This window comes from Coregonus clupeaformis, unplaced genomic scaffold (assembly GCF_020615455.1).
Source record: "Coregonus clupeaformis isolate EN_2021a unplaced genomic scaffold, ASM2061545v1 scaf1488, whole genome shotgun sequence".
Lineage (NCBI taxonomy): Eukaryota > Metazoa > Chordata > Actinopteri > Salmoniformes > Salmonidae > Coregonus > Coregonus clupeaformis.
The window spans coordinates 4,669-76,757 of NW_025534942.1; the positions used below are offsets into that span (position 1 = coordinate 4,669).

At 41.4% G+C, this 72,089-nt stretch overlaps 2 long non-coding RNA genes and 1 pseudogene across 4 annotated transcripts; 2 read left to right on the plus strand and 1 right to left on the minus strand.

The window, feature by feature from the left end:
- Positions 1-12,265: 12,265 nt before the first annotated feature.
- LOC123487137 lies at positions 12,266-20,099 on the plus strand. Its single transcript, XR_006659632.1, has 3 exons — positions 12,266-12,293; positions 19,511-19,588; positions 20,071-20,099. It is a non-coding gene; the product is annotated as an uncharacterized LOC123487137 (long non-coding RNA).
- A 10,662-nt stretch (positions 20,100-30,761) lies between these two features.
- Positions 30,762-33,175, minus strand: LOC123487139. 3 transcript variants are annotated; one of them, XR_006659636.1, is made up of 5 exons: positions 32,835-32,875; positions 32,610-32,690; positions 32,263-32,327; positions 31,290-31,346; positions 30,762-31,165 (listed from the first exon to the last, which is right to left on the minus strand). It is a non-coding gene; the product is annotated as an uncharacterized LOC123487139 (long non-coding RNA). The 3 variants fall into 3 exon arrangements; XR_006659635.1 differs by lacking the exon at positions 32,835-32,875 and adding an exon at positions 33,109-33,175 and having other exon boundaries at positions 30,762-31,346; XR_006659634.1 differs by having other exon boundaries at positions 30,762-31,346.
- An 8,513-nt stretch (positions 33,176-41,688) lies between these two features.
- On the plus strand, positions 41,689-64,256 carry LOC123487138 (annotated as a pseudogene).
- Positions 64,257-72,089: the final 7,833 nt, after the last annotated feature.

Here is a 72,089-nt window from a genome sequence, read left to right on the forward strand (position 1 = left end):
CAAGATCGTTGCTTAAGTGTGGACTCGTAAGAGTGTTGAGTTACAGATGAAATTTCACGGTTAGCCACGCATGGTTTCTTACGCATCCTAACAATTTACGCCGCATGGATTGGGACCATCCTAACAATATGTAGTTAAATCTTTTGACAGCTATCTGTGATATAAGATAATTCAGATACCAAGAGATGCTTTGAAGTCTCAAAGAAAGTATAGATGTGTTTACGAGGTGGGGTAGTGGTAATATCAAGATGTATTATTTTTGTTTGTTTGTATGTCCAAGGAGTAGAAGGAGCGTGCTGACCGAAAAATATATATCGGATGGAATGTGTGGATCTGGTGGGAAGAGGGCACCTATCAAGGTTGTTATCTCTGGAGTGGCTCTAGAAGTGAGTGTAAAGGAGATGTAACTGAAGAAGTAGATGTAGTGGTTGATGCACGCTGGACTGACCCGTATGGTGATGGAGTGAGGGAAGAACCATTCCATCCATTATTTTTGTTTTTTTTGAAGAAGAGCCTCTGCAAAATATTGGGTATGGAGATATCTGCAAGAGTCTTCATGCCCAAACCCGCAGTGTGGGAACAATCGCAAACTATTTGGACGCGTGGCGTATGTAGATCGGAGGTATATTGTATGCCAGTTAACAGCAACGCCGCAGCGCGTGGTGGCGCAGCATGAACCAGAATTCACTAAGTGCCCTGTTAGGGGGTGAAGGAGACCCAGGTGCAGGCAATATGGCGGCTGTCCAGCATGTCTCCATCATCCGGAGGAGGTGAGAAGAGAAGAAGGGAGTAAAGTTAAAGAAACCATGGTAAAAGGATTAGAGATATCAGTAAATGCAACTGTCAACAGGATCCTGACAGGTTGCATGTTAAAAAGGTGGACTATTGTTTAGTCTGCCATAAACCTTTTTAAAGAAGAAGAAGACAACAGCAAAAGCATTCTAACTGTACTGTTGTACCGACAACATTTTCATGTCATACAAAGAAACAGTAGTTCACGATGGATCCTAAGTTTGGTTTCTTTTAACAGTATAGGCTGCAGTGGTATAAAATGTCTAGGCCTAGTATATTTTTGATTTCCACATTCTGTGTTCTGTTTAAACGGCTGACAAAAAAACCATGTTTTTTTATTCAAAGTAGCCTACTACATTCATGTTAGGAATCGGAGAAATGACAAATCTCTCATTCCTTCACTGATTTCGAACACATTATCATTATTTGACCAGCTACTAAGTGGACCTCTAACAAAAATAATTGTTCAAAAATGGAAGGCTGTGGGAAGAGGCAAGATAGGTGGGACCATTATAGCAATGAGAGGGCAGAATGAGTGAGACCACTAGGTTGCACAGAAGTAAAGCATATCGAAGTGTTAAGATTGGGAGGTCAGTAACAATAGTGAGGCTAGAGTGGTGGTATCGAGGGTGAGGAGAACACATAGAAAAAATGTGTAAAACACAGAGCAGAGTAAACAGCAAAGAAATTATGGTGGTGATACGGACAGCACACAAGGAGCTGATTAATTCAAAGCATTTAAGATGTGATGCAGTATGCACATAGTTGAGTATAGCTGGGGCTTACACAAGTAGAATTTTTATATAATTTTTAGAATCAATGTATAGCAACATTTTTAGAAGACACTGCAGGAAACCCGCCATATGCATATCCACACATTACTCAGTGTGGGGTTAATAACCACATTGCATATAATTTTCAAGACATCAATGTAGCAGTAGAACAAATATCAAATATAACTTCAAATAAAATAAACAATGTAGGCTACATTAGAACACACATCAGAATATATAGGCCTCCTGCCTATGTGATAATATGGAAGCAAATATTCAGATTACCTTAAGAAGAAAAGTAAAGAAAAAAATAAATCACCTTAGTTTTAAAACCAAATGACTCCCCATGTCAAGTCCATTTAACTCCGAGAGTAGATTTCTTGCTCAAAGCCAGGAGCGGGCCCGGGGCTGCTGACGCCCTAGCCCCCTTCTAAGGCTGTTCTGAAGACTCTGGCTGTAGTGTTATTTTTTTCATTTTGAGTGTTAATATTAAACAGCTGTAAAGGTGTGACACAAATGTGGTTGGAGCATGTTAAAAACCTTTTTTTTGAGGTTGGTTGTGTTTTAATTGAGGCAGAGGATGAGTAATTCACCCACTATTTTGCTAGTTTAATTCCTCCAGTCGTTTCTAGACCCAAGCTCCCTACCTTTTTTGCAAGTGTTGGACAGCCCAACCTTTGAATTATAAATGACAAGCCAGGGAACTTGCGTTTTGACCTGCAAATTGCACCTGCTCTTCCCAGCTCCCCGCCTCTCTCCTGCTGAGTTGACCTCGCTACTGCCTACTAGCTAGTGGAGGCTGCCGGGGGAGATGCTGAACTGGCAGAATTAGCAGCGCTGCTAGCTAAGGATCGACCAGGAACAGTGCCCCTCACCCCCCTCAGGCACGGACAGTCTGGCTCTGGGCGATTCACAATCTTCTAGATTTTTTGGACATGAGAAATTTATAAAAAATTAAGCAGCTATATGTAATTTTTATTCATTTAGGTAAGATAAGTTAGAAGTTTGTAAGGATAGAGTTAAGATCACATTTAATAAGATGAATCAGAAATGGGGTGGGTATGACTTTGTTTGTGGCAACTAGTGACGACAGGCACTACTCCCATATAAGTGTTTTAATGTTGCCGGGATGTAGTGTCTATTTTACATATACATTCTAACAACCTAATTCGATCAAATAAGGCAGAAGCCAGATTTTGGGCCCAGTTATCCCTCTCGCCTCCGCCTCTTCCCCGCTGTTTGATAGGAAATGACATAAGAAATATGGTGGAAATTCAGCCCATGCCTCCACCAATCCAATGCTCTTAGATTGTGGGTTGGAGTGAATGATTGAACATCAGGTGAAATGAGATATTCGAGGGATGCACCCAAATCAATCCGAGGTTAACCAAATTAATAAAATATTTGGTTAGTGTTAATCTATGTAGAATAATTATTGCGCCAACAGGAAAATAGCCTGTCCCCCCCCACCCCCCCGGAGTCCCCAGGTTGATTCGCAACGGTAGCTTTATTGCGGTCTAGTCGACTGCAGGAAAACACGGGCAGAGTGGAACTGAGAGAGGAGAAGAGGAACATGGATATTTGATTTAATTAAGATGAAGCAGGGGTGGATAGACTAGAGTGTGTAACAATCATTGATTCATTATAACTGCTCAAAAAAAATAAAGGGAACACTATAATAACACATGAATCGAATGAATGAAATATCTTATGAAATACTTTTTTCTTTTACATAAGTTGAATGTGAGAAACAAAATACAAAAAAGTATCAATGGAAATCAAATGTATAACCCATGGAGGTCTGGATTTGGAGTACCCTCAAAATTAAAGTGGAAAACCACACTGATCCAACTTTGATGTAATGTTTTAAAACAAGTAAAATGAGGTAGTAGTGTGTGTGGCCTGCCACGCGCCTGTATGACCCCTCAACGCCTGGGCATGCTCTGATGAGGGGGCGGATAGTCTCCTGAGGGACTCCTCCCAGACCTGGGACTAAAGCATCCGCCAACTCCTGGACAGTTGTGGTGCAACGTGGGTTGGTGGATGGAGGAGACATGATGTCCCAGATTAAGGATTCAGGTCTGGGGAAAGGGGGGCCAGTCCATAGCATCAATGCCTTCCCTCTTGCAGGAATGCTGACACACTCCAGCCACATGAGGTCTAGCATTGTCCTGCATTAGGAGGAACCCAGGGCCAAGACAGCAATGGTCAAAGGGGTTGAGGATATCGGTATAAAGCAGATCGAAAAGCACATGGAGGCTGCTGTGCGGCCCCCCAAAGAAATGCCACCCCACACCATGACTGACCCACCGCCAAACCGGTCATGCTGGAAGATGTTGCAGAGCAGCAGAACGTTTCCACGGGCGTCTCCAGACGCTGTCACGCCTGTCACATGTGCTCAATGTGAACCTGCTTTCATCTGTGAAGAGCACAGGAGCCAGTGGCGAATTTGCCAATCTTGGTGTTCACTGGCAAATGCCAAAGTCCTGCACGGTGTTGGGCTGTTAAGCACAACCCCACCTGTGGACGCCCATACACCCTCATGGAGTTGTTGCTGACCGATTGAGCAGAACATGCACATTTGTGGCCTGCTGGAGGTATTTTGGTGCTCCTCCTGCTCCTCCTGGCACAAGGGGAGGTAGGGTCCTGCTGCTGGGTTGCTGCCCTCCTACGGCTCCAGCCTCCGGATGTATGGCCGGGCCCCTGGTAGCGCCTCCATGCTCTGGACACTACGCTGACAGACACAGCAAACCTCTTGCCACAGTCGCAGATGTGCATCCATGAGTGAACCTGAGCCACTGTGTGGGTTGTAGACAGTCTCATGTACACTAGAGTGAAAACAGCAGTATTCAAAAGTGACCAAAACATCAGCCAGGAAGCATAGGAACTGAGAAGTGGTCTGTGGTACCACCTGCAAAAAGATTATTGGGGGTGTCTTGCAATTGCTATAATTTCCACCTGTTGACTATTCATTTGCACAACAGCATGTGAAATGGATTGTAATCAGTGTTGCTTTAAGTGGACAGTGATTCAAAGAAGTGTGATGAAGTGGAGAATTGTGTTGTAATGTTTTTATTTTTTTGAGCAGTGTTGATGAAAAAGATCTGATCGCTCCACCCAATTTGAGAAGTGGAACTTGGTCATCAACTTTGGATTTTCATAATAAATGTATAAAGAGCTCGGGTACAACTCATTAAAAATGTTTTCATCTCAGGTTAAATAAAATAGAAATGATATAGTAAGTGCCTATGGCCAAATAAAGTAACAGGGTGACATTAACAGCAGACGACTGAAAACAACAAAACAGTAATATTGGAAAAAACTAAATCAGCCACAAATTTGCTTATAGAGAAATTTGTAAAGATGGCAATTGAATGCAACGACAAAAAAAAGTGAAAATACAATAATTTAAGATAAAAGGTATTTGTCTCAGTTTTCCACCACAAAACACCAGAAAATTGGCAAAAAGATTAGAACCAGCTCACCTGCTTTTACTCTATGATTTAACTATTTGATGTTCAATGTTACTTTTGCAAAAGAATGCAAGGAACAGTTTCACCATATTTAAACAAGGGGTTGACCTTGAAAATGCCCTCCTGTAGCTCAGTCTGGTAGAGCATGGTGCTTGCAATGCCAGGGTTGTGGGTTCGATTCCACGGGGGGCCAGTATGAAAAATGTATGCACTCACTAACTGTAAGTGCTCTGGATAAGAGCGTCTGAATGACTAAAATGTAATGTAAAATGAGGGCGACGTAAATGAATCACATGAAATAAATAATCTTCAGAAATGACTGTCGAAAGTAACCAAATAACTAGGGCTTTACATGCACACACATAATTTAATATTAAACTGATTATGGCAGTTGCCGAGTATGGCATTAGTCATGTAAACACCTCACTCTGGTTATCTTAATTGGTGCAAGCTCATAACCAAAGTAAGCATACGCCTTTAAAAACAACTGGTTTTCAGAGCAACGTTTACAATTATTAGGACATGTAAATGCTTCAATCAGAGTTACAGCGGTGTATTTAATCTGTAATGTGCAACACAAGAAGCCCATAACTTATTTTGCGCAGTGCAGTGAATTCGGACAAACTGAAAGTATGCAGCAGAAATGTTTTCACATTACAAACTTTATTTGTCCGAACTCAGAATTAAATATGCTTCTCAAAATAACATGGTAGCTGTGGTAGAACATTTATTTTGATTGCCAATATTCGCATTCATCAAAGTCCCATTAGGTAGCCTGATTTCAGATGTGTCCATGTAAACAGGATTATTAGAGAAATTGTTCCTCTTTCATAGTATGTCAACGTTTAAATCAAACTCTCTTATATTAATTGACTAATCATAATAATCATATTATTCTGCGCATGTAACCGTACCAATGATGGTAAAACTTGGAGAAATTATTGTATTAGGTGGGTTAAAATCTTTCTAAAAGTTACACAGGGTTGACGGAGGGACTTGTCAAAATGCAGAATTATTTTTTAATTTAGCAAGTCTTTATTCAGTATAAAAATCGGATCAATCGAATTCTCCATGTGTTCTGTTTTAATGGGCACTTTATTTAATATAACAGAGATTTTATAATAATAATAATAATAATAATTTAGCAGACTTTATCCAAAGCTGAATTACAGCTGTGTGCATACATTTTTACGTAGGTGGTCCCGGGATCGAACCCACTACCCAGCGTTACAAGCGCCATGCTCTACCAATTGAGCTACAGAGGACCACATTTAAAATGTTATATTGGTGCACAATTTCTACTGAACAAATATAAAGGGACGTAAAGACATTCATTTCATGGAACGACCCATCTGTTTATGGGCCCATGTTTGCAAACCTAACAATTCAATGTCTTTGTTTCACAGGGGACAGCCCTAATAGTTGCTCTCTCAGTGGGAGGAGCCCTATCATCTGGGGAGCCTCAACAACATCATGATGCTCACAAGACAGAGAAAAGTCTATCGGATCAGAACACCTCAAGAAACACCAGCAGAGAGGTATAGGAAAGAAACTTGATCATTGCTGCTCTCAGTGTGGGAATAGTTTCAATGCATCCTAAACACCTTAAAATCTCATCAGAGAATTCATAACGGGAGAGGCCCTTACCTTCTTTGATTGTGGGAAATGCTTCAATCAATCAGGAACCCTGACCTACACACCAGCACATACACACAGAAGAGAAGCCTTATAGCTGTGATCAGTGTGGGAAGAGCTTTAATAATTCAGGAGCCCTGATTAGACACCAACGCATACACACAGGAGAGAAGCCTTATAGCTGTGATCAGTGTGGGAAGAGCTTCAGTCAATCAGGATCCCTGATTATACACGAACGCATACACACAGGAGAGAAGCCTTATAGCTGTGATCAGTGTGGAAGAGTTGGGTTTTTTGCTCAAGATTTCACCCTGACTAACACCAGCTCACACACACTGGAGAGAAACCTTACTCCTGTCTATGTGGAAAGAGCTTTGCTCATTCTGGGTCACTGGAAAATCACCAGAAAGAATAAACATGTCATCCTTTATCTCCCTCCTCTCCGGCACCGGTTCCATATCCCTAAATAATGTTTCAATAGAAAACATTGTGAAGAGTCATCCATCTCCCATTCTCTAACAGTATACTAAGTCTGAATACGCATGATAACTCTGTGTAGCATAATGTCAAGCTCTGGATCCATATCGATCATTCGTCTCGGAGTAGGGAGTGCTTGTGTTTGTTGTGGGGTAGGGGGTGTTCAGAGCTGTATCTTATTTCATTAACTCCTGTTATCCATTAATTACTTGTATCATGTATAATAATGTTTCAACAGTACGAGTTGTGTATTCTCTTGTATTCAATAGATCAATAAATTAGATCCATTATCTGCTTAACAACGTCTGCTTATCACATTACAGTGGCTTGCGAAAGTATTCACCCCCCTTGGCATGCTTCCTATTTTGTTGCCTTACAACCTGGTATTAAAATTGATTTTGGGGGTGTTTGTATCATTTGATTTACACAACATGCCTACCACTTTGAAGATGCAAAATATGTTTTATTGTGTGAAACAAACAAGACAAACTGAAAACTTGAGTTTTCATAACTATTCACCCCCAATGTCAATACTTTGTATAGCCACCTTTTGCAGCAATTACAGCTGCAAGTATCTTTGGTATGTCTCTATAAGCTTGGCACATCTAGCCACTGGGATTTTTGCCCATTCTTCAAGGCAAAAACTGCTCCAGCCCTTCAAGTTGGATGGGTTCCGCTGGGTACAGAAATCTTTAAGTCATACCACAGATTCTCAATTGGATTGAGTCTCTAGGCCATTCCAAGACATTTAAACGTTTCCCCTTAAACCACTCAAGTGTTGCTTTAACAGTATGCTTAGGGTCATTGTCCTGCTGGAAGGTGAACCTCTGTTCAGTCTCAAATCTCTGGAAGACTGAAACATGCTTCTTGGGGTAATAAGAGCTGTTGGGTTTGGGCCAGACATAGTGTTTTCCTTCATAGCCAAATAGGTCAATTTTAGTCTCATCTGACCAGAGTACCTTCTTCCATATGTTTGGGGAGTCTCTCACATGCCTTTTGGCGAACATCAAACTTGTTTGCTTATTCTTTCTTTAAGCAATGGCTTTTTTTGGCCACTCTTCCGTAAAGCCCAGCTCTGTGGAGTGTACGGCTTAAAGTGGTCCTATGAACAGATACTCCAATCTCGCTGTGGAGCTTTGCAGCTCCTTCAGGGTTATCTTTGGTCTCTTTGTTGCCTCTAATTAATGCCCTCCTTGCCTGGTCCGTGAGTTTTGGTGGGCGGCCCCCTCTCTTGGCAGGTTTGTTGTGGTGCCATATTCTTTCCATTTCTTAATAATGTATTTAATGGTGCTCCGTGGGATGTTCAAAGTTTCAGATCTTTTTTTTATAACCCAACCCTGATCTGTACTTCTCCACAACTTTGTCCCTGACTTGTTTGGAGAGCTCCTTGGTCTTCATGTTGCTGCTTGCTTGGTGGGTGCCCCTGCTTATTGGTGTTGCAGACTCTGAGGCCTTTCAGAACAGGTGTATATATGCTGAGATCATGTGACAGATCATGTGACGCTTAGATTGCACACACGTGGTCCTCTGTAGCTCAATTGGTAGAACATGGCGCTTGTAACGCCAGGGTAGTGGGTTTGATCCCCGGGACCACCCAGACGTAAAATGTATTGCACACATGACTGTAAGTCGCTTTGGATAAAAGCGTCTGCTAAATGGCATATTATTATTATTATTATTATTATTATTATTATTTAACTAATTATGTGACTTCTGAAGGTAATTGGTTGCACCAGATCTTATTTAGGGCGTGAATACATATGCACGCACTCACTTTTTCAAGTTATTTATTTATTATAATTTTTGTAACATTGTTTTTTTTAAATTTCATTTCACCAATTTGGACTATTTTGTGTATGTCCATTAGCATGAAATCCAAATAAAAATCTATTTAAATTGCAGGTTGTAATGCAACAAAATAGGAAAACGCCAGGGGATGAATTATTTTGCAAGGCACTGTACTTTGTGTACAGTCGTAGTCAAAAAGTTTTGAGAATGACACAAATATTAATTTTCACAAAGTCTGCTGCCTCAGTTTTTATGATGGAAATGTGCATATACTCCAGAATGTTATGAAGAGTGATCAGATGAATTGTAAAGTCCTCTTTGCCATGAAAATGTACTTAATCCCCCAAAACATTTCCACTGCATTTCAGCCCTGCCACAAAAGGACCAGCTGACATGTCACTGATTCTCTCGTTAACACAGGTGAGAGTGTTGGACGAGGACAAGGCTGGAGATCACTCTGTCATGCTGATTGAGTTAGAATAACAGACTGGAAGCTTTAAAAAGGAGGGTGGTGCTTGAAATCATTGTTCTTCCTCTGTCAACCATGGTTACCTGCAAGGAAACACGTGCCGTCATCATTGCTTTGCAGAAAACGGGCTTCACAGGCAAGGATATTGCTGCTAGTAAGATTGCTCATAAATCAACCATTTATCGGCTCATCAAGAACTTCAAGGAGAGAGGTTCAATTGTTGTGAAGAAGGCTTCAGGGCGCCCAAGAAAGTCCAGCAAGCGCCAGGACCGTCTCCTAACGTTGATTCAGCTGCGGGATCGGGTTACCACCAGTGCAGAGCCTGCTCAGGAATGGCAGCAGGCAGGTGTGAGTGCATCTGCACGCACAGTGAGGCGAAGACTATTGGAGGATGGCCTGGTGTCAAGAAGGGCAGCGAGGAAGCAACTTTTCTCCAGGAAAAACATCAGGGACAGACTGATATTCTGCAAAAGGTACAGGGATTGGACTGCTGAGGACTGGGGTAAAGTCATTTTCTCTGAATCTCCTTTCCGATTGTTTGGGGCATCCGGAAAAAGGCTTGTCCGGAGAAGACAAGGTGAGCGCTACCATCAGTCCTGTGTCATGCCAACAGTAAAGCATCCTGAGACCATTCATGTGTGGGGTTGCTTCTCAGCCAAGGGAGTGGGCTCACCTAAGAACACAGCCATGAATAAAGAATGGACCAACACATCCTCCGAGAGCAACTTCTCCCAACCATCCAAGAACAGTTTGGTGACGAACAATGCCTTTTCCAGCATGATGGAGCACCTTGCCATAAGGGAAAAGTGATAACTAAGTGGCTCGGGAACAAAACATCGACATTTTGGATCCATGGTCAGGAAACTCCCCAGACCTTAATCCCATTGAGAAGTTGTGGTCAATCCTCAGAGGCAGTTGGACAAACAAAAACCCACAAATTCTGACAAACTCCAAGCATTGATTATGTAAGAATGGGCTGCCATCAGTCAGAATGTGGCCCAGAAGTTAATTGACAGCATGCCAGGCGGATTGCAGAGGTCTTGAAAAAGAAGGGTCAACACTGCAAATATTGCCTCTTTGCATAAACTTAGTATAATTGTCAATAAAGCCTTTGACACTTATGGAATGCTTGAAATTATACTTCAGTATACCATAGTAACATCTGACAAAAGATCCCAAAACACTGAAGCAGCAAACTTTGTGAAGACCAATACCTGTGTCATTCTCAAAACGTTTGACCACGACTGTACACTTTTCTGTCATCCTCAACACCAGATGCTTCCAAAGAAGCCCTCATCGTCAGTCAGTCCTTCTGGTGAAATAGTAGAGGGCAGTTTAGTTTTGTGTAAGTGCTGCATGATGTCATATCCATTTTTATAGTTCTGTAAAATGACTGATTTGACAGAAGTATTTTCTAACATGTATTAATGATCCTGCAGCAGTGTTTCCCTGGGTTCCTGTGGTGGGGGCTGTCCTGACTGCTGGAGCTCTTCTAATCACCATCTACTGCACACTGAAGAGGTAAGTCTTCCACTAGTGGTCACTAGAGAGCAGAACTCACTCTGTCCCTCTTTACAGGAGATCTACAGGAGGGGGAGTGATGCCACAGCAGACACAGGTGATTCTATGACCACCTCCACACTGCTGACATCACAATACTGCATCACGACAGTCTCTTTCCTACTAGTTGTAAAAAAGTTATTATTACTTTGTAATCTCTCTCTACAGAGTGTCCCCTGATCCTGAAATTGGAAACGACACAGCTCTGAACATGAGGACCAGATCCCCTGACTACCACACTCTGGCAGTCAGTCTCTTATAATGTATTCTTGTGTGCTAATTAATTTGTGTGTGTGTGTGTGTGTGTGTGTGTGTGTGTGCGCAAGTCATGGGTAACTGCATACGTGGAGTGTGCATGAAAGTGGCCGTTGCAAAGCAATTGGGTGGATCAACACCAGTGGGTGTGTCGAAACATAACAGCTAATTGATGGCAGATGTTACCACTCAAGACTGTTTTGCGTGGCTGCTTCCTGCTTCATTGTAGCTTTAGCAGCCAGTTAGGCAGGTTAGGATCATTAACGTGGAAGGCAATGAGAACCAACATGAGGTTAGGAGAATAAATGTAGCAGGTTAGGGGAGAATAAATGTAGCAGGTTAGGAGAATAAATGCTGGTAGCAGGTTAGGAGAATAAATGTAGCAGGTTAGGATAATCAATGTAGCAGGTTAGGAGAATAAATGTAGCAGGTTAGGAGAATTAACGTGGCAGGTTAGGATAACTAACTTAGCAGTTTAGTATAATGAGGTTGGAGGTTAGGAAAAGGGCTTAGCTAAAATGCTACAAGGAAGCAGCAAGCAGCCACGCAAACGGTCTTGGGTGGCAACCAATCTGCCAAATTAGCTGTTAGGTTTCAATGACACCACTTGGGTTGAGCCTCCCCACTTGTTCTCAACGCCCACTTCCAGACAACCCACGTATGCAGTTACCCATGACTCTGTGTGTCTCTTTCCAACAGAGAGTCCACCCGATCCTAACAGTGACACGCACACAGCTCTGAACATGAGGACCAGGTCACCATAGTATGACACTCTGCAGTAAGTCCATTGTGATGTAGTGAGTGAGTGAGTGAGTGAATGAATGAGTGAGGGACAGAGGAATCTGACACTGGCCTGTAGCACCAAAGACTCTAGGAAACTTGAACATTGTGAGAATTTTGTGCACCTACATCTGGTACAAGAATGGAAAACGTCTTACCGATTCCCAAAGACTCTACCTGATAACTACCTGTACGATAACCACCTGTACCTAGACCCAGTCAGCAGTGAGGATGCAGGCAGCTACTCCTGTGCTGTAGAAGGGACCTGAATATCTCCACTCTCCTAGACAGGTGAGTCTGACTGGAATCAGTTGACTGAGAACTGCAGTGGTCTGTGTAGAGATGGACTCAATGACTGTGGTATTACTTTATTTGACTCTCCCATTAGGGAGACTCGAGTCCTGGGTGATGATATCTGTGTAGAGATGGACCACGACTGTGGTATTACTTTATTTGACTCTCCCATTAGGGAGACTTGAGTCCTGTGTATGACAACATCTGTGTAGCCTGGTGAAAGTAAACCCAGCACAGGACACAAAACTAATTTGGGGTTGTTTATTCTGTCAAAGCTTACATTTAAAAAGGATGATGTAAGGTGGAAATCACCACAAGGTGAAGTCACCATGAAGTAAAGTTCAGTCTAAATCACCATCAAGTGAAATAAATCTGTTAGTAAAGTGCATAAAAAACAATCTGAGTACAGATTAAATAAGTACAAAGTGAAATGCATAAACGGTAGTGGCTAGTGCTTTCTACAACGAAAATACAAGAAAATACAAAGACCACAATGTTCACAGTTAGAATAGACTTTCCAATGTTTCAAATGTCTGAGTACAAGATGTCCATCAACAAAATGACGTTGTGCATGAAAAACTAAAATCCATTCTGTCATCAAATACAATATGAATATTTACAAACACACTGTCAACGTGATACCCTAAACCCACATGCAACAGTAGATCCTCATCTCACCCAGACCCCCATCTCTCCACAACGTGGTTCTGAGGAGCACTGGTATTCAGCTAGCAAGAAGCTAACATCCTCATGTCAATCTGAAATTATCAACAGGATAACATGACCATCTGGCATAAATATTACAAAACAAACTCTTATACATTGCAGATGATGCAAAATATGATATATTTCAGTACAACAGTAAGATTTTAAAAAAGTATTATTTACCTAAAGTAATACATCTAAAGTAACATTTGACCCATAATGGATTACAACAGCTCTTTAATGTAGTTGTTGCTCTCACTCTTACACAATGTGCAGGCCTCAATCCCATAACACCTTCTACACATTATTTACTGATCTCTTAAATGGATATCTAGTGGATAGAAATGAATACAGCAATGTGCATTTACCACCTGGCTACATCAGGCCAGGACCCCTACTGCAGCAAAGAGAGTGGACACAGGCGGACAGGATGATGTTCACTACACCGGCATCCACCACAGAAACCAGGAAGTGCCTGTCTTGCAAAATAGACTGTTTTTGAGTCACATTGATGGTTGTTGTGTTGTTGAGATGCCAGTAGAGAGCGCTGTAGTACAGTACACTGGAAACAACTAGGTTTTAGTGTAGCTGGTGGGACATACAGAACTACAGAGAAACCATACATCTATTGTTACAGTCCAATTATGTTGTTGCATTTATTTTAAAGGATTTTAATATGGATATTTTCCAACTTTCATTCTAGTATAGTACGTGTGCTCCAAAAAGATTGTTTATAAGCACTTCAGTGACGTGTTGTTTGTCAGGAAAAGGCATCATGGGTGCAGGAAGCCAGATCTGCATCACCTTCTTAGACCCTCAGTACATCTAGTTGGTGTCAACCACAGAACTCACAGTCTTCTGTTTCACACAGCCAGTATAATGTATCCCTACCAAACTCCTCTCTTCACTCTGGAAGTACCTTTTACATTACCATTCTACCTTCTCTTGGTGATTTGTTCTGCAGAATGAACACCTTTCCTAATATTGAGCTGCACCCCCCATTTGCCCTCAGAACAGCCTCAATTCATCGGGGCATGGACTCTATAAGGTGTCGAAAGCGTTGCCACAGGGATGCTGGTCCATGTTTACTCCAATGCTTACCACAGTTGTGTCAAGTTGGCTAGATGTCCTTTGGGTGGTGGACCATTATTGATACACAAGGGAAACTGTTGAGCGTGAAAAACCTAGTAGCGTTGCAGTTCTTGACACAAACCGGTGCGCCTGACACCTACTACCATACCCCTTTCAAAGGCGCTAATAGGTATTTTGTCTTTCCCATTCACCCCCTCTGAATGGCACACATACACAGTCCATGTCTCAATGCTTAAACATTCTTCTTTAACCTGTCTCCTCCCTTCATCTACATTGATTTGAAGTGGATTTAATCAAGTGACATCAATAAGGGATCGTAGCTTTCACCTGAGCAGGTGTTCCTAATGTTTTGTATACTCAGTGTGGACTAATGTCTTAAAGAGGAAGTATAGTTCTGTATCAGCTACTTGTGTCCTGACCAATGTTCCCTCTAATGTTTTGGGGCACTAAGCAAATTTTAGGTCTTGTGAGCAGAAACTTGAACATTGTAAGAATTTTGTGCAACTCCCGGTACTCGTTTACAGTGAACACTGAGGCTTTACCCTTACAGTTTTAGACAGTAGCCAGTAGTGGCTATTTGAGCATAATGTAGGCCTAACAACAAAACCAATGGAGCCAATCCCATAACATATTTTACATGGAAATAGCTTTTGATTTCTATGATATAGCCTACAGTATCCTATATGTGGTGTTCAATGCAGGCCTACATTGCATGAGAATTTAAAAAACGTTTTTACCTTAAAGGCTTGACATTAATTAATGATTTTTTTACTTGGTCTGTAACACCATGGGCTAAATAGGTGACTGTAAATTGCATTGTGTTGATGATGCAAGAAACCACTATACAAAATAAAATGAAGTATTATTACCATACAGAGAATTAGACAACGTAGGCTACCCCTCTGCCTATTGGCGTATTTGCATAGTCAAGCCTGTCTCAATACAACACTGCCCCCTTTAATTAAGACATAGAGCTTTTACCTAGCTGGCTTTTAAAGACCTCTTGAAATGTAGCCTACATGTTTTGTGTTCTTGTAGGAAGCAGTAACATTGCTGACCTACAGTGGGGAGAACAAGTATTTGATACACTGACGATTTTGCAGGTTTTCCTACTTACAAAGCATGTAGAGGTCTGTAATTTTTATCATCGGTACACTTCAACTGTGAGAGACGGAATCTAAAACAAAAATCCAGAAAATCACATTTGTATGATTTTTAAGTAATGAATTTGCATTTATTGCATGACATAAGTATTTGATCACCTACCAACCAGTAAGAATTCCGGCTCTCACAGACCTGTTAGTTTTTCTTTAAGAAGCCCTCTGTTCTCCACTCATTACCTGTATTAACTGCACCTGTTTGAACTCGTTACCTGTATAAAAGACACCTGTCCACACACTCAATCAAACAGACTCCAACCTCTCCACAATGGCCAAGACCAGAGAGCTGTGTAAGGACATCAGGGATGTAATTGTAGACCTACACAAGGCTGGGATGGGCTACAGGACAATAGGCAAGCAGCTTGGTGAGAAGGCAACAACTGTTGGCGCAATTATTAGAAAATGGAAGAAGTTCAAGATGACGGTCAATCACCCTCGGTCTGGGGCTCCATGCAAGATCTCACCTCGTGGGGCATCAATGATCATGAGGAAGGTGGGGGGATCAGCCCAGAACTACACGGCAGGACCTGGTCAATGACCTGAAGAGAACTGGGACCACAGTCTCAAGAGAAAACCATTAGTAACACACTACGCCGTCATGGATTAAAATCCTGCAGCGCATACGCAAGGTCCCCCTGCTCAAGCCAGCGCATGTCCAGGCCCGTCTGAAGTTTGCCAATGACCATCTGGATTATCCAGAAGGGGAATGGGAGAAGGGCATGTGGTCTGATGAGACAAAAATAGAGCTTTTTGGTCTAAACTCCACACGCCGTGTTTGGAGGAAGAAGGAGGATGAGTACAACCCCCAAGAACACCATCCCAACCGTGAAGCATGGAGGTGGAAACATCATTCTTTGGGGATGCTTTTCTGCAAAGGGGACAGGGACGACTGCAACGTATTGAGGGGAGGATGGATGGGGCCAGTATCGTGAGATCTTGGCCAACAACCTCCTTCCCTCAGTAAGAGCATTGAAGATGGGTCGTGGCTGGGTCTTCCAGCATGACAATGACCAAAACACACAGCCAGGGCAACTAAGGAGTGGCTCCGTAAGAAGCATCTCAAGGTCCTGGAGTGGCCTAGCCAGTCTCAGACCTGAACCCAATAGAAAATCTTTGGAGGGAGCTGAAAGTCCGTATTGCCCAGCGACAGCCCCAACCTGAAGGATATGGAGAAGGTCTGTATGGAGGGAGTGGGCCAAAATCCCTGCTGCAGTGTGTGCAAACCTGGTCAAGACCTACAGGAAACGTATGATCTCTGTAATTGAAAACAAAGGTTTCTGTACCAAATATTAAGTTCTGCTTTTCTGATGTATCAAATACTTATGTCATGCAATAAAATGCAAATTAATGACTTAAAAATGATACAATGTGATTTTCTGGATTTTTGTTTTAGATTCCGTCTCTCACAGTTGAAGGTGTACCTATGATAAAAATTACAGACCTCTACATGCTTGTAAGTAGGAAAACCTGCAAAATCGGCAGTGTATCAAATACTTGTTCTCCCCACTGTATACACGGCCTCCATCTTGTGACCGTAGAGTACATGTAGGTATATACGGCCTGCATCTTGTGACCGTGAGAGTACATGTAGGTATATACGGCCTCCATCTTGTGACCATAGAGTACCTGGAGGTATATACGGCCTCCATCTTGTGACCGGTAGAGTACCTGTAGGTATATACAGCCTGCATCTTGTGACAGTAGAGTACCTGTAGGTTATACGGCCTGCATCTTGTGACCGTAGAGTACCTGTAGGTATATACGGCCGCATCTTGTGACCATAGAGTACCTGGAGGTATATACGTCTCCATCTTGTGACCGTAGAGTACATGTAGGTATATACGGCCTGCATCTTGTGACCGTAGAGTACCTGTAGGTATATACGGCCTGCATCTGTGACCGTAGAGTCCCTGTAGGTATATACGGCCTCCATCTTGTGACCGTAGAGTACATGAGGTATATACGGCCTCCATCTTGCTGACCGTAGAGTACCTGTAGGTATATACGGCCTGCATCTGTGACCGTAGAGTCCCTGTAGGTATATACGGCCTCCATCTTGTGACCGGAGAGTACATGTAGGTATATACGGCCTCCATCTTGTGACCGTGAGAGTACCTGTAGGTATATACAGCCTGCATCTTGTGACCGTAGAGTACCTGTAGGTATATACGGCTGCATCTTGTGACCGTAGAGTACCTGTAGGTATATACGGCCTGCATCTTGTGACCGTAGAGTACCTGGAGGTATATACGTCTCCATCTTGTGACCGTAGAGTACATGTAGGTTTATATACGGCCGATCTTGTGACCTAGAGTACCTGTAGGTATATACGCCTGCATCTGTGACCGTAGAGTCCCTGTAGGTATATACGGCCTCCATCTTGTGACCGTAGAGTCATGAGGTATATACGGCCTCCATCTTGTGACCGTAGAGTACCTGTAGGTATATACAGCCTGCATCTTGTGACCGTAGAGTACCGGCAGGGTATATACGGCCTGCATCTTGTGACCGTAGAGTACCTGTAGGTATATACGGCCTGCATCTTGTGACCTGGAGAGTACCTGGAGGTATATAGGCCTCCATCTTGTGACCTTAGAGTACCTGTAGGTATATACGGCCCATCTTGTGACCGTAGAGTACATGTAGGTATATACGGCCTCCATCTTGTGACCGTAGAGTACCTGTAGGTATACACAGCCTCCATATTGAGATTCGTAGAGTACCTGTAGGTATATACGGCCTCCATCTTGTGACCGTAGAGTACATGTAGGTATATACGGCCTCCATCTTGTGACCGTAGAGTACATGTAGGTATATACGGCTCCATCTTGTGACCGTAGAGTACATGTAGGTATATGCAGCTCCAAATCAGAGGGATAGGTAGGAGCAAGTCCATGTAATGCTTTTGGAGGTTAGCAGTAAAAACACTGAAATCAGGTCCAGCCTTATAACAGGAAGCCGCTGTAGAGAGAGCTAGCACTGGAGTAATATGATCACATTTTGGGTTCTGGTCAAGATTCTAGTAGACGTATTTAGCACTAGCTGAAGTTTATTTAGAGCTTTATCCGAGTAGGCGGAGAGTAGAGCATTTCAGTAGTCTAATCTTGAAGTGACAAAAGCATGGATTAGCCTTTCTCCATTTTTGGACAAAGCGTTGTTATGAAGATGGAAAAAGCTGCTCTTGAAAAATTTTTGTCAAAAGAGAGGTCCTTCAGTTTTATTTGAGACGACTGTACGACTGTACAACTGTGGTCCTCTGTAGCTCAGCTGGTAGAGCACGGCGCTTGTAACGCAAGGTAGTGGGTTCGATCCCCGGGACCACCCATACACAAAAATGTATGCACGCATGACTGTAAGTCGCTTTGGATAAAAGCGTCTGCTAAATGGCATATTATATTATTACAACCATCGAGATTAATTGTCATATCCAACAGCAGATATCCATTGATTTCTCAGAGGACAAACCATCCACAAAAGACAAACTGATGAGATAAGATTTAAACCAGGCAATATCCAGGCAAATATCTCCAACATGTGGGCCCATATGATGCTTCACACTGAGTCATATGTGCCAGCAAACAGCCGGATCTGGACCTTATAACATTTTCCAGCACTGAGCCATATGTGTACCTAACAGCAGATCTGGCCCACAGTAATTTGCTTTGTTAACTGAAAGAGAGAATGGTTTTTTTATACAATTTCAAAACATTATAGGATATCAGTGGCAGTGAGGCTGAATTATTTGATACAATTTACACATTTCATATATGGAGAAAACACAAAGAAAAAAATGTAAACGTAAATAACATTGATTTTAAAAAAACTGGTGTTAAGATATGTAGGCCTCTGTGACAGTGACAATAGTTGTATTCTTGCGTCATGTAATCTTAATGAGGAAGAAAATTACAGCCCTGACCACTTATGTGTCAACCATAAACTCACTGTAGTAAGTTGTCTTACAAAACCACCCCCTTCACTCTGTAAGTACACTCAAAGATATCATATAATATTGTGTTTGATAGTATGTTTTTGTATGAACCATGTTCTTCTGGGTAATGATATTGATAGGGACCCTTGTATCAAAGCTATAGTCAGGGTTATAATATTAAAACAGATTTGAAGCAATACATGAATCATTATGTGTATACAGTGCTACAGACAGGTCTGTTCAACAAGTGACTGTGTTCACCCCAATTGAGCTGTGTAGGGTGTAGTAATTCACCAGCTATATAGTGAGTTGTTGTTTATGTTTCTAAGACTGCAGGGTGGGAGATGCAACAATGGCCTTGAGAACAGCAGGATGTGTGTTGGTGGTCTTTCTCTGGTATGTGGAAGGTATGGGCTCATTCATCTTACACTCTTTCTCTAGATTGTTTGATGAACATACAATTCTAAAATGCCAAAAACAATTCAGAAAACATCTTAAAGGGATAGTTCACTAAATTACATATTGGTTTTCTTACCCTTTAAGCAGTATATGGACAAGGGAATGACAGCAATCCATTCTTTCGTTTTGTTTACCTGGCCACTGTTTCCAGAAAAGTTTTAGCATTTGTGGGAAAAAAAATCCGATGCGTTATTCAATAGTACCAATATTATCATATGGCTTTCATGTCCAAATCATCCTAAAGTATTTAGAAATGATTATGTAGCTTATGGAAGTTATTTTGTAGATGAGGAAACCAATATGTCATTTGTAATTTAGTTGAAATATCCCTTTAAGTATGAATGCCATAGACTCGCTTCATTATAAATAGTTGTCTCTCACACTTCACTGAGTGATGCTCATCAAAGGTTTCCATTCACACGCAACTCAGCAACTACGGCAACAAAGTGTGAAGAAAAAGCCAAGTTATGGTGTCTCCCACCAACGAGAGAAGGGACAGGAGGTGACACTGACCTGCAGCACCACCAGTGACAACCCCAACCCCACCTACATCTGGTACAGGAACGGAAACGTCTAGATGAAGCCACCTCCAAACAACACTCTGTCAAGATTTACTATTCAGACAGCTACTCCTGTGCTGTCAAAGGCTGTGAGGCTCTCTGCTCTCCTGCAGTGTGTAAGTCTGAATACAACTACCGTTTTTCTAAACGTTTGCAAAGATTATGGCGATTATTACTAAAATTTTATTTTTTCAGTCCTGAATAGCTGATTTAACAATAATTGAATACATTTATTGAAAAAAATTAATGAATGGGCCTCCGCTTGTTTTAGGGGTGTTCTGGATCCAGAACTGTTTCAACGTGATTACACCCTTTTCAGAGTATGTGCTATGAAGGGCTCAACAGTGGAACTGCCCTGCACATATCAACATCCAAGTAATCATATAGTCTCAGAAGCTAACTGGTATATCCAAGAGAAACGTGATGAAGGGCTTAAATCCTGACCTCAGAGTGTGCAGATCCTGTGGTGTTTGGTGTGGACAAAGAGAAAGATTGTACCCGGAGATTCAAAGACATGAGAGCGAGTGATTCAGCTGAGTACAAGTTCAGATTTAAAACACAGTTTTCCAGAATGGGGGTACAGCTTCCTGGAACAACTCTGACTGTCACAGGTAATATATCATATCTACTACTTTCTATAACTACTAACACAGGTAATATTACACCAACAGTTTACGAGTATGGAGTCTTGGTCTATGGCACAGAGTACGACAAAGTGATGTTTCTACACCTAATTTCAGGTCTGCAGGTGAAGGTGACTCCTGCCACAGAGAAAGGGATTCTGACACTGACCTGTAGCACCACCTGTACTCGACTGACCGACCCCAACCCCACCCACATCTGGTACAAGAACGGACAACGTCTCACCAACTCAAAGACCCAAGATAACTACCTCTCCCTAGACCCAGTCAGCAGTGAGGATGCAGGCAGATACTCCTGTACTATAGAAGGCTACAAGAATCTCCACTCTCTGCATTGTCTGTGGGGGAACAATCGTCTTTGAAGGAAGCAGCTGTAGGAATCATAGTGGTTGTTCTGATTCTCATCCTCTGTCTCTCTGGCTTCATGGTTCAGGTGAGTGAGAGGAATTTACCCTTTTACATTTAGTTTTTTATCATTGGATCTAAATATTGAACATGATTTTAATGTATTCATAAGTTCATCCGTTCATTTGTTTATTAATTCCTTCATTCACAAAAAACAGGAAGAAGGCCTCCATATCCACCTCTGACAGTAAGAGACAGAAGAGACAGCAGAGCATGGACAGGTGAGTCTGTTGGAATCAGCTGACTGAGAATGGTATGTGTGCATCACCCTTAGCAGCGTTTCTATTTGTCAGGGATAGAGTATTTTGAACCTAACTTCCTTTCCCCTGAACAACAGAAGTGGGCACTTTTCTCTGCCAATGACTGGTATTCATTTATTTTTCAATCCTCATGTTGTCTGTCCTCTCTCTCCATCAGGAGAGACTCTTAGTTCAGTGTGCGACAAACGTCTCAGGCATAAGCCATGGCTCCCTAATGCTTAGCACACAGAGAGCGTGACAGAGGCGAGCATGATGACGTTCACTACGCCAGTGTCCACCACAAAAAACAGGAAGTGCCTCAGCGACTCCACCGTTCAACTGCCTCAGCCACAGAAACAGGACGAGGATGTCCAGTACGCGCTGTGGAAATTCAACCACCCCAGTGCTACCTCAATAGACTGTCTTTCAGTCAGATTGATGGTTGTTGTCTGTTGAGATGCCAGTAGAAAGCACTGTAGTACAGTACACAGAAAACACCAGGTTTTAGTGTAGCTGGTGAGACATACAGAATACACAGAGAAACCATAAGCCTATTGTTATGGGCACAAAAATGCATTTTTGTAAAGACCTTCACTGACGCGTTGTTAGGAAGAGGCATCCTTGAAAGACAAAGACGCCAGCTCTGCATCCCCATTTAGCCCCTATCAGTACATCTAGTTGGAGTCAACTACAGACATATTATTCTGTTTTCAAAAAGCTTCAGTAATGTCTCCCTACCAAACCTCTCTCTTCAACCCCTGTAACCGATAACAGCTTATACTGAACCCGAACATAATCAATTTGATTTTTTTGCAATATGAATGCTTGCATGTGAATAATATAGTAAAATGATGGGAGTGTGGTTTCATATATTTTGTTTTGTTTGCATTGCTGATTCCATATAAATGTTTTAATAAGGACTGTATTTCAAATATATATATAATTGACTATGTAGAGGAGACCAGGATGGTGTTGTTGGCCTGGGTCCCAACTTGACTCAATGTTATAGTCATGGTCCTTAGAATAAAACAGGTTTAAATCAATCGAACAGAAACATGTGTGTCTTATACAGTTAACACATCTGTTATAATAGAGTGCCTGCTTTAATTGAAGTATCAGTTGTAGTTTTTCACGAGTTATAAAGTGTGTTTAGTTGTCTCTTTATGTTTCCTAAGACTGCAGGGTGGGAGGATGCAACAAAGGCTTGAGAAAGAAGGAAGTGTGTTGGTGGTCTTTCTCTGGTCTGTGTCAGGTACTTCTGTAGGGTGATTTTGGAAGGAGTCAGGCGCAGGAGGGTAAATCACAGAATTTATGGTTTAACCAGGAACACATGGCACAGCAATGCGTAAAACACTCAGTGCGGTAAATAAGGCGCACTGGAGAAACAAGAGCACACGGGTGAATCGGCCATGTCCATCTCCACACCTGAGGTGGTGATGTGGTATCCGAGGAAGGAGAGGGACTGTTAGAAGAACAGACACTTTTCTGCCTTGGCATATAGGTAATTCTCCAACAGTCGGCCCAGCACTTTGCGATAACAGGGACACATGCTCGGCGCGCGTAGCGGAATACACCAGAATGTCATCAATGTAGACCACCACACCGTGACCCAGCATGTCCCGAAACACCTCGTTCACAAAGGACTGGAAGACTGAGGGAGCATTCATCCACCCGTACGGCATCACCAGGTATTCATAATGCCCCGAGGTTGTGCTGAATGCTGTCTTTCACTCGTCCCCTTCCCGAACACGCACCAGGTTGTACGCACTCCGGAGATCTAATTTCATGAAGAAGCATGCTCCATGCATTGATTCGATAACAGAGGAGATGAGGGGTAGAGGATAACTATAGCGAATGGTTGTTTGATTAAGTGCCCGGTAATCAATGCAAGGGTGCAGACCTCCGTCTTTCTTCTTCATGAAAAATAAACTTGATGAGGAGGGATGGATGAACCCCTGGTGCAGGGACTCGGAGACGTATGTCTCCATAGCCTCCGCTTCAGCCTGCAACAAGGGATATACATGACTCCTGGGAGGCACAGCGTCTACCCGGAGGTTTATCGCGCAATTTGGAGAACACGTGCGCCAAATCGAGGTATTCGGGGAGAATGCGCACGGTGGAGGTAGTGTCTGGTCTCCACCGTGCGCATTCGGAAACAGCTAGACACCTAACCTGACACTCTCATGACCACCCGGTGAGAACCCTCTGCGGCCATGAAAAGGTGGGGTCGCGTAGTGTGAGCCAGGAAGACCCAACACAACAGGGAACTCAATAATATAGAAGGTGACTTGCTCCCTATGGGTCTCCTGCATAATCATTGTGACTGGTGCTGTAACTTCGCTAACAAACCCCTGATCCTAATGGTCGACTGTCAAGTGCTTTGATGGGCAATGGAATGAGTAGGGGAACCAATGTAATATAGAGACTATTAGCTAAAGATCTGTCCATAAAGTTCCCAGCTGCGCCTGAATCGACCAGTGCCTTACACTGGGGAACTACCGGGTAATCAGGGAAGTTGACGTGTATGGTGTAGTGCACAGCAGAGGGCTCTGAAACGAGTGTGGGTTTGCACTACCTGGGGGAGAATGAGTGCCCTGCCTGCCACCTCCAGACCGGAAGAACCCTGACGACAGCATAGAGCAGAATGTCCTCTCTTGCCACAAGAGTGACACTGGCGCTGGTCGTCAGTTCTCCCGGATCGCTGCACCACCCAGCTCCATCGGAACGTAATCGGGGTTGAGGGGGTGAAACAGGCAGGCCTCTTCCAGGACATCCTCTTGAAGCTGCAGGTTGTCCAACCGGATGGCCATGTCCACCAGCAGTTCTAAACTCCAGGGGCAAAGTCCTGCGCGGTCCTCGTCCCCTGCCTCAGTTGGACCAGCCGCTCGCACGCCTCTCTTCCTTCGGGGGGGTGATCGAATACTGCCCGGAAGAGACGAGCAAACGCCCCGTAGTTGTCCAACGCGTCTCCTCCTTCACTCCAGACCGCGTTGGCCCACTCCAGGGCTTTCCCGAGAGGCAGGAGACGAGGGCGGACACCTTCTCCCGATCCGATGGAGCAGGGCTGATGGTCGAAAAAATAGAGGTCCAGCTGCAGGAGGAAACCCTGGCAACGGGCCGCTGTCCTGTCGTACTCCCTCGGTCGTGATAGGTGAATAGCTCTGGTCGCTGGGGTGTGGGTGGCTGGATCCGGTCGCTCAGCTGGTCCCGAAGGGTCGGGTCCTCTCCTCTCCAGGCGTTGGACGACCTGGAAAACCCGATCCATCGCTTCTCCCAAGCTGGCTAACATGTTGGAATGCTCCCGGACCCGCTCCACAACTCCAGGCATGTTCTCTGCTCCTGCTGACTCAACGATTCAGGTGTGTGATTCTGTAGCGGGTGATTTTGGATGGAGTCAGGGGCAGGAGGGTAAATCACAGAATATATGGTTTATTCAGGAACACAGCGTCGCAGCAATGCATAAAACACTCCAGTGCGGTAAATACGGAGCACTGGAGAAAACTAGGCACACGGGTTAATATCCCGGCGATACAAAATACAAAGTAGCTCCACCACAATAACTAGAGGGAATACTTATACAGGTACTAATGAGGGGATATGAACCATGTGTGTGTAATAAACAAGACAAAACAAATGGAATGATGAGCTGAGGAGCGGCAGTGTCTAGAAACAGGTGACGACGAACGCCGAATCCTGCTCGAACAAGGAGAGGAGGCAGCTTCGGCGGAGGTCGTGACCCGTATGGCCATATTCATAATCTTTCAGTAACCATTTTTCTCCTATTCTTTGCGATTCAATCTATATACTTTTTAAATTGTTACCAAAAAAATGACTGAATGTTTTTCTAGTGTGCATTGTTAATTTCTTTGTTCATATTTAGGAGCTGTTCTTCACACATGCACTTGTGATTTACATAACTCTCTGTGAAACAAACTGCGTCAGAGGGATCAGAGGGAGACTTGTCTGTGGTTGCTCTTCTCACTCAACTCCGCAACTACGCTAAACAAGTGTGGACAAACTCTACTGTCAGCGTGAGCCAACAGGTTTTGGCTTAATTTAATGTCATTGTGATGTGTGACTGTGTTGCAGTGGTACTGGGTGTGACTTACCCCACTCAGAGTATCTGTACCTTGAAGGGGTCAACAATGGACCTGTCCTGCTCTTACACATATCCCAGAGGTCATACAGTCATAAAAGCATCATGGTCCTATAGATGGTCCGGTGTGAAACCTGAGATGGTGGTCATTCAGAGTACAGTCGTGGTCAAAAGTTTTGAGAATGACACAAATACTAATTTTCACAAAGTCTGCTGCCTCAGTTTTGATGATGGCAATTTGCATATACTCCAGAATGTCATGAAGAGTGATCAGATGAATTGCAAAGTCCCCTCTTTGCCATGAAAATGAACTTAATCCCAAAAAAACATTTCAACTGCATTTCAGCCCTGCCACAAAAGGACCAGCTGCCATCATGTCAGTGATTATCTCGTTAACACAGGTGAGAGTGTTGATGAGGACAAGGCTGGAGATCACTCTGTCATGCTGATTGAGTTAGAATAACAGACTGGAAGCTTTAAAAGGAGGGTGGTGCTTGAAATCCTTGTTCTTCCTCTGTTAACCATGGTTACCTGCAAGGAAACACGTGCCGTCATCATTGCTTTGCACAAAAAGGGCTTCACAGGCAAGGATATTGCTGCTAGTAAGATTGCACCTAAATCAACCATTTATCGGATCATCAAGAACTTCAAGGAGAGAGGTTCAATTGTTGTGAAGAAGGCGTCAGGGCGCCCAAGAAGTCCAGAGCGCCAGGACCGTCTCCTAAAGTTGATTCAGCTGCGGGATCGGGGGCACCACCAGTGGAGAGCTTGCTCAGGAATGGCAGCAGGCAGGTGTGAGTGCATCTGCACGCACAGTGAGGCGAAGACTTTTGGAGGATGGCCTGGTGTCAAGAAGGGCAGCAAAGAAGCCACTTCTCTCCAGGACAAACATCAGGGACAGACTGATATTCTGCAAAAGGTACAGGGATTGGACTGCTGAGGACTGGGGTAAAGTCATTTTCTCTGATGAATCCACTTTCCGATTGTTTGGGGCATCCGGAAAACACTTTGTCCGGAGAAGACAAGGTGAGCGCTACCATCAGTCCTGTGTCATGCCAACAGTAAAGCATCCTGAGACCATTCATGTGTGGGGTTGCTTCTCAGCCAAGGGAGTGGGCTCACTCACAATTTTGCCTAAGAACACAGCCATGAATAAAGAATGGTACCAACACATCCTCCGAGAGCAACTTCTCCCAACCATCCAAGAACAGTTTGGTGACGACCAATGCCTTTTCCAGCATGATGGAGAACCTTGCCATAAGGCAAAAGTGATAACTAAGTGGCTCGGGGAACAAAACATCGACATTTTGAGTCCATGGCCAGGAAACTCCCCAGACCTTAATCCCATTGAGAACATGTGGTCGATCCTCAAGAGGCGGATGGACAAACAAAAACCCACAAATTCTGACAAACTCCAAGCATTGATTATGCAAGAATGGGCTGCCATCAGTCAGGATGTGGCCCAGAAGTTAATTGACAGCATGCCAGAGGCGGATTGCAGAGGTCTTGAAAAAGAAGGGTCAACACTGCAAATATTGACTCTTTGCATAACTTAATGTAATTGTCAATAAAAGCCTTTGACACTTATGGAATGCTTGTAATTATACTTCAGTATACCATAGTAACATCTGACAAAAATATCTTATAACACTGAAGCAGCAAACTTTGTGAAGACCAATATTTGTGTCATTCTCAAACATTTGACCACGGCTGTACTATGGGGACAGAGTGAGTCACTCCACCCTGATAATCACAGACCTGAGAGAAATGTGAGATTCAAATACAAGGATTTTTAATTTCAAGCTACACTATATGATAACATGTGTCCTCAAACCATCCACCCTTTTGTTTAACCTTTAGGGAAACACACCGCCCGGGCAACGAAGGAGTGGCTTCGTAAGAAGCATTTCAAGGTCCTGTAGTGGCCTAGCCAGTCTCAGATCTCAACCCCATAGAAAATCTTTGGAGGGAGTTGAAAGTCCGTGTTGCCCAGCGACAGCCCCCAAAACATCACTGCTCTAGAGGAGATCTGCATGGAGGAATGGGCCAAAATACCAGCAACAGTGTGCGAAAACCTTGTGAAGACTTACAGAAAACGTTTGACCTGTGTCATTGCCAACAAAGGGTATATAACAAAGTATTGAGAAACTTTTGTTATTGACCAAATACTTATTTTCCACCATAATTTGCAAATAAAATTCATTAAAAATCCTACAATGTGATTTTCTGGATTTTTTTTCTCATTTTGTCAGTCATAGTTGACGTGTACCTATGATGAAAATTACAGGCCTCTCTCATCTTTTTAAATGGGAGAACTTGCACAATTGGTGGCTGACTAAATACTTTTTCCCCCACTGTATAGTGTGTAAAGTATTCATTCCGTGTGTCTTCTTTCAGAGTGTGAGGGACTCCCGCAGCGACACAGCCACTCAGAGACGCTCAGCCCTCCCATTATGAGAACTGGAGAAAACCACCACAGAACCTGGACTAAAGAAAACCACCACTGAACCTGGACTGAAGAGAACCCCCACAGAACATGGACTGAAGAGAACCACCACAGAACATGGACTGAAGAGCTATGGCACCAAAACCTAAGCTAGGCCTTACACCTCTGTTCTCTTAACAATCATATTGCTACCACATCTAGAAGTTTTTCAGACCATGAACTTCAACTTTTGAGTGAATGCTGCATTTGAATGATATGTCCTTGTTATGATAGTAATCTACAGTATATTGACAGTATATATCAAGATTTTACTTCTGCTCTTTATGGGCCCCGTGTAGCTCAGTTGGTAGAGCATGGCGCTTGCAACGCCAGGGTTGTGGGTTCGTTTCCCACGGGGGCCAGTATGAAAAATGTATGCACTCACTAACGGTAAGTCGCTCTGGATAAGAGTGTCTGCTAAATGACTAAAGATGTAAAATGTAAAATCATTGGGATTTTGCATTTCTATATTTTTGATTACACAAAAACTTCTCAGCGACTAACATCGATAATATTGATAACAGCGTATAATATTTTTTGCTCTAGGACCGAGTGCTCCTGATATGTTTAATGATTTACTTTGTATTGCTATCAGTCATTATTGCGCAATTGCCTTTTATGAAAATGTTATATTACGCAATACCATATTGTTCAGTGTAATAATATTCTATGTTTGATTATCAAATTATTCTTTACTACCTTTTTTAGACACATTGTGGTTCAGGATCAATAAACTACAGTGAGTGTACAAAACATTAGGAACACCTGCTCTGTCCATGTCATAGACTGACCAGGTGAAAGCTATGATCCCTTATTGATGTCACTTGTTAAATCCACTTCAGTCAATGTAGATGAAGGGGAGGAAACAGGTTAAAGAAGGATTTTTAAGCCTTGAGATAATTGAGAATGTGTGCCATTCAGAGGGTGAACGTGTAAGACAAAATATTTAAGTGCCTTTGAACGGGGTATGGTAGTAGGTGCCAGGTGCACCGGTTTGTGTCAAGAACTGCAACACTGCTGGGTTTTTCATGTTCAACAGTTTCCTGTGTGTATAAAGAATGGTCCACCACCCAAAGGACATCCAGCCAACTTGACACAACTGTGGTAATCATTGGAGTCAACATGGGCCAGCATCGCTGTGGAACACTTTCGACACCTTGTAGAGTCCATGCCCTGACGAATTAATGCTGATACAAGGATCCTATATTAGGTACTACTACAGTGCTAGCTAGCTACATATGGTTTTACACTACTAATCATATTTCATGAATGTACAAAGTCCACTTTGACCCAAGAGAACAAGTCAGACTAAGAATAGACTAAAGATCATTATGAATACTAGTATTATGGACATAGTTGACCTGATCCTAGATCAGCACTCCCAGGCAACTTTCAGGCATTTTGTTTCCACAACAGCCCTTCCATGGGAGAGCATCCTCACCTGGCGGACAGTGGCCCGTTTCTAAAAGACAGGAAGAGGTCTGCTGGAGCTGCTGGAGTTAACCACACACAGCAATGGTGTTGGTCAGGTGACCCACTCCCTTCTCAGGGTTGGAAAACAAAATAGATTAGTTGAAAGCCACACTGTCAGGTCAGGATTAGATGAACCCCGAACTAATATAGAAAATAATGTATTCCAAACTTCTAAACATGCAACAGCCCCCCTTACAATGTCTGGTACTGTCCCCTGAGGGAATATAATCATTCTCTATTGCAAGTCTTCTGACCATGATAACATTTAATTTAATTGAGAAAGGTCAAGTCAAATGTGAGTGTGCGTGTCTGCCTGCCTCTGTCAGTCAGTTGTTACTCAAAGCATATTCTACCTCGATCAGTAGAGCGTTGCATGGTGATGAACTTGGCTGACTTCTTCCTGGCCTCAGCGATGGTCAGAAGACTGCACTGAGGGGTGAAGGACAGCAGGGGGATCTGATAGGTGCTCACCTCTCCTGTAATAGATTGAGGGTGTCGTAGAAATATTTGACTCAAAAAGTAGTCAACTTAAAAATATTTCTCAAGAGACTGGAACTTGTGAATTTAGACTTTTATTATTTGCATAACAAAGCCGAGCTTGCTCCATGGAGCAACTGCTTGCCCTGAACCGGAGCGCTCCTTTTATACAGACACATGCATAGTCACACTGATACAACTCCTCCCTATGTGAATGAATAACATATTTCAGTATCACATGTTGGCTACTCACGAGGGCTACTTGCGCTTCTCTAAGTGGGGCCACTGTTTCTTATTAGTGGCATGACTCAAAAAGTATGTACATACGTACGTTAAAGAACAATCACACTCTGTTTTGACTATATTCACTATCCAGGCATGCATCTGGAGTACAAAGTATCAATCATGTTCATTCTGTTTTACCTTTATCATTTCATAACACATTATAAAACATATCAATTAATACTTAAACATGGTTTAAACATGTCATCCATAACCACATACATTTAAGCGTTTATCATTTACCATCCTCCCTGGCCCTTGAGATTATGTGCATGTGGCTATGTGTCAGGTCATAAGGACATAAGCACAAACAAATGATAACACTAGTTCCATTGTTACTCCAATCTCCACACAGCCATCACGAGGAGTTGTATCTCCATCACATGTCATTGACATACCCAGACCAGCTGCAGGGAGTTTATGAAAACACATAAATGTCTCTGCTCTGTATCTAACGCTTCAACTGGTTCTCAATCCATAAACATTTTAAGGCATATAGGTGTTTAATTCTACAACATATGTACTTGAAAATCATCTATAAGGGGAGACCACAATAGAAGTGTTGAATGCAGAATAAAGCATCTCTCATGGTGATTGGATGTCAAATAAATCCTTGCCAACAGCTGAGAAGAGTTGCTGTTTTTATGCTAGTCCCAGATCTGTATGTCCACTCACCCACATCTACTAATCATAGACCAGGGGGTCAATCTGAAATTATAGAAAGGATGATCAGAGAGAGAGAATTCGCCATCAGAGTAGGAGTGCTGATCTAGGATCAGGTCGACTCTGTCCATATAATACTAGTATTCATTATGATCTGACCTTTGGTACATTCTTAGTCTGGATTGTCTTGGGTCAAAATGGACCCTGTACATTCATGAAATATGATTAGTAAAGGAGGGCTCTCCTGCTAGCACTGTAGTAGTACCTAATACATATAGAATACTTGCATCAGCTGTTATAGATTCATTTTATGAAGATGAGCTCCTACATTTGCTCCAGTATTAAAGTTGCCTTCCAGTGGCCACCACCACTCCTCCAGCCACATCTGGAACTCCAAGAGACAGACAGACAGAGAGAGAGAGACACACTGAGTCTGAGCGCTGGGAAAATAGATAAATGTAAAACAAATGTTGCTTATTCATAGGTTGCACCTCAGTCAGTGTGTCGCATCATGTCATTGTTATGAATATTCTCCAAGCCTCCCTCTGCCGTCGACGCATAGACATGCACAAAAGTCACGATGGATGGAGGCTAATGAGTATATTGTCAAAGTAACACTATAGCGGCCTGGAAATATGATGACATTGCTAAAGTAGACAAACGTTTAGTATGAAACAACTTTGACATCATTATCATGTCGTCAAATGGATGGCAATGTTGTCATTAGCTAACAAGTTTATCAAAAATAGCTAGCAATGCTACGGCAACTAGCAAAAATGTGGTGGTATCCCCTCAATTGTAGCTAGCTAACATTATGCTGCACATCAAAAGTCAATCTGGCGACATCAAAATGATGACAAACGGTTTAACTAATTAGTTGCCTCCTTTTGCAATGTCATTGTATTTCCAAACCACTGTAATTAACTTTTGAAGAAATCAGCACTCATTGACGACGCATTGAGTAGAATGCTCGATCAATCGGACATGCTTCTCAGACAGGGGCTTGCTTGTTCGTTCTTGTCTGAGAATAGCCATAGCTAGCTACCACAGTGATCCCCTTGAGAGTAGCTAATTTCAGTGCATCATTCATATGGCTTGCTAGCTAGTGTAGGAGCTCCCTAGGTGAGTCCTCTTTACCTTTACTGGACTCAGGCTGAGATATGCTGTCCATGTTCACTTCATGGATAATAATATAATATAATAATATGCCATTTAGCAGACGCTTTTATCCAAAGCGACTTACAGTCATGCGTGCATACATTTTTTTGTGTATGGGTGGTCCCGGGGTTCGAACCCACTACCTTGGCGTTACAAGCGCCGTGCTCTACCAGCTGAGCTACAGATCTCCTTTCTTGCCACAGTGTGACTGAAAAAAAATACAAAAACATCTAAATACATGTACATACAACTTTTACCAATTGTGAGAAGACTGTTTTAGCAAAAGGACATGTATATTTACATTGCCCTTGGCTGGAACATGTATGACAAGGCAAAAATCAAGACATATTTCACACAAAATAGGATGGATGCACACAATTCTTGGTGATAGCCAAGTTAATTTAAATAATGTATGAATTAAGAATCTCAAATAGAGTTTGGTTTGAGAGCCAAACTGAGAGGCTGTCCTGTTAGGTGAGGTTTTGCTCACCTGCAGACAGCATGTATTCAGGTCAAGCCGTTATTGGCCCCGGCAGCGCTTTCTCCTCTGTCTGAGCATTGATCTTGGCATCTGCAGAACAGAGACAACAGAGGGAGGATTCAAGATTGTTTTTCTGGGAACGCACTTTTAAAGGAGTACTAATCTACTTCCACTGTTGGCTATTGACCCCAGAATTTTATTTTGAAGAATCCAGCATCGTATTATTTAACATACTTTCCAAACGTTGGTCTGTTGTATACCCACTTCCTTCCTGCTTACATCATGTCAAAATAAAAGTCCCCCACAATTTTTTATTTTTGTCCACATATGGTGCATGTGCATGACTTATTTTAGATTTTGTTCCAAATTCCCCCCATTCGTAATGACCAACCTTCCTGCCCACTGACACATTACGTTTAAATTGAATTTTATTTAACTTCTGGCATCCCGCAAATTTTTTCCATCAACTCCCATGTTCTGCCCGAGCTCTTATCCCTGTAACACAAACCCTTGTGACACCATCAAGGTCCGCATGGTGTTGGTCCAGATGACGACATCCGACGCTAACTCTCAGCCGTTCATGCCTTCACTCAACCCAAGTTCTGCCCGAGTCCTCGTCCCAGCTGGGCAAGATATTGGATGCCAACCACCATTAAAGCCCACTGAAGAAGAAGAAGAAGAAGAAGAAGGAGACGAATTTGTCATTGTAAATCTTTACCGATATGTGATATAATTTACTTATTCTCTGTAATATCGTATAGCTTTGGAATCGTGACATTAACTAGTGTGGAGGAAAATATGCCGGTTTCTGGACTCATACCCTGACTTTGAGAAGGGATTGCGTGACCCAACATGACAAGGTGAACGTGAATGTCCGACAGTCTGCTGGGTGAGCCGTTATACGTTCCTCCATTCATTGCCGAATGGGATTCCTAGATCCTCCTTTCTCTAATATCTCTGCCATGAGCTCTTAAATCGAGATAGCTGTGTATTTTGCTACTGCATGGCCAGTGTGAACCGGAAAGTCTGATGAAGAAACGCTGAAGAAAATGTGGCTTCCCCAATGGATCCGGTAAGTCTGCTTTCCTTTTAACAGGATAGGCATGCTGTATAAAATGTCTATGCCAAGTTTTTATAATATTTGATCCTCCACATTCCTCTGTTCCGTGTTTAATGGCTGGAGAAAAAAAAGACTAAAACTTGTTGGGATTTGTTTTCCTTCAGCAAGATAACCTACTACTTTATCATGTGTAGGAATCTGTGTCTAGTCCTTAATGATCTCTCCTTCCTCCCAAAGTGTGCACTTGTTCACCTCCACTGATTTGAAAATCTGATTAGCCATTATATGACCAGATACTCGGAAGTGGCCACTCACAATGAAAATACGTCTTCTTCTGTGGGGTTTATCCGCGGTTGTCATCCAAAGTTATGGTACATTTTGACACCTACTGTAATGGAGTGTGGGCCAGCGACAGCGATCGAGGAACTAAATCCTATATGACAGCCTTGTTTCTCTTAAAAAATATAAATATTTGAGACTGTATCTAACGATGTTCTACTTAGTATGCTTATCAAACTCAATTCCTGTACCCCAATATCCCTCATACAGTTTCAGTCTCTCTCTTTCCCTATCATACTGCCCACACGGTATCAGTACATGCTCCACTGTCTCTGTTTCCTGGCAGTAATCACACCTTCCTGTTGGATGATTTCCTATCACATTTAATGACTTATTCAGCTGGCTGTGTCCCACCCTAGCCTTGTAAGGATGGCCTCCTCTCTTCTGTCCATTCCTACCATCCTCCCCTACTTTACTCTGTACCTGGAATAGGGGCGGCAGGTAGCCTAGTGGTTTAGAGCGTTGGGCCAGTAACCCGAGCCGACAAGGTGAAAAATCTGTTAATGTGCCATTGGGCAACTTAACCCTAATTTCTCCTGTAAGTCGCTCTAGATAACATTGCCTGCTAAATGACTAAAATGTAAACAATGAATAGATGCCTGCCCTTAGTGTCACTGTTTCACTGTTCCTGCCATCTCTGCAGCACCACTGCCCATATCATTCCCTTAGTCTCTGTCTTGCTCATTGGCACCTCTACCTCCTGTCTCCTAAGGGCCTGTTTAGCTAGCACATCTACTTCCTCATTCCCTTCCACCCCCACATGGGCCAGGACCTAAGCAAAGCTTGTATTGACACCCAGCTGTCTCATCCGGGCATGAATTTGATTTCCCTCATATAGCAGGCCTTGTCTGCTATGTTAGCTAAATGATTGCAGGATTATCAACACAGCACATGAGTCAGAACATATAACTACTCTGTCTGACTTGACTTCCTCTACCAACTGCAAGGCCAACAGTATGGCCATCAGCTCTTCCTTGTTCAAAGCCAGGTGGAATGTAATACGTCTCCTGACAGCCAACCCACTTTCCTGTTTAACAAAGGCTGATCCATTCCGACCTGTCCATGGGTCTTTTGATCCATCTGTATATATGTCAAAAAAATACAGATTTACCGTTTCCAGTCGCTTTTTAAAGAACTCACATGGATCAACCCCCTCCCTGTCTTTCCGTACTCTCTCCAACACTTGTAAATCAACTACTGGAGGTGGGAATAGCCATGGTGGACTCACAGGGATAGGTACCGTGGGGCTAAAGTCCCTACCATACAATCCCATCTGCCTCGCCTGGTTATCACCCACCCATCCAAAGCTTTTATTCTGTCCATGTTCATGCTCCCAACTTTTCTGTAGAACCCCTTTTTGTGGGGTGAGACAACCCATGTTCCTGTAAGTTAACCCAATAATTCATTGCCAGCAATTGCCTTATAATATGTAATGGCAATTAAAATAAAATGTCAAAAAAATGGAAGGCAGTCGTAACCACAAAGTCAAAACATAAATATGATTTTTTTATGTTAAGGTTAGGGTCAGGCATAAGATTAGCAGTGTGGTCATTGTGGAGTAAAAAGTACAAAAATAATAAATAATTCAACAGTGACTCGCTCCTGCAGGTTTTTGCTCAACAACATCCGTAGAGAACTGATATAACGACTTTTGATACAGGATTTCTTAATGTCTGTAAAATCATGAGCGGAGGACAAGGACACGCCATGTGTTGTGTCCGTCACGGATGGGGGCCAGAAGGTCGGTGTGCCAAGATAGATTGGCCACTGTTGCTAATCTTAGGAGGAGTACGTGATGGAATGGCCTGGCTAGGGTGCCACATGATACCATGTAGGGGGATCCTATTGTAGTAGGACACTCAATAATGTTTGGCAACTGTTGGACAGAAGTAGATTGGAGAGCATCATATAAACTGAGGGATTTTCTATGGAAGTCATTCAGATGACAAGAGGCTACGCCCGTAATGCTTGTCATTGAATCCAGTACTGTAACAATCAAATAAACATGAATCAACTCTCCATCTAAAGTGTTTAACTATTCTCTTACATCCTGAAGTACTCGATACCAGAGAAACTCGTCATAACAAGTACGATCCAACTTCACACAGGAAGCGGAGCAGATCCTAATCCAGGCATTTCTCATCTCCCGTCTGGACTTCTGCAACTCAGTATCATGTTATTAACATTAAAAAATATATATTAAATGTTCTTATTACATGCTAGAACAAAACAAATATAGTGTTGAGTTTTTGCTCTCATCTGATTGGCAGGTAATCCATCAATCAACTACAAAGTAGCAGTAGGTGGGATCTCCACTCATAACAATAGTAACAATGCAAAACAAAACGTTTTACAATAAGATTCACATGGATACATTAATTCATATCAAATCCTGGTCTCTTCTACATAATACAACTAATGAATATGCAATCAGCAATGTAAAACAAAACAAGAAAACATGCAACCACATTCCAGATGTATGTTTTACAATGACATTTACATGCAAGCATTCGTTCCTTCTAACAAATCACCAATAAAAAGTAGAATGGTAAGGTATAAGATATTATCAAGTGTATTTCCAGAGTGAAGAGAGAGAAGTTTGGTAGGAGACCTTAGTAGTCGTGAGAAAACAGAAGAGTGTGAGGTCTGTGGTTGACATTACCTATAAGTACTGATGGGCAGAGCTTGCTTCCTGCCCCCATGATGCCTCTTCCTAACAACCAACACATCCTTCGCTTCACAATAAAAATGTGTGAACATCTTGTTGGAGCACAGTTAATACACAATAAGGAAAGTTGTAAGATATCCCTATTAAAATCCTTTAAAATAAATGCAACATAATTTGACCACACTAATAGTCCTATGGCTTCTGTACTTCCGTATGTCCCATCAGCTACACTAAAACCTGGTGAAGGGATTTACAAGAAATATGTGAACATCTTTTAGGACCAAACTAATTATACAAGAGGCCTATGCGCTCTTCCCACAGTCAAAGCAGCAGTGGTGAGGTTTCTTCCCTATATGTCTCTGCTGGTGTTTCTTGAGGTGTTCTGATCTGGAGAGACTCTTCTCTGTCTTGTCAGCATCATGTTTTTGTTGAGGCTCCCCAGATGATAAGCCCCTCCCACTGAGAGAGCAACAGTTAGGGCTGTCCCCTGTGAAACAAAGATGTTGAATAGCATGGACATCTGAAATCAGGCTACCTGATGGGACTTTGATAAATGCAGAAAATTGACAATCAAAATAAACATACTACCGCAGGGACCATGTTATTTTTGAGAAGCATTTTTAATTCAGAATTCGGACATATACAGTTTGTATGTGAGAACTATTTCTAAGCTGCATACTTTCAGTTTTTCTGAACTCACTGCACACGATCAAAATAAGTTAGCTTGCGCTGCTTGTGCTAGCACATGCACAGATTAAATACACCGCTATAACTCTGATTAAAGTGTTTACATGTCCTAATAATTCTAAAGATTGCTCAGGAAACCAGGTGTTTTTAACTGCGTTACATGGATTGTCACCTTAAGCCAATTAAGATAAGCAGAGTAAGGTGTTTACATGACTAAAGCCATACTCAGCCTACTGCCATAACTAGTTTAATGTCCAATTATGAGTGTGCATGTAAACATACTCATTGTAAAGCACTAGTTATTTTGTTGCTTTGACAGTCATTTCTGAGCATTATTATGAATGTTATTAGTAATTCATTTACGTCTGTCCCTCATTTTAGGGTTGATATGCGTTTCTGTGGTTTTAAGGGATTCAGGATGCACTAATATAACTAAACACTTAGATGGAGATTTGATACAAGGTATTTAATAATACGGTACCGGATTCAACACAACAAGATACAAGTAAGTTGCCTCTTGTTATCCGAATGATAGACCCAGAGATCTCTCCGTTTATATACTTGAGTGTAAACAAGTTCTAACCAACAGTTGCCAACCATCATTGTGTGTCACTCCCAACCCCGGTGGTATCAGTTTGCACCCCAGTCAGGACATTCCATCACATACTCATTCTAAGATTAACAGCAGTAGCCCCCAGAATTCCTGGCACCCAGACTTTCTGGCACCTATCAGTGACATAAATACATTTCACCACCCACAGCGCTATAACCTTTTTCTTCAAGTACACCATGTTCACGGTTGTTCAAAACCAAGCCTAACAACTGTAACCCATCATATGGATGTAGATTGTAGAGTTTTTAAAATCGCTTTAAATGGTTCCACGTCTTCATACCCACGTCTTGTGGATGCTTCAAAGTCTTTGACCATTCATCCAAGTTTTGGAGATGCTGATTTATTTGTGATTACTGTCACGGGGGTTTGTCTTTACTCCCTTTAACAGCCTGTGTTCTGATTGGCCTAAGACATCGCTTGTCACCGCTGTCAGAATCTGTTGACTCAAAGCCAGGCAGTGCTGACCAGATGCTTGAAACCCGATCTGCCTTGCACAACTCAGCATGAGGGTAGAACAGAGAGCCCACAGGTGGGGGCCAAGTCTTCCTTTAGCACACATGCCTCCTGCAATTGTTGAATTTCCTCTTTTAATGTTTTTATCTGTTCACCAAGAGCCCTCATACTCTCTTTATCTCTCTGCAATGTCCTATCATGAGTATCACAAAGTACTTTCTGATCTCATTGTCTGACTTCAGCTAATACAGTTAAAGACCATCGTGTCTTTGTCAATGAGTTAGACATTCTCTGTATTTTTCCCCAAGCTTTTTGTATATCAGACAGATTCCATCAACAATGACATAATATTTATTTATTATCTCCTGCCTACACTTCTCTACTTTGAAATGGTTCTTCCTATCATTAGAAAGTGAATTTAATATATTTTTCATGTTCACATCCGGAGCAGCTGTCCCGCCCTTTTCCGGAGTGGTTCTCTCACTTAACAATGGCATTATATTAACTTCAAAAGTTGTATAATATATATATATATATATATATATATATATATATATATATATATATATATATATATATATATATACACACACACACAGTGGGGAGAACAAGTATTTGATACACTGCCGATTTTGCAGGTTTTCCTACTTACAAAGCATGTAGAGGTCTGTAATTTTTATCATAGGTACACTTCAACTGTGAGAGACGGAATCTAAAACAAAAATCCAGAAAATCACATTGTATGATTTTTAAGTAATTCATTCATTTGCATTTTATTGCATGACATAAGTATTTGATCACGTACCAACCAGTAAGAATTCCGGCTCTCACAGACCTGTTAGTTTTTCTTTAAGAAGCCCTCCTGTTCTCCACTCATTACCTGTATTAACTGCACCTGTTTGAACTCGTTACCTGTATAAAAGACACCTGTCCACACACTCAATCAAACAGACTCCAACCTCTCCACAATGGCCGAGACCAGAGACCAAAGCTTTAATTCTGTCCACGTTCATGCTCCCAACTTTTGGAACATGAGACAACCCATGTTCCAATAATTAATTGCCTTCTAATATGTAACGGCAATGAAAGATATATCTTAAAAAATGAAAGGCAGTCGGGAGGAGGCAAGATCAGGTGGGACCATTCTAGCCAATCAGAGGGCAGATACGCATGTGAACAACAGGCACAATGGTTTCCACTAGTTACCACAAACACAAAGTCCAAAATGTATATCGTAGAAATTCATGAAAACAAAAATGTGCATTTTTTATTTTAAGTTAGGGTCAGGCATAAGTTTAGAAGTGTGGTTAAGGTTAGGTTTCAAATGACATTTTTTTTTTTTGGGGGGGGGGGGAGTTTCCAGCATGTCACGTGACCTACTTTTATTATTAAACTCGTAACAACCTAATCGTTATGAAACGTATATTCGATCAAATAAGCCAGAAGTCGCCGCTTCCTCTCTTTTTTGAAAGGAAATGACTGGTTTAAGAAATATGGTGGAAACTCTGACTAGCCCATGCCTCCACCAACCCAATGCTATTAGATTTGTGGGAAGTAGTGAATGATTGAACATTTTAGGAAAAATTAGATATTCTAGGGATGCTCCCAAATCAATCAGAGGTGTAGACTAAATTAATCAAATGTTTGGTTTAATGATAAACTGTTTAATATTTATTGTGGCCAACAGGACAAAGGTAGCCCGTTCCCCTCCACCCTCCAGGAGTCCCCAGGTCAAACACCTCCTGGTACCACTTTACTGCTGGGTCTGGTCGACTGCAGGAAAACACTGGGGCAGAGTGGAACTGAGAAAGGAGGAGGAGAAGAGAAGGAAGATGGAGATTTGATTTCATTAAGTAAGAACCATGGTGTGTAGATTACACTACAGTCTGCTTCTGTAACAATAGTGGAGGTGCATAAAGATGGCGGCCCGCATGTACTTACCACAAATTCCTCATTTTGCTAAATTCACTGTATTGTACATTGCTCTCCTTTACTGTTTTTTGGTTATTGACATTAGCATTGTAAACATGATCCCAATTTTAGCTTCAAGATGCCAGCAATTTGAAAAAACAAAAGTAGATTGTGTTGATTTATTGGAATATTGGACAATGTCGCACACCGTAGATTGAAAACTCAGTGGATAGTGCTTAAACAATGATGTCATATCAGAATTCTAACATCTTTATGCACTTTAGTCATTAATTGATTCATTATATATTGATGAAGTGATCTGGGTCATTCCACCCATTTCTAAAAGTGTAACTTGGTCCCAAAAAAAATCACGTAATTGTAACATTCTGTAATAAAGAGCACATCTTCAACTTCATAAAAAAACATGTTTTCCCATCTCAAGACATTTAATAAAAATAGTACTACACTAAGTGCCTATGTGCCAAATAAAGTAACAGTGTTGACCGTAACAGGGGACTACTGAAAACAACAAAACCACCAGATTACATGGGTAGAATAGTCCTTTAAATCAGCCATAAAACCGCTTGTGACGGGGGGAAAAGAAGGTTGTTTTATGAAACCTAGTGGCAATTGAATGCAATCTTCACAAAAAAATTTTACTTAAAACATTTCTAGCATGTCTATGAATGGGTAAAAAGGGTTGACTTGCTCAGTTTTCCACCACAAAACAGCAGTAAATTGACAAAAAGAGAGTAAAAGCAGGTGAGCTGGTTCTACTATGATTTAACTATTAGATGTTCAATGTTTCTTTTGAAAACATATATTTTTTTAAAGGAATAGTTTCACCATATTAAAACGGGAGTTCAGTTCATGTAACAGGGTTGACCTTAAAATGAGGGACAGAGCTAAATGAATTACTAATCACATTCATAATAATCTTCAGAAATGACTTTGTCAAAGCAACAAAATAACTAGTGCTTTACAATGAGTATGTTTACATGTGTTAGGATCTAAATAAAACTCACAGACAACTAGAAAAAGCTCAAACTAAGTTTATTCACCTATACAGCTGCAAAGACATGATTACACAAGCACGAATAATTATGCCCTCCTACTAGCACGAGCAGCACAAGCTTACTTCTTTGCGGGAGTGCAGTGAGTTTGGGAAAAACTGAAAGTATGCATCTTATAAATAGTTTTCACTTAAACTTTATGTCTGAATTCGGGAATCAAATATGCTTCTCAAAAATAACATGGTCGCTGTGGTAGTACGTTTATTTTGATTGGCAATTTGTCATTCATCAAAGTCCCATCAGGTAGCCTGATTTCAGATGTCCATGCTATTCAATATCTTTGTTTCACAGGGGACAGCCCTAACCGTTGCGCTCTTGGTGGGAGGGGCTTATCATCTGGGGAGCCTCAACAACAACATGATGCTGACAAGACGTCTCTCCAGAAGAGTCTCTCCAGATCAGAACGTCTCAAACACCAGCAGACATGTATAGGGAAGAAACCTCACCACTGCTGCTTTGACTGTGGGGAGGGTTTTGCTAAACAGAAGGAATTTATCATTTACCATCGGATTCACACTGGAGAGAAACAGTACCGCTGCTCTCAGTGTGGGAAGGGTTTTGCTGCATCTAAAACCTTAAAATCTCATCAGAGAATTCATACAGGGGAGAGGCCTTACCCCTGCTTTGATTGTGGGAAGACCTTCAGTCAATCAGGACACCTGACTACACACCAACGCATACACACAGGAGAGAAGCCTAATAGCTGTGATCAGTGTGGGATGAGCTTCCGGAAGTCAGGATACCTGACCATACACCAACGCATACATACAGGAGAGAAGACTTATAGCTGTGATCAGTGTGGGAAGAGCTTCAATCATTCAGGACTTTTGACTAGACACCAGCGCATACACAAAGGAGAGAAGCCTTATAGCTGTGATCAGTGTGGGAAGAGCTTTGCTCGAGATTCCACCCTGACTGCACACCAACGCATACACACAAGAGAGAAGCCTTATACCTGTGATCAGTGTGGGAAGAGCTTCAATCATTCAGGATCCCTGATTACACACCAACGCATACACACAGGAGAGAAGCCTTACAGCTGTGATCAGTGTGGAAAGAGCTTCAGTCATTCAGGATACCTGACTACACACCAACGCATACACACAGGAGAGAAGCCTTATAGCTGTGATCAGTGTGGGAAGAGCTTCAATTATTCAGGATCCCTGATTACACACCAACGCATACACACAGGAGAGAAGCCGTACAGCTGTGATCAGTGTGGGAAGAGCTTCAATCAATCAGCACACCTGATTACACACCTACGCATACACACAGGAGAGAAGCCTTATAGCTGTGATCAGTGTGGGAAGAGCTTCAATTATTCAGGATCCCTGATTACACACCAACGCATACACACAGGAGAGAAGCCTTACAGCTGTGATCAGTGTGGAAAGAGCTTCAGTCATTCAGGATACCTGACTACACACCAACGCATACACACAGGAGAGAAGCCTTATAGCTGTGATCAGTGTGGGAAGAGCTTCAGTCAATCAGCACAACTGATTGCACACCAACGCATACACACAGGAGAGAAGCCTTATAGCTGTGATCAGTGTGGGAAGAGCTTCAATTATTCAGGATCCCTGATTACACACCAACGCATACACACAGGAGAGAAGCCGTACAGCTGTGATCAGTGTGGGAAGAGCTTCAATCATCCAGGAACCCTGATTACACACCAACGCATACACACAGGAGAGAAGCCTTATAGCTGTGATCAGTGTGCGAAGAGCTTCAATCAATCAGGAGAACTGACTACACACCAACGCATACACACAGGAGAGAAGCCTTATAGCTGTGATCAGTGTGGGAAGAGCTTCATGGTGTCAGGAAATCTGACTAGACACCAGCTCACACACACTGGAGAGAAACCTTACTCCTGTCTATGTGGAAAGATCTTTGCTCATTCATGGTCACTGGAAAATCACCATAAAGCACAAACATGTCGTCTTTTATCTCCCTCCTCTCCTGCACCGTTTCCAGATCCCTAAATAAAGTTTAAATAGAAAACATCTTGTGAAGAGTCATCCATCTCCCATTCTCTAACAGTATACTAAGTCTGAATACCATGATAAGCTTTGTAGCATAATGTCAAGCTCTGGATCCATATCGATCATTCGTCTCGGAGTAGGATTGTTGTGGGGTGGGGGATGTTGAGGTGGGTTTTCATAGCTGCATCTTATTTCATTAACTCCCATTATCCATTAAATACTTGTATCATGTATAATAATGTTTCAACAATACGAGGTGTGTATTCTTGTTTTCAATAGATCAATAAATGTAATCCAATATCTGCTTAACAACATCTGCTTATCACATTGTTTTTTTTAATCTATAATAATAATATTTTTTTATAAGGATCATAGGCCTCTTGTATAATTAGTTTGGTCCTAAAAGATGTTCACATATTTCTTGTAAATCCCTTCACCAGGTTTTAGTGTAGCTGATGGGACATACAGAAGTACAGAAGCCATAGGCCTATTAGTGTGGTCAAATTATGTTGTTGCATTTATTTTAAAGAATTTTAATAGGGATATCTTTCAACTTTCCTTATTGTATATTAAGTGTGCTCCAACAAGATTTAAACACATTTTCATTGTGAAGCGAATGATGTGTTGGCTGTTAGGAAGAGGCATCATGGGGGCAGGAAGCCAGCTCTGCCCATCAGTACTTATAGGTCATGTCAACCACAGACATCACACTCTTCAGTTTTCTCACGGCCAGTAAGGTCTCCTACCAAACTTCTCTCTCTTCACTCTGGAAATACACTTGATAATATCTTATACCTACCATTCTACTTTTTATTGGGGATTTGTTAGAAGGAACAAATGCTTGCATGTAAATGTCATTGTAAAACATACATCTGGAATGTGGTTTCATGTTTTCTTGTTTTGTTTTACATTGCTGATTGCATATTCATTTATTAAAATATGTATTTTTTTAAATGTTTAATTGTATTATGTAGAAGAGACCAGGATATGTTGTTGCCCTGTGTCTCAACACTCAATGTTATAGTCATGGTCCTGAGAATAAAACCGGTTTAAAAACAATCAACAGAGAAACACGTGTCTTACTGGACTCAAATAGAACTCTGTTCCAAGTTGCTGTCAGGTAAAAATAGACGACAGCAGACAACAGGATTCTTAGTGAAAGGGGTGTTGTTGAACGTTTTCTTGACTTTACTCGACTTTTATAGATCGGGGAACTTTCTGAAGTAAGATTAATTGAGTTTTGATATTTAAATAGATGTTTGATTGCTCTGGTCTAGGGGTGCATCAGTTGCAGCCTTGAGACTGGAATTATCTCCCGCTAACCCCCTAATCCTTATCTGAACACTATGACAACATAGTAACTGTACTGTAGCCTACACATTTCTTGTCTTAGTAAGAAACGCTGAAGAAACAATAGTTTCCACGATGGATCCGCTATGTCTGGTTTCCTTTTAACAGTATAGGTCTGCTGTGCTGTATAAAATGTCTAGGCCTAGTTTTCATCATCCTCCACATTCCTACTACTATATCATGTTTAGGAATCTGTCATATTACTTAATTATCTCCTTCCTCCCAAAGTGTGCACTTGTTCACCTCCGCTCTAACAATAATAATAAAAATAAAATCTGGGGTTTATGGTTGACATCCAACGTTATGGTGCATTACCCCACCTTCTGTATTGGTGTGTGGGCCAGCGACAGGGATTGAGGAACTAAGTCTTTATCTTCCAGCCCCGTTTCTCTTTAAAAATATAAATATGTGTGACTGTATCTAACAATGTTGTACTCAATACGCTTATCAAACTCAATTCCTGTACCCCCTTCTCCCTCATACTGTATCAGTCTTTATCATTCCCTATCATACTGCCCACACTGTCTCTGTTTCCTGGCAGTAATCACACCTTCCTGTTGAATGATTTCCCATCGCATCTAATGACTTATTCAGCTGGCTGTGTCCCACCCTTAGCCTTGTAAGGATGGCCTCCTCTCTTCTGTCCATTCCTACCATCCTCCCCTACTTTACTCTGTACCTGGAATAGGGGCAGCATGTAGCCTAGTGGTTTAGAGCGTTGGACCAGTAACCCGATCCGATTAGGGCCTGTCTAGCTAGCACATCTACTTCCTCATTCCCTTCCACCCCTACATGGGCCGGGACCCAAGCAAAGCTTATATGGACACCCAGCTGTCTCATTCGGGCATGAATTTTAATTCCCTCATATGGCAGGCCTTGTCTGCTATGTTAGCTAAATGATTGCAGGCTTATCAACACAGCACATGAGTCAGAACATATAACTACTCTGTCTGGCTTGACTTTCTCCACGCACAGCAAGGCCAACAGTACGGCCATCAGCTCTGCCGTATACACAGCCAGGTGGTCTGTAATACGTCTCCTGACAGCCACCCCACTTTCCTGTTGAACAAAGGCTGATCCAGTCCTACCTGTCCATGGGTCTTTTGATCGATCTGTATACATGTCCAAAAAATACTGATTTACAATTTCCAGTCGCCTTTTAAAGAACTCGCAAGGATCAACCCCCTCCCTGTCTTTCTGTACTCTCTCTAACACTTGTAAATCAACTACTGGAGGTGGGAGTAGCCATGGTGGACTCACAGGGATAGGTACTGTGGGGCTAAAGTCCCTGCCATACAATCCCATCTGCCTCGCCTGGTTATCACCCACCCATCCAAAGGTTTTATTCTGTCCATGTTCATGCTCCCAACTTTTCTGTAGAACCCCTTTTGTGGGGTGAGACACCACATGTTCCTGTAAGTTAACCCAATAATTAATTGGCAGTGATTGCCTTCTAACATGTAACGGCAATGAAAATAAATGTCTTAAAAATGGAAGGCAGTCGGGAGGAGGCAAAATCAGGTGGGACCATTCTAGCCAATGAGAGGGCATATACGCATGTGAACAACAGACAACTATTTCCACTAGTTACCTCAGCCACAAAGTAAAACATGCTTTCTTGATTTTAAGGTTAGGGTCAGACATGATGTTAGCAGTGTGGTTAAGGTTAGGTTTAAAATTACATTTTAAATAGAGAAATTGTAGAAGTGGGCATGGTTTATGACTTTGTGGCTGTGGTAACTTGTGACGACCTGGCACAACTCCGATATAAAAAACATATTTTTCTCAAAGTGGCCGGCATGTCACGTGACCTACTTTTATCAGTACACTAGTAATAACCTAATCATTATGATACGTACACAGTACCGGTCAAAAGTTTTAGAAGATAGCCCTATTTGGTAAAAGACCAAGTCCATATTATGGCAAGAACTGCTCAAATAAGCAAAGAGAAACAATAGTCCATCATTACTTTAAGACATGAAGGTCAGTCAATACGGAACATTTCAAGAACTTTGAAAGTTTCTTCAAGTGCAGTCGCAAAAACAGTCAAGCACTATGGTGATAGTGGCTCTCATGAGGACTGCCACAGGAATGGAAGACCCAGAGTTACCTCTGCTGCAGAGGATAAGTTAATTAGAGTTACCAGCCTCAGAAATTGCAGCCCAAATAAATGCTTCACAGAGTTCAAGTAACAGACACATTTCAACATCAACTGTTCAGAGGAGACTGTGTGAATCAGGCCTTCATGGTCGAATTGCTGCAAAGAAACCACTACTGAAGGACACCAATAAGAAGAAGATACTTGCTTGGGCCAAGTAACACGAGCAATGGACATTAGACCGGTGGAAATGTGTCCTTTGGTCTGGAGTCCAAATTGGAGATGTTTGGTTCCAACCATCGTGTCTTTGTGAGACGCGGTGTGGGTGAACGGATGATCTCCGCATTTGTATTTCCCACCGTAAAGCATGGAGGAGGAGGTGTTATGGGGTGGGATTGCTTTGCTGGTGACACTGTCTGTGATTTATTTAGAATTCAAGGCACACTTAACCATCATGGCTACCACAGCATTCTGCAGCGATACACCATCCCATCTGGTTTGGGTTTAGTGGGACTATCATTTGTTTTTCAACAGGACAATGACCCAACACACCTCCAGGCTATGTAAGGGCTATTTTACCAAGAAGGAGAGTGATGGACTGCTGCATCAGATGACCTGGCCTCCACAATCCCCCGACCTCAACCAAATTGAGATGGTTTGGGATGAGTTGGACCAAAGAGTGAAGGAAAAGCAGCCAACAAGTGCTCAGCATATGTGGGAACTCCTTCAATACTGTTGGAAAAGCATTCCAGGTGAAACTGGTTGAGAGAATGCCAAGAGTGTGCAAAGCTGTCATCAAGGCAAAGGGTGGCTATTTGAAGAATCTCAAATATAAAATGTACTTTGATTTGATTAACACTTTTTGGGCTACTACATGATTCCATGTGTTATTTCATAGTTTTGATGTCTTCACTATTATTCTACAATGTAGAAAATAGTAAAAAATAAAAATAAACCTTGAATGAGTAGGTGTTCTAAAACCTTTGACTGGTAGTGTACAGTGCCTTGCAAAAGTATTCATCTCCCTTGGCGTTTTTCCTATTTTGTTGCATTACAACCTGTAATTTAAATTGATTTTTATTTGGATTTCATGTAATGGACATTAACAAAATACTCCAAATTGGTGAAGTGAAATGAAAAGAATAACTTTTTCAAAAAAGTCTAAAACATTAATAATGGAAAAGTGGTGCTGCATATGTATTCACCCCCTTTGCTATGAAGCCCCTAAATAAGATCTGGTGCAACCAATTACCTTCAGAAGTCAGATAATTAGTTAAATAAAGTCCACCTGTGTGCAATCGAAGTGTCACATGATTTGTCACATGATCTCAGTATATATACACCTGTTCTGAAAGGCCCTAGAGTCTGCAACACCACTAAACAAGGGGCACCACCACGCAAGCGGCACCATGAAGACCAAGGAGCTCTCCAAACAGGTCAGGGACAAAGTTGTGGAGAAGTACAGATCAGGGTTGGTTTACAAAAAAATATCAGAAACTTTGAACATCCCACAGAGCACCATTAAATCCATTATTAAGAAATGGAAAGAATATGGCACTACAACAAACCTGCCAAGAGAGGGCCGCCCACCAAAACTCACGGACCAGGCAAGGAGGGCATTAATCAGAGAGTCAACAAAGAGACCAAAGATAACCCTGAAGGAGCTGCAAAGCTCCACAGCGGAGATTGGAGTATCTGTCCATAGGACCACTTTAAGCCGTACACTTCTCAGAGCTGGGCTTTACGGAAGAGTGGCCAGAAAAAGCCATTGCTTAAAGAAAAAAATAAGCAAACACGTTTGGTGTTCGCCAAAAGCCATGTGGGAGACTCCCCACACATATGGAAGAAGGTACTCTGGTCAGATGAGACTAAAATTGAGCTTTTTGGCCATTAAGGAAAATGTATGGCGCAAACCCAACACCTCTCCATCACCCCGAGAACACCATCCCCACAGTGAAGCATGGTGGTGGCAGCATCGTGCTGTGGGGATGTTTTTCATTGGCAGGGACTGAGAAACTTGTCAGAATTGAAGGAATGATGGATGGCGCTAAATACGGGGAGATTCTTCAGGGAAACCTGTTTCAGTCTTCCAGAGATTTGAAACTGGGACGGAGGTTCACCTTCCAGCAAGACAATGTCCCTAACCATACTGCTAAAGCAACACTCGTGGTTTAAGGGGAAACATTTAAATGTCTTGGAATGGCCTAGTCAAAGCACAGACCTCAATCCAGTTGAGAATCTGTGGTATGACTTACAGTGGGGAAAAAAAGTATTTAGTCAGCCACCAATTGTGCAAGTTCTCCCACTTAAAAAAATTAGAGAGGCCTGTAATTTTCATCATAGGTACACGTCAACTATGACAGACAAAATGAGGAAAAAAATCCAGAAAATCACATTGTAGGATTTTTATGATTTTATTTGCAAATTATGGTGGAAAATAAGTATTTGGTCAATAACAAAAGTTTCTCAATACTTTGTTTATATACCCTTTGTTGGCAATGACACAGGTCAAACGTTTTCTGTAAGTCTTCACAAGGTTGTCACACACTGTTGCTGGTATTTTGGCCCATTCCTCCATGCAGATCTCCTCTAGAGCAGTGATGTTTTGGGGCTGTCGCTGGGCAACACAGACTTTCAACTCCCTCCAAAGATTTTCTATGGGGTTGAGATCTGGAGACTGGCTAGGCCACTCCAGGAACTTGAAATGCTTCTTACGAAGCCACTCCTTCATTGCCCGGGCGGTGTGTTTGGGATCATTGTCATGCTGAAAGACCCAGCCACGTTTCATCTTCAATGCCCTTGCTGATGGAAGGAGGTTTTCACTCAAAATCTCACGATACATGGCCCCATTCATTCTTTCCTTTACACGGATCAGTCGTCCTGGTCCCTTTGCAGAAAAACAGCCCCAAAGCATGATGTTTCCACCCCCATGCTTCACAGTAGGTATGGTGTTCTTTAGATGCAACTCAGCATTCTTTGTCCTCCAAACACGACGAGTTATTTTGGTTTCATCTGACCATATGACATTCTCCCAATCCTCTTCTGGATCATCCAAATGCACTCTAGCAAACTTCAGACGGGCCTGGACATGTACTGGCTTAAGCAGGGTGACACGTCTTGCACTGCAGGATTTGAGTCCCTGGCGGCGTAGTGTGTTACTGATGGTAGGCTTTGTTACTTTGGTCCCAGCTCTCTGCAGGTCATTCACTAGGTCCCCCCGTGTGGTTCTGGGATTTTTGCTCACCGTTCTTGTGATCATTTTGACCCCACGGGGTGAGATCTTGCGTGGAGCCCCAGATCGAGGGAGATTATCAGTGGTCTTGTATGTCTTCCATTTCCTAATAATTGCTCCCACAGTTGATTTCTTCAAACCAAGCTGCTTACCTATTGCAGATTCAGTCTTCCCAGCCTGGTGCAGGTCTACAATTTTGTTTCTGGTGTCCTTTGACAGCTCTTTGGTCTTGGCCATAGTGGAGTTTGGAGTGTGACTGTTTGAGGTTGTGGACAGGTGTCTTTTATAGTGATAACAAGTTCAAACAGGTGCCATTAATACAGGTAACGAGTGGAGGACAGAGGAGCCTCTTAAAGAAGAAGTTACAGGTCTGTGAGAGCCAGAAATCTTGCTTGTTTGTAGGTGACCAAATACTTATTTTCCACCATCATTTGCAAATAAATTCATTAAAAATCCTACAATGTGATTTTCTGGATTTCTTTTCTTCTCAATTTGTCTGTCATAGTTGACGTGTACCTATGATGAAAATTACAGGCCTCTCTCATCTTTTTAAGTGGGAGAACTTGTACAATTGGTGGCTGACTAAATACTTTTTTTCCCCACTGTAGTTTAATATAGGGTATACTATAGTATAGTATATGGTTTAATATAGTATACTATAGGGTTTAATATAGTATACTATAGGGTTTAATACAGTATACTATAGGGTTTAATATACTATACTATACTATAGGGTTTAATATAGTAAGCTATAGGGTCTACTATAGGGTTGAATATTGTATACTTTAGGGTGTACTATAGAGCTTAAAATAGTATATTATAGGGTCTACTATAGGGTTTAATATAGTATACTATAGGGTCTACTATAGGTTTTAATATAATATACTACATGTGTCGCAGGCTCATGTCATGAGACTGAGCTGTTGCTAAAAGCTTTGCTTTGTTTATCTGAAAGGGAACAAGACAATACCAAACCGTGATTAAGCAGTTTTTTTTCTTTTTTTGCTCATTGTGTGTGTTTTAGCACGAGGAAACTGTTGCCCATAATGTTGTAGAGTGTCATGGGTCATGGCACAACAAACTAGGGAATCATTTCTTTACCTTCATTAATATACAAGACTATACACCCCCATGTTGTTCACGTCGGACCCTATTCAGACTTGAGAACTTAACATCGACTTAAGTCCCTAAATATTGCCTAATGTCCATGGTAAGTCTACATATCAAGTCTGAATCGGCCATTCATACACAGATTTTTTTGTAAAATGCAATATAATTTATTATGCAAATGATTTTGGGTTAAACCATCCCTTTTTAAACAAAAGTATATGCTGGGCTTTATTTCACGGAGTATGCTCCATGTATTAAATAACTATAAATAACACAATATAATCAACGTTATTTAATGAGGCCTAACAATAAATGTACACAGTGATTTAAACATCACATCCATACACCAGACTAGAATAGACCTACAAATAGTCTGTCTAAGATAACATCCTATTCCCTATATAATGTCGGGTGACATTTCAGATGCAGCTATCCTCTCTAACAGATAGAAGCCAAACAAATGATGTCAGGAACTCCAAATGTCATTACGTCACTCTTGTGGATTGCTGACGCAATGATGCATAAATTACTTGTTATGCAGACCAGCAGTTGTTTGTTTTAAACGTATTAACATCTACATGATTACTTAAAATGAGACCCCAGAAGTGAAGATTGACATTGTGATGCGCCATGACATGTTTTATTTTGACAGTTGAGGTGTTGTCGTGGAGTGGGCGTAGCAACAGTACACTCTTAGAAGAAGGAAAAAAAGGTGCAATCTAGAACCTTACAGGGTTCTTCGGCTTTCTCCATAGGATAACCCTTTGAAGAACCCTTTTTGGTTCCTGGTAGAACCTCTTTGGTTCCAGGTAGAACCCTTTTGGGTTCCATGTAGAACCCTTTCTACAGAGGGTTCTACCTGGAACCCAAAAGGGTTATCCTATGGGGACAGCCGAAGAACCCTTTTGGAATGATGTTTTCTGCATGTGTCACAGTTGTAACCAAGGTCTTAAAATGAGTGACGTCATCCTCGCTTCGTCCATGGCGATATACGCTGTCGCTCCTGGCAACGGCTCACGGTTCTGAGCACGGTCATAAGCGACGGTCCAGGGCAGAAAGGTGCAGCTCGGAGAGGGGCCACGGAGAATAGAGGATCATAGAAAAGAGAATCCCTCATGACATCACAGACTGTACTGGGGCAGGGAGAGGAGACGCAGACCTTTACATGACCAAACAACACCCTTTTCATGTGACTATATTCATGATAACACAACTTATTGCACCTTAATGCTTAATCGTGCACCCATGTTTTACCTGCAGCACTGCTCCAGAGGTGTCAGGATAGAGGGTTCATCTTTAGAGTGGCCTCCAAACCTGTAGTCTGCACACAGACATTGTGTCAATGTTACGATTAACTAACGTTAGTTAGCTACTATTTGAGGGCTAACTGTTCTCAAATATTTGTGCAGTGTAAAAATTAAATATTGGTAATTGGTGTAATCTGACTACTGCAGCAGCCTACTGCTTGTCCATGTGCTAGCTAACAGCAATACATCCAGACAAGGAAAAACGTGAAAGCATCCAGGCAGCAGAGATGAGCTTGTCATTAGCTAGCTAACGTTAACTATATTGGAGCTATAAAGCATTATGTTTACTGTTATTTTGAAATAACATCTTTATTTTATTGTATACAAGTTATATACATAGAAGGGGGTTAACTATAAATCCAGTATATTTGGCTGTAGCTTAGTTTAGAAGAAAGACTTATGTTTATTTTTGACCGTAGAATTACTTATGAATTACATTTACATTTTAGTCATTTAGCAGACGCTTTTATCCAGAGCGACTTACAGTTAGTGAATACAAATTTTTTTTTGTAATGTTTTGTTTGTTTGTTTTTTTATACTGGCCCCCCATGGGAATCGAACCCACAACCCTGGCGTTGCAAACGCCATGCTCTATCAACTGAACTACATCCCTGCCGGCCATTCCCTCCCCTACCATGGACGACGCTGGGCCAATTGTGCGCCGCCCATGAGTCTCCCGGTCGCGGCCGGCTGCGACAGAGCCTGGATGAATAAACTGATGCACCCGTTGTAAAGACTTGTATAAATAGCTATTTGTCCTATCTGTGCTGGTAGTGTACATCAGCTGCCATTATAGCAGCAGCGAAAAACCGGAAGCAGTAATTCCCAGACACCACCTCAGGAGAGATAGGCCTGTTGAGATACTCCCTATTTGCGCATTTGTTTCTTCTTCTTCTTCTTCTTCTTCTTCTTCTTCTTCTTCTTCTTCTTCTTCTTCTTCTTCTTCTTCTTCTTCTTCTTCTTCTTCTTCTTCTTCTTCTTCTTCTTCTTCTTCTTCTTCTTCTTCTTCTTCTTCTTCTTCTTCTTCTTCTTCTTCTTCTTCTTCTTCTTCTTCTTCTTCTTCTTCTTCTTCTTCTTCTTCTTCTTCTTCTTCTTCTTCTTCTTCTTCTTCTTCTTCTTCTTCTTCTTCTTCTTCTTCTTCTTCTTCTTCTTCTTCTTCTTCTTCTTCTTCTTCTTCTTCTTCTTCTTCTTCTTCTTCTTCTTCTTCTTCTTCTTCTTCTTCTTCAATGAGGTTTAACGGCGGTTGGTATCCAATTTGTTGCATTTCCGCCACCTACTAGACTGGAGTACAACTCCCTTATATTTTGCTTGAAAAATTAAATTTAAATAAAGAAATACCCTACCATCTAACACTACACTCACAAATTCAAAATATTATTAATAACTAACACCACCCTTCTCCACTATTTAAATATATTCATTCCTACCTCATGCCCTCAACCTGAAATGATAGGACATCACCACTTAACACTCCCTGTAACTCTTCTGATGTCAAGTCTCGCACACCCAAATACCTCTCTGCAGCTGCCACCACAACCTCAATTTTCTTCGACTTACGTTCCATCCCTGCAGTACAATCAATAACCATTGCTATAAACGCTAAAAATCCAATCTTACTGAAACATATATCACTTGTTGACCTATCCCTCTGTACTGGTACATATCTACTACTCTCACCACTCCTCCCCCTTGACCCATCTTCCTCTACTTTCTTCACTGCCTCAGCATATGACAACTTCTTCACTACACTTACCCTGGAAACCTCAACCTGCTTCTCTCGCACATTTCTGATCCCCAACCCCATGGCCACCCCTACAATTAGCACATACCACTACTTTCCCCAATGCTACATATTCCTTTGTCTCATGCCCTTCTGCACACTTCTCACATCTTGGAAAGTCCCTCCTGCATACTGCTGCCACATGCCTATAAGTTTGACACCTGTAACATCGTAATGTATTCTGCACATAAACTCGTACAGGATTACTTATATATCCTAACTTTACTTTGTTAGACTCAACTGCAAAACTCAAAAGAACAGACAATGACTCTTCTGTTTCCCCACTCTCGCCACCCTGTTTGTGTCGCACCAAACGACAAGCATCACAAACACCGGGAATCTTCCCCTTCAGTTGGTCCACTTCTACATTTACTGCTACTCCAATAATCACTCCTTTCAATGGCGCCCTTTTCTTGAGAGCGAAACAATTCACAATTCTTTCCCCCATTTGTTTAACTCTGAGCGCCTTCTCCCTCTGCCCAACAGAAACACAAACAATTATCACTAGACCACTTCTGGTTACCCTCACCGATTCCACTGTACCCAACTCTTAATTCACCCATCTTGAAACCACAAATGGATCAGCCAAAAGGCAAGGGTCCACTTTTTCCAAAAACTTCACTCCTACTGTCATCTTTATCCTGACCCTCTGTGCAAGCCTCTGGCTCCGAGTACTTCACCACACCTACCACCTCCAATATTTCACCCTCATTCACTTCCATTTCTCCTCCTGTCTTCAGCTCACTTTGCATACATTTCCTACCATTCTTCTTTAACAAACCTTCTCCCTTTTTACGCCATTTTTTACAGACTCAAGCTCACAATCCTCCTCCCTTTCTCTCTTAGACCTCCTCTGCCTCTTTTTCCTTCCATTCCTCCTCCGTCATCCAAGTATACGTCTCCTTATCCCACAGCTGTCTGTGAGACGCCATGTTTCTTCATCCAGCCAAAACAGAAAACACAGCTCGAGACGCCGTGCCGTCCACCTTCCAACTTCCCCAACCCAGCGCAGTACTGCCGCACATGTGTTCCAAGTGGATGTCAGGTAAAAGTAGACCATAGCAGACAACAGGATTCATAGTGAAAGGGGGTGTTGTTGAACGTTTTCTTGACTTAACTCAACTTTTATAGATCACATAAAATGTTATCCAGGAACTTTCTGAAGTAAGATTAGGCTACATGAGACGTTTATTTGTCCTAACTTAATTCAGTTTAGATTATTTAAATAGATGTTTGACTGCTCAGGTATAGGGGCTCATCAGTTGCAGCCTTGAGAATTTAATTTTCTCTCTGCAACTCCCTAGTCATTATCTGAACACTACAACAAAGTAGTCTAACGCCATTTACACAGATGGACAGGATGAACTGGGACAACATTTGTAGTGCAGGAATGTGGCTGTATATACGGCGGAGCTGATGGCCATACTGTTGGCCTTGCAGTGGGTGGAGGAAGTCAAGCCAGACAGAGTAGTTATTTGCTCTGATTCTTGTGCATTGTTGACAAGTCTGCAGTCCTTTAGCTCACGTAGCAGGCAAAAGCTGCTTTATGAGGTACTACAAACCCATGGCAGGATTAGACAGATTGGTAGACAGATAAGATTTACTTGGGTTCCAGCCCATGTGGGGGTTGAGGGGAACGAGACAGTAGATGAACAGGCTGAACAAGCACTTAGTAGTGGGGATATTGATGTTGTAGTTTCAATGAGCAAAGCAGAGGAAAAAAGCCTGATATGGACAGGGATGGTGCAGAGATATCAGGAGCAGTGGAATAGAGATACTAAGGGCAGGCATTTATTTCAAGTACAGAGGAAAGCTGGAAGGGACAGAAGAGAGGAGGCTATTTTTACAAGATTAAGGGTGGGACACAGCTAGTTGAATAAGACTTTAAATATGATAGTAAAGCATCCAACAGGAAAGTGTGATTATTGCCAGGGAACAGAGACTGTAGAGCATGTATTACTACAGTGTGGGCAGTATCAGAGGGAAAGAGAGAGGCTGAGATCTAGTATGAGGGAGAAGGGGATACAGGACATTAGTTTAACGAGTATATTGAGTAGAACTTTATTAAATATAGTCTCAAATATTTTGATATATTTTTTAAGCAAAACGGAGCTGGCACGTAGAATATAGTTTTTTCCTGTCTCAGGCCCACACTCCAGTACAGTAGGTGGCGATAACGCACCATAACGTTGGATGCCAACCGCCGATAAACCCCAGCGAAGAAGAAAGTAGTCTAACTGTACTGTAGCCTACAACAACTCATGTCTTACAAAGAAACAATAGCTTCCACAATGGATCGGGTAAGTCTGGTTGTAATAGTATAGACCTGCTGTGTTGTATAAAATGTCTAGGCCTAGTTTTCATCGTCATTGATCGTCCACATTCCTGTGTTAGGTTTAAACGGCTGGACAGAATAAAAATGGACGGTAAAACTTGTTGGGATTTTTTTTCCTTCAGCAAAGTAGCCTACTACTATATAATGTTTAGGAATCTGTGACTATTACCTCATTATCTCTCCTTTCTCCCTAAGTGTTCACATTTCTTCACTGATTTAGAACATATTATCCATTATTTGACCAGATACCCAAGTGGCCGCTCTAACAAAGAAAATAAATGTCTTCAAAAATGGAAGGCAATCGGGAAGAGGCAAGATTAGGTGGGACCATTATAGCCAATGTGAGGGCATATATACTTACTACAGCCACAAAGTCAAATATCTATATCGTATTTTTATTTATTTAGGCTAAGGCGTAAGGTTAGAAGTGTGGTTTAGGTTAGAGTTAAAATTACTTTTTAATAAGATCAATTGTATAAATGGGCGTGATTTATGACTTTGTTTGTGGTAGGGACAACCAGACACTACCCAGATAAAGTGCCGGGATGTCACGTGTCCTACTTTTACCAATACACTCCTAGCAATTTAATAGTTACGAAATGTATGTTCCATCAAATAAACCAGAAGCCAGATTTTGGGCCCAATTATCCCTCTCGCTTCGCCTCTTCCTCGCTGTTTGAACGGAAATTACTGGTATAAGAATTATGGTGGAAACTAGAATTATGGGTGGAAACTAGCCCATGCCTCCACCAATCCAATGCTCTTAGATTTGTGGGTTGTAGTGAACGATTGAACATTTCAGTATAAAGGAGATATTCGAGGGATGCACCCAAATCAGAGGTTTAGACTGAATTAATGAAATATTTGGTTTAATGTTAATCTATGTAGAATACTTCTTGCGGCCAACAGGACAAATCTAGCCCGTCCCCCTCCACCCTCCAGGAGTCCCCAGGTCGACCGCCTCCCGGTACTTTACTGCTGGGTCTAGTCGACTGCAGGAAAACACAGGGGCAGAGTGGAACTGAGAGAGGAGAAGGAGAAGAGAAGGAAGATGGAGATTTGATTTCATTAAGTAAGAAGCATGGTGTGTGGATCAGACTGCAGTCTGCTTCTGTAACAATTAATTGACTAATTATATACTGATGAAAATATCTTGTCATTCCACTCAAATTTGAGAAGTATAACTTGGTCCCAGAAACGTTTGATTTCACCAAATTGTAACGTTCTGTCATAAAGAGCAGGTTTTCAACTTCATAAAAAACATGTTTTCCCATTTCAAGAGGTTAAATAAAAAAGAAATAATATAGTAAGTGCCTATGTTGATCGTAACAGGGGACTACTGAAAACAACAAAACCCCTAGTTTACATTGGTCAAATAGTCCTTTAAATCAGCCGCAAATTCGCATATGACAGGGATAATGGAAGCTAGGTTTATGCAACAGGGAGTGGCAATTAAATGCAATTTTCACAAAAAAATATAATTGTTAAAATATTTCTACCATGTCAATTTATGGGTAAAAGGGTTCACTTGCTCAGTTTTCCACCACAAAACACCAGAGAATTGACAAAAGACTACAACCAGCTCACCTGCTTTTACTCTATGATTTGACTATTAGATATTCAATGTTTCTTTTGCAAAAATTGAATAGTTTCACCATATTAAAACTAGAGTTCAGTTCATGTAACAGGGTTGAACTTAAAATGAGGGATAGATGTAAATTAATCACTAATCACATGAAATACATGATCTTCAGAAATGTCTGTCAAAGTAACCAAATAACTAGGGCTTTACATGCACACTAATAATTTCCTATTAAACTGATTATGGCAGTAGGCCGAGTATGGCATTAGTAATGTAAACACCTTACTCTGCTTATCTTAATTGGCGTGAGGTCATAACCGAAGTAAGCATACGCCTTTAAAAACACCTGTTTTTCTGAGCAATCTTTAGAATTATTAGGACATGTCAACACTTTAATCAGAGTTATAGCGGTGTATTTAATCTGTACATGTGCTAGCACAAGCGGCGCAAGCTAACTTCTTTTGATCGGGTGCAGTGAGTTCAGAAAAACTGAAAGTATGCAGCTTAGAAATAGTTTTCACATACAAACTTTATTTGTCCAAACTCAGAATTAAATATGCTTCCAAAAAATGACATGGCCTCTGTGGTAAAACGTTTATTTAGATTGGCAATTTTTTTTGCATTAATCAAAGTCCCATCAGGTAGCCTGATTTCAGATGTGTCCATGTAAACAGGATTATTAGAGAAATTATTCAAAGCATGTCAACGTTTAAATCAAACTCCTATACTAATTGACTATTCATAATAATCATATTATTCTGCGCATGTAACCGTACTCACTGATGTTAAAACTTGGAGAAATTATTGTATTAGGTGGGTTAAAATCTTTCTAGAAGTTACACAGGGTTGTCGGAGGGACTTGTCAAAATGCAGAATTTTGTCACTTTAGCAAGTCTTTATTCATATAAAAATCGAATTAATCTAATTGTCCATGTGTTCTGTTTTAATGGGCACTTTATTTAATATAACAGAGATTCAAAATGTTATATTGGTGCACAATTTCTACTGAACAAATATAAAAGGGACGTAAAAGGCATTCATTTCGTGGAACGACCCATCTATTTATGGGCCCATGTTTGCAAAATCTAACAATTCAATGTCTTTGATTCACAGGGGACAGCCCTAATCGTTGCTCTCTCAGTGGGAGGGGCTTATCATCTGGGGAGCCTCAACAACAACATGATGCTGACAAGACAGAGAAAAGTCTATCCGGATCAGAACACCTCAAGAAACACCAGCAGAGAGGTGTAGGGAAGAAACTTCATCATTGCTGCTCAGACTGTGGGAAGGGGAGAGGCCTTACCCCAGCTTTGATTGTGGGAAATGCTTCTATCAATCAGGAACCCTGACTAAACACAAACGGAAACACAAGGGAGAGAAGCCTTATAGCTGTGATCAGTGTGGAAAGAGCTTCAATCGATCAGGAACCCTGACTACACACCAACGCATTCACATAGGAGAGAAGCCGTATAGTTGTGATCAGTGTGGGAAGAGCTTTGCTATATCCGGAACCCTGACTAGACACCAGCGGATACACACAGGAGAGAAGCCGTATAGTTGTGATCAGTGTGGGAAGAGTTTTGCTCACAATTTCACCCTGACTACACACCAACGCATACACACACGAGAGAAGCCTTATAGCTGTGATCAGTGTGGGAAGAGTTTTGCTCTAGATTCCACCCTGACTACACACCAACGCATACACACAGGAGAGAAGCCTTATAGCTGTGATCAGTGTGGAAAGAGCTTCAATCGATCAGGAACCCTGACTACACACCAACGCATTCACACAGGAGTGAAGCCTTATAGTTGTGATCAGTGTGGGAAGAGCTTTGCTCTATCCGGAACCCTGACTCGACACCAGCGCATACACACAGGAGAGAAGCCATATAGTTGTGATCAGTGTGGAAAGCGCTTTGCTCTATCCGGAAACCTGACTTTACACCAGCGCATACACACAGGAGAGAAGCCATATAGTTGTGATCAGTGTGGAAAGAGCTTTGCTCTATCCGGAAACCTGACTTCACACCAGCGCATACACACAGGAATGAAGCCTTATAGTTGTGATCAGTGTGGGAAGAGTTTTGCTCAAGATTCCAACCTGACTATACACCAGCTCATACACACAGGAGAGAAGCCTTATAGCTGTGATCAGTGTGGGAAGAGCTTCAATCAATCAGGAACCCTGACTAAACACCAACGGATACACACAGGAGAGAAGAATTATAGTTGTGATCAGTGTGGGAAGAGTTTTGCTCAAGATTCCACCCTGACTATTCACCAGCTCATACACACAGGAGAGAAGCCTTATAGCTGTGATCAGTGTGGGAAGAGCTTCTATCGATCAGGAACCCTGACTAAACACCAACGGATACACACAGGAGAGAAGCCTTATAGTTGTGATCCGTGTGGGAAGAGTTTTGCTCAAGATTCCACCCTGACTGCACACCAACGCATACACACAGGAGAGAAGCCTTATAGCTGTGATCAGTGTGGAAAGAGCTTCAATCAATCAGGAACCCTGACTAGACACCAACGCATACACACAGGAGAGAAGCCTTATGGCTGTGATCAGTGTGGAAAGAGCTTCAATCGATCAGGAACTCTGACTAAACACCAACGCATTCACACAGGAGTGAAGCCTTATAGTTGTGATCAGTGTGGGAAGAGCTTTGCTCAAGATTCCAACCTGACTTATCACCAGTGCATACACACAGGAGACAAGCCTTATAGCTGTGATCAGTGTGGGAAGAGTTTCAATCATTCATTATCCCTGACTAGACACCATCGCATACACACAGGAGAGAAGCCTTATAACTGTGATCAGTGTGGCAAGAGCTTCAATCATTCAGGAAACCTAATTACACACCAGCGAATACACACAGGAGAGAAGCCTTATAGCTGTGATTAGTGTGGGAAGAGCTATCATTCAGGAGCCCTGATTACACACCAGCGAATTCACACAGGAGAGAAGCCTTATAGCTGTGATCAGTGTGGAAAGAGCTTCAATCGATCAGGAACCCTGACTAAACACCAACGCATACACACAGGAGAGAAGCCTTATAGCTGTGATCAGTGTGGGAAGAGTTTTGCTCTAGATTCCACCCTGACTACACACCAACGCATACACACAGGAGAGAAGCCTTATAGCTGTGATCAGTGTGGAAAGAGCTTCAATCGATCAGGAACCCTGACTACACACCAACGCATTCACACAGGAGTGAAGCCTTATAGTTGTGATCAGTGTGGGAAGAGCTTTGCTCTATCCGGAACCCTGACTCGACACCAGCGCATACACACAGGAGAGAAGCAATATAGTTGTGATCAGTGTGGAAAGCGCTTCAATCAATCAGGAAAACTGACTGAACACCATCACATTCACACAGGAGTGAAGCCTTATAGTTGTGATCAGTGTGGAAAGCGCTTTGCTCTATCCGGAAACCTGACTTTACACCAGCGCATACACACAGGAGAGAAGCCATATAGTTGTGATCAGTGTGGAAAGAGCTTTGCTCTATCCGGAAACCTGACTTCACACCAGCGCATACACACAGGAATGAAGCCTTATAGTTGTGATCAGTGTGGGAAGAGTTTTGCTCAAGATTCCAACCTGACTATACACCAGCTCATACACACAGGAGAGAAGCCTTATAGCTGTGATCAGTGTGGGAAGAGCTTCAATCAATCAGGAACCCTGACTAAACACCAACGGATACACACAGGAGAGAAGAATTATAGTTGTGATCAGTGTGGGAAGAGTTTTGCTCAAGATTCCACCCTGACTATTCACCAGCTCATACACACAGGAGAGAAGCCTTATAGCTGTGATCAGTGTGGAAAGAGCTTCAATCGATCAGGAACTCTGACTAAACACCAACGCATTCACACAGGAGTGAAGCCTTATAGTTGTGATCAGTGTGGGAAGAGCTTTGCTCAAGATTCCAACCTGACTTATCACCAGCGCATAGACACAGGAGACAAGCCTTATAGCTGTGATCAGTGTGGGAAGAGTTTCAATCATTCATTATCCCTGACTAGACACCATCGCATACACACAGGAGAGAAGCCTTATAACTGTGATCAGTGTGGCAAGAGCTTCAATCATTCAGGAAACCTAATTACACACCAGCGAATACACACAGGAGAGAAGCCTTATAGCTGTGATTAGTGTGGGAAGAGCTATCATTCAGGAGCCCTGATTACACACCAGCGAATTCACACAGGAGAGAAGCCTTATAGCTGTGATCAGTGTGGAAAGAGCTTCAATCGATCAGGAACCCTGACTAAACACCAACGCATTCACACAGGAGAGAAGCCTTATAGCTGTGATCAGTGTGGGAAGAGCTTTGCTCAAGATTCCATCCTGACTTATCACCAGCGCATAGACACAGGAGAGAAGACATAGAGCTGTGATCAGTGTGGGAAGAGCTTTGCTCAAGATTCCAACCTGACTTATCACCAGCGCATACACACAGGAGAGAAGCCTTATAGCTGTGATCAGTGTGGGAAGAGCTTTGCTCTCTCCGGACACCTGACTTCACACCAACGCATTCACACAGGAGAGAAGCCTTATAGCTGTGATCAGTGTGGGAAGAGCTTTGCTCTATCCGGACACCTGACTTCACACCAGCGAATACACACAGGAGAGAAGCCTTATAGCTGTGATCAGTGTGGGAAGAGCTTTAATCAATCAGGAGCCCTGACTACACACCAACGCATACACACAGGAGAGAAGCCTTATAGCTGTGATTAGTGTGGGAAGAGCTATCATTCAGGAGCCCTGATTACACACCAGCGAATACACACAGGAGAGAAGCCTTATAGCTGTGATCAGTGTGGGAAGAGCTTTGCTCAAGATTCCAACCTGACTTATCACCAGCGCATACACACAGGAGAGAAGCCTTATAGCTGTGATCAGTGTGGGAAGAGCTTTGCTCTATCCGGACACCTGACTACACACCACTGAATACACCCAGGAGAGAAGCCTTATAGCTGTGATCAGTGTGGAAAGAGCTTCAATCGATCAGGAACCCTGACTAAACACCAACGCATACACACAGGAGAGAAGCCATATATCTGTGATCATTGTGGGAAGAGCTTCATGGCGTCAGGAAATCTGACTACAAACCAACGCATACAAACAGGAGAGGAGCCTTATTGCTGTGATCAGTGTGGATAGATTTCACCCTGACTTTACACCAGCTCACACACACTGGAGAGAAACCTTATTCCTGTCTATGTGGAAAGAGCTTTGCTCATTCAGGGTCACTGAAAAAACACCAGAAAGGTATGTATTCAATAGATCAATACATTAAATCCATTATCTGCTCAACAACGTCTACTTATCACATTCATTTGATGTTTTTAAATCTATAAAAAGAACCCATTTTTTATAAGGACCATAGGCCTCTTGTGTAATTAGTTTGGTCCTGAAAGATGTTCACATATTTATTGTAAAACCCTTCACCAGGTTTTAGTGTAGCTGATGGGACATACGGAAGTACAGAAGCCATAGGACTATTAGTGTGGTCAAATTATGTTGTTGCGTTTATTTTAAATTGGGATATCTTTCAGCTTTCCTTATTGTATATTAAGTGTTCTCCAAAAACATGTTCACACATTTTTATTTTGAATCGTGTTGGTTGTTAGGAAGAGGTGTCATGGGGACAGGAAGCCAGCTCTGCCCATCAGTACTTACAGGTCATGTCAACCACAGACCTCACACTCTTCTGTTTTCTCACGGCCAGTAAGGTCTCCTACCAAACTTCTCTCTCTTCACTCTGGAAATACACTTGATAATATCTTATACCTTACTATTCTACTTTTTATTGGGGATTTGTTACGCGGAACGAATGCTTGCATGTAAATGTAATTGTAAAACATACATCTGCAATGTGGTTTCATGTTTTCTTGTTTTGCATTGCTGATTGCATATTCATTTTTTTTAATATGTATTTTTTAAATGTTTAGTTGTATTATGTAGAAGAGACCAGGATATGTTGTTGCCCTGTGTCCCAACACTCAATGTTATAGTCATGGTCCTGAGAATAAAACAGGTTTAAAACAATCAACAGAGAAACACGTGTCTTACAGTGCTACACATCTGTTATAATAAGTACTTTGTCCTGCTTAATTGAAGTATCAGGTGTAGTTTTTCACCAGTTATAAAGTTTGTTGTCTATCTTTATGTTTCTAAGGCTGAAGGGAGGGAGATGCAACAATAGCCTTGAGAACATCTGGACTAATATAGAACTCTGTTCCAAGTTGCTGTCAGGTAAAAGTAGACGATAGCAGACAAAAGGATTCTTAGTGAAAGGGGTGTTGTTGAACATTTTTGTTGACTTTACTCGACTTTTATAGATCAGGTAAAATCTTATCCAGGAACTTTCTGAAGTAAGATTAGCCTACATGAGATGTGAGACGTTACGTTATCATAACTTAATTGAGTTTTGATATTTAAATAGATGTTTGATTGCTCTGGTCTAGGGGTGTATCAGTTGCAGCCTTGAGACTGGAATTCTCTCCCGGGGGAATTCTCTCCCGGCAACCCCCTAATCCTTATCTGAACGCTGTGAAAACAAAGTAAATGTACTGTAGCCTACACATTTCTTGTCTTAGTAAGAAACAATAGCTTCCATGATGGACCCGGTAAGTCTGGATTCCTTTTAACAGTATAGGTCTGCTGTGCTGTATAAAATGTCTAGGCCTAGTTTTCATAATTTTTGCTCCTCCACATTCCTGTGTTTGGTTTAAATCGCTGGACCAAAAACATCTGACGCTAAAACTGGTTTGGATTTTATAATCAGGAATCTGTGATATTACTTAATTACCTCTCCTTCCTCCCAAATTGTGCACTTGTTCACATCCACTGATTTGAAAGTCAGATTATCCATCATATGACTAGATACTCAAGTGGCCACCCTAACAATGAAAATAGATCTTATTCTGTGGGGTTTATTGGCGGTTGGCATCCAACGTTATGGTGCATGAGGCCACCTACTGTACTGGAGTTTTGGCCAGCAACAGAGATCGAGGAACTAAATCCTATCAGCCTGCCCCGTTTCTCTTAAAAAATATTATTATTTGCGACTGTATCTAACGATGTTCTACTCAGTATGCTTATTAAACTCAATTCCTCCTCACACGCTGGAGAGAAACCTTACTCCTGTCTTTGTGGAAAGAGCTTTGCTCATTCAGGGTCACTGAAAAAACACCAGAAAGCACAAACATGTCGTCTAAATGGCCAAATGTCATCATAGAAAATGTCATAGTGAAGCCTTTGTGTGTAGAGGAGGATGTTGATGTGGGTGGGGGTATTCAGGGCTGTACATTAATTAATTAAATAACTCCTATTATCCATTAAATAATTGTATAATGTAGAATAATATTTCAACAATACTAGGTGTGTATTCATGTGTTCAATTGATCAATAAAATGAATCCATTATCTGCTCAACAACATCTGCTTCTAATTTCATTTATATGTTTTTTTTTTATATATGGACCAGAGGCCTCTTCTAGAATAAGTTTGCTCTAAAAATATCTAGACATATTTATTGTAAAACCCTTTACCAGGCTTTAGTGCAGCTGATGGGACATACAGAAGTACAGAAGAATGCAGCTTTAGGAATTGTAGTTGTGGTTCTCATCCTCTGTCTCTCTGGCTTCATGTGGTTCAGGTGAGCATCTTTCTAAGACTTATCTTTCACTTTATCATTTTGATTTGTTACTAACTTGATTGTTTTTCTATGAATCATTCATTTATTTATTTATTTTTAACATGAAGAAAGCCTCCAAATCTGACACAAGGGACACAGCAGGGAATGGACAGGTGAGTTCAGGTCAAAAAGTATTTTTCTTTCAGATCTTTTTATCAGTACTCGATTAATCTTGCCTGGCACAATGGAACCAATGGAATAGTCCCAAGGTATGCTTCTATTGTCTGTCGTTTCTCCTCTCCAGGGAGACTCAGTCCAGTGTATGACAATGGCCCCACTGCAGCACAGACGAGCAGGGTGATGTTCACTATGCCAATGTCCACCTCTCTTGCTCCAATAACCAGGAAGTGCCTCTGTACTCCACTGTCCAACTGTCTCAACCCCAGAAAGAGGATGAGGATGTCCATTACGACATTGTGAAATTCAACCACCCCAGTGCTGCCATCCGGTGACCAAGTCCAGCCATTACAACATCTCAAGAAATTTTTTTATTAGATGGTACTTGTGCTTGACAGTTAGGAATGCATAAATTAGTTGTTATGCATAAATTAGTTGTTATGCAGACCAGCAGTTGTTTGTTTTAAACGTATTAACATCTACATGATTACTTAAAATGAGACCCCAGAAGTGAAGATTGATGATGACTGTTGTGTCTCCTTTCATAACAGACCTCCAGCACAAGAAGCTGAGGAGGACCCCTCTGTGCTCTATAGCACAGTCAACAAACCCAGAACCAAGAAGACTACAACCAGACCTGAATAGAAGATGATCTTGGTTGTGTCCCAAATGGTACCTTGTTCCCTCTAGTGCACTATGTAGGGAATAGGGTTCCATTATGGATGCACACTGAACACCAGAAGACCTGAACACAAGATGACTCTGATTGGGATTAAATCAAAGTTGCATTATTTTAAAGGTAATAACACTTAAGACAAGCTCCGCAGGGAAATTGTCTTTAAAAGCTGCGTTGTCGGCAGCACAGAGAAAAAAGTATTTTTATTTTTATTATTACTACTAATATAATATTTAATATAATAGTAATATAGTATACTATAGTATATAGGGTTTGATATAATATACTATAGGGTTTAATATAGTTTACTATAGGGTTTAATGTAGTATACTATAGGGTGTACTATAGGGTTTAATATAGTATACTATAGTGTCTACCATAGGGTTTAATATAGTATACTATAGGGTCTACTATAGGGTTTAATATAGTATACTATAGTGTTTAATATAGTATACTATAGGGTTTCTCTTGAGAGCCAGGTCTGCCTACGGTGACCTTTCTCAATAGCAATGCTATGCTCACTGAGTCTGTACATAGTCAAAGGTCAGTCACAGTGGTCAGGTATTCTCTGTTTAGGGCCAAATAGCATTCCAGTTTGCTCTGTGTTTTTGTTAATTCTTTCCAAGGTGACAAGTAATTATCTTTTTGTTTTCTCATGATTTGGTTGGGTCTAATTGTGTTGCTGTCCTGGGGCTCTGTGGGGTCTGTTTGCTTAGGGGACTTTTCTCCAGGTTCATCTCTATGTAGGTGAAGGCTTTTATGGAAGGTTTGGGAATCGTTTCCTTTTAGGTGGTTGTAGAAATTAACGGCTCTTTTCTGGATTTTGATAATTAGCGGGTATCGGCCTAATTCTGCTCTGCATGCATTATTTGGTGTTTTACATTGTACACGGAGGAGATTTTTGCAGAATTCTGCATGCAGTCTCAATTTGGTGTTTGTCCCATTTTGTGAATTCTTGGTTGGTGAGCGGACCCCAGACCTCACAACCATAAAGGGCAATGGGTTCTATAACTGATTCAAGTATTTTTTGCCAGATCCTAATTGGTATGTCAAATTGCATGTTCCTTTTGATGGCATAGAAGGCCCTTCTTGCCTTGTCTCAGATCATTAACAGCTTTGTGGAAGTTACCTGTGGCGCTGATGTTTAGGCCGAGGTATGTATCATTTTTTTTGTGCTCTAGGGCAACGGTGTCTAGGTGGAATTTTTGTATTTGTGGTCCTGGAGACTGGACCTTTTTTGGAACACCATCATTTTGGTCTTACTGAGATTAACTGTCAGGGCCCAGGTCTGGTACAATCTGTGCAGAAGATCTCTCTCTCTCTCCCTCTCTCTCTTTCTCCCTCTTCCACTCAATTACATTTCAATTCAAGGCCTTTATTGGCATGGGAAACGTGTTTACATTGCCAAATCAAGTGAACTAGATAACAAACAAAAGTGAATTAAACATTAAGAAAATGAAGAGTAAACATTAAAATGAGAAAAGTTCCAAAAGAATAAAGACATTTCAAATGTCATATAATATAGTATACTATAGGGTCTACTATAGAGCTTAATATACTATACTATATGGTCTACTATAGGGTTTAATATACTATACTATAGGGTCTACTATAGGGTTTAATATAGTATACTATAGGGTCTAATATAGGTTTTAATATAATATACTATAGGGTCTAATATAGGGTTTAATATAGTATACTATAGGGTTTAATATAGTGTACTATAGGGTTTACTATAGGGTTAAATATAGTATACTATAGGGTTTAATATAGTGTACTATAGGGTTTAATATAGTATACTATAGGGTTTAATATAGTGTACTATAGGGATTAATATAGTGTACTATAGGGTTTACTATAGGGTTTAATATAGTGTACTATATGGTTTACTATAGGGTTTACTATAGTATACTATAGGGTTTAATATAGTGTACTATAGGGTTTACTATAGGGTTTAATATAGTATACTATAGGGTTTAATATAGTATAGTATAGTATAGGGTCTACTATAGGGTTTAATATAGTATACTATAGGGTTTAATATAGTGTACTATACGGTTTAATATAGTATACTATAGGGTCTACTATAGGGTTTACTATAGTATACTATAGGGTTTAATATAGTGTACTATAGGGTTTACTATAGGGTTTAATATAGTCTACTATAGGGTTTAATATAGTATACTATAGGGTGTACTATAGGGTTTAATATAGTATACTATAGGGTTTAATATAGTATACTATAGGGTGTACTATAGGGTTTAATATAGTATACTATAGGGTCTACTATAGGGTTTAATATAGTGTACTATAGGGTTTACTATAGTATACTATAGGGTTTACTATAGTATACTATAGGGTTTAATATAGTATACTATAGGGTTTAATATAGTATACTATAGGGTTTAATATAGTATACTATAGGGTTTAATATAGTATACTATAGGGTTTAATATAGTATACTATAGGGTGTACTATAGGGTTTAATATAGTATACTATAGGGTTTAATATAGTGCACTATAGGGTTTACTATAGTATACTGTAGGGTTTAATATAGTGTACTATAGGGTTTAATATAGGGTTTAATATAGTATACTATAGGGTTTAATATAGTGTACTATAGGGTTTAATATAGTGTACTATAGGGTTTACTATAGGGTTTAATATAGTATACTATAGGGTTTAATATAGTATACTATAGGGTTTAATATAGTGTACTATAGGGTTTACTATAGTATACTATAGGGTTTAATATAGTATACTATAGGGTTTAATATAGTGTACTATAGGGTTTACTATAGGGTTTAATATAGTATACTATAGGGTTTAATATAGTATACTATAGGGTTTAATATAGTGTACTATAGGGTTTAATATAGTGTACTATAGGGTTTACTATAGGGTTTAATATAGTATACTATAGGGTTTAATGTAGTATACTATAGGGTTTAATATAGTGTACTATAGGGTTTACTATAGGGTTTAATATAGTATACTATAGGGTTTGTCGTATCTGAAGATTATGCCTTTGTTAAATGTTTTTCATGACGAAATGGAATGTTGGTTATGTTAGTATCACAAGACAATGGTTAGTATAATGTAACATATAATAGACAGGAAGTGTATTGTAAACTGGCCAGAAGAGGGAGCCCATCTTGTTGCATTGGTTATAAATAGGGGTGAACGAAGAAGATAGGACAGAGCAGCCATTAGAATTGGAGGACACTGCTCTCCAGACCCTGCAAGTCTGTTACTCATGCTGAAGCTTGTGGTCTGAATAAACCTTATGATCAATGTTCAGTACGAGCAGACTCCTTTTGTTGACAGCAATGATGACCACCATTCATCATATACTACATAATGGCGAGCTTACCAGGAGGGATGATGCAATCCTTCTTTGCTGCATTTGGAGTCGCCAGGCTAACTCAGGCTGACTTTGGTCTGGAGTCATGACCCGACTAGATACAGCTAAGTTGTTGGTTTTGTTACTGCTTATGTACATTGGAGGAGTGTACCCGTACGACCGTGTTTCGGGTGGCGTTGTTGCTGGTCGACTGGAGTCTGCTAAAATTTTATTTCATTGGTAACTATAGACAATGATAATTTAGAGTGATAAGTTTATATTTCATTGGTAACGGATGGCAATGAGGATTTAGAGCATACATTTATATTTCATTGGTAACTATGGGCAATGACAAATTTAGAGCAAACGGAACGGTAGAGAGTTATATTGCATTGGTAACTATAGACAATGATGGGGTTATTTCATTGGTAACGTTGGACAATGATGGAGTTATATTGCATTGGTAACTATAGACAATGATGGGGTTATTTCATTGGTAACGTTGGACAATGATGGAGTTATATTGCATTGGTAACTATAGACAATGATGGGGTTATTTCATTGGTAACGTTGGACAATGATGGAGTTATATTTCATTGGTAACTATAGACAATGAGGATTTAGTAGAGGGAAAATGATTAAGTTATATTTCATTGGTAACTATGTGCAAGGATATGGTTATGGTTATATGTTAAGGGAAGCGCAGGATGTGGGATTGTGTATTAGGCCGCAGTTAGCTAGAGGCTAAGGCTGGATTGTTTTGGCCACGTGGTGCCTCGTGGCTAATGCTTGATTGTTTCAGGTCACGTGGTGCCTCGTTGCTAAGGCTAATCGTTGTAAGGCTAAAGTGTGAATCATGCTATAGTGTACCTTAGGCTAAGCTAAATGCTAATGCTACAGGCTAATTGTGTTGTGTGCTACATGTTAACGTATCCTTAGAGATTCCGTTGCGACGGGTGAAAGTCTCTTAAACTTGTTTATGTGTTTGTAAGTCAGGTTATATGTTTTGTGAGCGCTGTTAAATGTTGTTTGACTATAAGGGGGAAATGGGGAATTACAGCTGGACTGGTATTCTGTTTGGAGAGAGAGAGTAGAGAATCTTCCTTTCACGGTGAAAGTGTAGTGAGGAATGATATTTGGGCATGTGTTTAATTTTGCGACATTACACTACAGAACGGGGGAGTTGGAGTTTATGGCACGAGATTAGGGAACGTTTTGTTTTACGGCACTAGACGGCATCACGATGGGATGCTGCAACTCAAGCATGAGGTTAAAATGATATTTGCGCATGCGTGGAATTCTGTAAAACAACACATTGGTTAAACTGCAGGGGGAGACAGAGGAACACAGACGACGGAACAAATAGGCACAAGGAGATTTTAACACGATGATTCTAGTTTAAACGGTGGTGGGTTAAGATGAAACTTGTTTTGGGACCTATTGAATTTATAAATTAAATATATGGTAACGGATTATAATAGAGTGAATTAAATAATTAAATGACGGATTAAAAGCAAAATGTTTTTGGGCGATCTATAATTAGTCCTGAGTTAAAGTTTTAGAGTGAATGTAGAACGAACGAATATTGAATGGTTGGAAACACTCAGTGATGGCATTAACTATTAAAAGCTGTTTCTGTGTCTTTGTCCCTTGTCATGAGAGACAGGAGAGAGGGGGAGCGAGGAGATACAGGAAGTGATCACGTGACGCGGTGGAGGGATCAAATCATCAAACAGGTTACTGTTACAAGATATGTGAGTTTATGACGATTTTGCATAGGCTTGGCAAATACTATTTCATTAAAAATTGCATTTTGGATGCTCTGTGTATCATTTATTGAAGGGTTAGAGGCTTTGTTTTTGGGATTGCTTTGAAGTTGACTAATTTACTTGCATTTGATGGGTTGTGGTAATATAGTCAACACTAATGGATAAATTGGGGACATAGGAGATAGGAATAAAAATTGGTTTTAATTATTCATGATTTTTTAATTGACTTATTTGGATTTATTTGGAGTTGTTTAGATTATATTAAGAATTACAGGGG